Source organism: Mesoplodon densirostris, chromosome 12 (assembly GCF_025265405.1).
Source record: "Mesoplodon densirostris isolate mMesDen1 chromosome 12, mMesDen1 primary haplotype, whole genome shotgun sequence".
NCBI lineage: Eukaryota > Metazoa > Chordata > Mammalia > Artiodactyla > Ziphiidae > Mesoplodon > Mesoplodon densirostris.
The window spans coordinates 71,322,245-71,394,333 of NC_082672.1; the positions used below are offsets into that span (position 1 = coordinate 71,322,245).

The following is a 72,089-nucleotide window of genomic DNA, read 5'->3' on the forward strand; positions in this document are numbered from 1 at the left end:
CCTTGGAGGAACCGCGAGTTCCCCCTGGAGCTACGGTAAAAAGGTCGCAGTGGCGAAGCTACTGCCTGAATCACTGTACTGGAAACTAAGAGATAATGGGGCAGCCACCAGTGTGGAGGTTAAACAGAGCGAGGGAGAGAAAACAAAAAAACAAAAAAAAAACACAAAACCCTCAGTCCTTTGTCGTGTATTTTATACCAGAGATTTAAGAGTAATATCCATCATGAGTTTTATTCTACAAAGAGACTTGCTCTATTTACATCACATCCATTTTTTTGGTTAATCCAGAGCAAAAGTCCAGTTGAAACTACAAAACAAACTGCACAGATACATGTTAAGTGTTATTCAATTAAAAAGAGGTTTTAAAAAAAATTGTTTTAAAGAAACATGCTGACTCTTTAAAAGCCTGAGAAAAGAAGTAGCAAAAACAGGGCAAACATGAAGTTACGTTAAATCACAGAGACATTTTCTAAAACTGCAATGGAAATTTTACTGCATCTTAAAACTTATTTCACTCTGCGAAGTGTTTAGGGGTCTTAAAGCTAAGTCCTTATCATTAACGACATAAACATTAAAATACCAGGTTTAAATTAGCGATCATTGTTCGAAAGAAATGGGAGATTCCGGAAAGAGCGTGCTTTTTCTGACTTGTTCATATAAAGAACTGAGCAATAATGGGGTAAAATTTTGCTCTCCTAAATATAAAGGATTTAAACGTATCTTGAATTCCCCCTCCCTCCCCAAGAAAAATCCACGGAGTAAAACAAATAAGTCTAGTGCCACGCCCGGCGCAGAGTGGGTGTTACTAAATGCAGGAATGTGTGCATGAGAAAAGACGGGCCTGGTGGATGTGAATTCTCCCCACTCCTCAAAATGTTCTGAGTTGTAGCAATATTAAGTGATAAGGGAATGGGACTGGAACTTAAGGTTTCTTGAAAGATTCTTGATATTCTAATGTGGTGACCATTTCGTTTTTAAGCCAGGAGCCTCAGCCTTTCCACGTCCCGGTGGGGAAAGCTGGAGACTCCCGGGCTGGACTGGCTGTGGGAGGCAGGGAGACTGACCCGGTTCAGGGCCCGGGCTGGCACTTCCAAGCCAGACGGCGGCGCTTTCCACTCTAGGTTTTTTGCGACCTTGTAAGGAAGTGGGCGCGGGCGGAGCGGAGTCGGCGCCTCCTGATTGGCTGGTCCTCTCGGTGATTGACAGGGTCCCGGACTCCGCCCCCGCCCCTTTATTGACACTAATGAGCAAGTTCTTCCCACCGCTCTCCTGCCTGGAAGTGCTGACAGATCAAGGCAACAAATTTCAATTACAATCCCTAATTTGTGTCCGCAGAGTGTTTTTTACCCATGTTAGTCCTCTCTGGCGCATCAGTCGAGGCAGATCTTGGAGCTGCAGGAAGAGGTGGAGGGGGTGGGAACGAAGGAGTCCATCACTGAGAGAGCGCGCGAGAGACCGAGGGAAGGAAACTTGGCGGGCGCGTCGCTGGTTCCTGGGATCCCAACACAAGCGCGAGAGAGGAAACGCCAAATTTGTTTTTGCCCGGGCGGGGAAGAGGGCAGATCTGGGCCTGCGGGAGGCCCCGAGACTCGTTCAGATTTTGGTGGGGGAAGGAGAGCGAGTGTGTGCGTGTGCCTGCGCGTGTGTATATGAGCGAGGGGCGGGCGCCGGGCGGCGGGGATGGCCGAGAAGCGGAGGGGCTCGCCGTGCAGCATGCTAAGCCTTAAGGCGCACGCCTTCTCCGTGGAGGCACTGATCGGCGCCGAGAAGCAGCAACAGCTTCAGAAGAAGAGGCGAAAGCTGGGCGCGGAGGAGGCGCCTGGGGCCTTAGATGACGGAGGCTGCAGCCGCGGCGGCGCCGCCGGAGAAAAGGGCTCCTCTGAGGGAGACGAAGGCACTGCGCTCTCGTCGCCGGCTGGGGCGGCATCCGGGCCCATCCGGAGCTGCGCAGACCTGGAGCGGAGCTGCGGCTCCCGGGGAGCCGCGGGTGAGTCGGCCCCTTCCCGCCTAAACTTCTTCCTTAGACGTCCTCTCCCGGTCCCACGGGCCAGTAGCGCAGCGGAGAACCTGAACTACTGCGAGTTGTGGGCGTGCGCGCGCGCGGTGTCCCTGTGCGCCCGGGGCAACTCAGCCATCAACGCGCTAGCCTGGGTGTCAGGGCGCAAAGCTCGCGCTGCCCTGGACGCTCTCGCCGCGCAACTCGGGTCACCCTCCAGACAGTAAAATGCCTCTTTCAGCCTGGTTTCTCAGGCTGCTGCTGCCGCCGCCCACTCACGCCGCGCCCTCAGCAGCTGCAGTTTGCGGCGCTCGGCGGTGCAGATCTGTGCTTTCCGCATCTGCCTCCCTTGGGCTTCCAGCCCCTGGGTGCTCTTTTTTCTTTCCTAACTTTTAATAGCATGGGAGTGGGGGGAGCGACGGCATACCCCCACCCCCCGAAACCGAAACGAATGCCTAAACGGTTTGGGCAAACCAGGAAGAGGGCGGCATATTTGCAAACGTGGTTTCCCGAGGGGTAGCTGAGCGGTTCCCTTGCCTTCCTCTCTCTGCCAAGGCCGACAGCGATCGTGGGCTTGTTTTTCGTGCTCTTCTCTTCCCGCTGCTGCTTTGCTAAGAAGCTCCGGGCGGCCGGAGAGTTTGGCGAGAGCGGTGTTTGAAGAGCTTTCTAGAGGATGCCGGCCGGGCCCGGAGCAAGGCGCCTCGGACGCCTATTGCGAAGGGAGGCCCAAGCGCTTGAGACCAGGAGCCGGGGCGCCAGGCGCTTTTGCTCCGTGCTCTCCATGGCGTGGGGTGTGTCGGGGCCTGCACGGCGGATCTGGACTCGGGAACCCATCTCAGGCTCCGTTGGGCATGCATCCCAGACTCCGGCTGCGGCACAAAACTTATTTTGGGGCCTTGACCGGGCGGAAGCAGGGAGGGTGGGGTGGACGCTGGCCGCACGCCTCTGCGGGACTTGAGACTTGGGGGCCGAGAGGGCCCTACTTGAGCGTCGAGTGTCCGTCTCTTTGGCTGGCGGAGCGCGTATTTACCCACTCATGGGCCTGTTTGTTGTAAGGGCCGGATGGCAAGAAAGCTTCCCCTTTCCTCGCGGTCCTTTTCCTCTCCCCAGCCGCCCTCGGGGGTTCATCTCCCCACCAGGCTTCCCATTTCGAGCCCTCACCGGTTACCCCTCTCTGCCCTTTGCTGCCCAGGCGGCTGTGAGGACGGCTTCCTGCAGGGCGCTTCCCCACTGGCATCCCCAGGAGACTCCCCGAAGGGGTCCCCGGTGCCCGCCCTGGCCCGGCCCGGGACCCCGCTGCCCTCGCCGCAGGCCCCTCGGGTGGATCTGCAGGGAGCTGAGCTCTGGAAGCGCTTTCACGAGATCGGCACGGAGATGATCATCACCAAGGCCGGCAGGTAAAGGGCACGCTGGCGCGAACGGCCCCGGCTCTGGCCTCACCCCACCTCTTGGTGGGTTGGGAAGAAGGACCTGCCAGAGCTGTGGGGTCTCTCGTTAGCAGTTTCTGCAGACAAGGCCCCGGGTAGTGGTTCATTTTTGAGACTGGCTTTGTCTACCTAACCTGGAGTGCAGTCGGCCGGCGAGGGGCACAGCCCGGCTGTCCTCTCGTTGGATGATAAGGAGAAAATCGCTGTCGCCGCGGAGGCGGTAACGGTTACTGTTGATAATCCGCATGCAGGGTAGTTATAGATTCGTGATCATACTTAATATCTGTTCAGGCATTTATTTAGGCTTTAGTTATGTTTCTGAAATTAAGGAACAGATTATCCACCCCTTCCCCCGTTTATAATAAAACGCAGTTTACTCTTTAGCAAACTATCATTTGCTTTTTTAGATTCGAAACTTCCAGTTGGTTCTTTATCAAAAGATTTGCTGGCAGTATGACAATGTGATGTGTTATGCTATTTTGATATTAGATTAGGATAAAAATTAGTGGAATCACTAGTAATACATGCTTAATCCCTGCAAAAACTGTTGCCCCGATTTTAAAAAACCATTCTTTTTACAGATTCACAGTTACATGATTACTTTTTTTTCCTAAATGAAATCCAACAAATTAGCCTAAATTTGCTGAAGAATACCAAAAAAACTTGTAAGTTATATCTGTTTTTGTGAAAGTGTGAAATTTTCACATCCGTCAGTTAGTAAAATAAATTGATTTGTTGCACAGATTCTGTTAATGTGAGGGAGGGACAGAAATATTTGCGTTTTAGAGTTTTCAGTTCATTTAGTGCAGTGAAATCGGTGAATACTATCTTCCTTAAAAGAAACTTTAAAAAGCACACAGAACTCTTTCAGGGAGTACACATGGCAAAAACCTGGACAGCATAAAAGTATCCAAACTTATTAGAAATTACAAAAACATATTTTATTGAATCCATATGCTACCTTCTACATTTTCACAGAGCTTTTTATTAATGATCCAAATTCAGTCTTCAACAACACAAAGCAACAGTTGTCTTATAAAGGATGTAGTTAAAGACCTTTACTCTTTATCTTACAGGTGCACTGAAATAACACTAAAACAGCCAGCGTATTAAACTGTTCTCATGCCTAGTTAGGAATAATGGACTTTCTTTTCTCTGGAAGTGGTCTTTAATGGCTTTATTGTTATAGGAAACATTTCTGGTAAATAACAGTACTAAAATTTGTGTTATAAGGTTAAATTAGCAAAAATTAGATTAACCAGAAGGGTCCTAGACATAAATCATTAGATGAAATTTGTTTGTTTTTTTAAAAGAGAACTGCTTTATTTGTTTTTTTATATACAATAATTTGCTGTTGTATTCCTTGCTGCTGTGCCCTTTTAAAAAGATAGGTGTGTTTATTTTAACATCTCCTTTTATATGCCTCTCTGGGAAGCCAAGAGAAATGTGGATTTTCATTTGTTTTAATTAGCAAAATTTTGAATAAGTGTGGTTAAATCAGAAAGTATTTTCAGGGTCTGGTGGGGGAAGGAATGATTTGGTAAATATACATTGTGTTTAGTTTCTGCTTTCAATAAAGAAGTTTTACTATACCTTTCAAATTTAGAGCAACTTTTGCACTTCACCTTTACCATGCTGCAGACAGGAAGTTCTGTCTCAATAAAGAACATATTGTTTGGTTATGGCATGGCACATTGGCTCCTTGTACTTTTTTTTTTATAACCCTTTTAAAATTTCACATTATAATATATTTTATCACTTTTAGAAATTCAAATTTTCTATTTCTACCATTCGGAACACTTTATTATTTGTATTATTAAAGTTAATCTGCTTACCGATTTTTGTTTAAAAAATGAAGTGCTTTCTGTGCCATTATTTCTGCAGTGTACGATTTTTTGGTTTTTTGCTTTTAGCTATACTGACATTTCAGTAAACATGGAATGCAAGTACAGGGTACAACAAATTACATTTAAATGACTCAGTTTTGATACGTCCTGTGTTCAGATTCTTTGAATTACATTACCAAAGTGAATGTTATAAGTTTTTCCATGTGAAAAATACAGATTCGAGAGTTTTCTTTGCTTATTCATTCTCCAAGCGTAATCATAAACAAAAACAGAACCCAAACTGTCTTTCCTCCCCTCCCTTATACATAGGCGCATGTTTCCAGCAATGAGAGTGAAGATATCAGGATTAGATCCTCACCAGCAATATTACATTGCCATGGATATTGTGCCAGTGGACAACAAAAGATACAGGTACAGTGATCAGATGGGTACAGAGGATAAGAAAACGCTGGGATTTTTACAGGATACGCCTATTTAATCTGTGCTGATTATGATATTTGTTTCCAGAAGCCTGTAGAATTATCAGATCCATAATCCAAACCCTGTCACTTCCAGTAGTCTGGAGGGTGCCTTCTCTTGCAATAAATGTGAAAAAAAATGTTGTTTTGCTTTTAGTAGATACAGAAATGTCATTAAGTGTTGAGGAATTTTAATAAGGGGTCAGTTTAGTGTTGCTAAACTATATGTGACTTTAATGTTGATTCACATTTTGATTAGGATTTTGAGACGAAATGTTGAGTCAAGTTTGTAGATATACATAATAGTTAACAAATTGTTTCATTTTCTTCGTGATTTTTTGGACATTTATATAAATTCCCTTTATTGTGTTACATACAAAATCATAACTCTTCACAGGCTTTTTTCCCTTTGATTTGAGAAAATTATTGAAGATATTTTACAATTTAGAAAAAAAAAATCTCAATTCATTACTATATTAAGACATCTTTAAGCTGGCAATGAATTTGTTACCTTACTGTTGTTTTTTTGGCTCGTAGTTAACACAGTAATTTTTTTAAAGTTTTGTAGTGTTTGGATTTTGAGAGAATATATTTATCTAGATATCAAGTAAAGTTGGAAAAGATACTTTCTTCAGTATCAAACCAACCTTTGCTTTTCCTTCTGCAAGTAAGCAAATCAACAGTCATCAATGACAATTCTTTTTATTTTCCTGAGGAGCTGAACTGATTCACTTTGTTATAAAGCAGAAACTAACACACCATTGTAAAGCAATTATACTCCAATAAAGATGTTTTTTTAAAAAAATGCTAACATTTAAAAAAGGAAATTCTGAGTGGAAAATCGGAAGATGCTGCTTTACATTTCTTTGTTTCTGCCTTTTAAATAAACAGCTAGAGCATTTAGTAAGTTTTTAAATGAAATCAGATTTGGTTTTTATTACTCTTTAAGATTTAGGGAGTCGCTTTTTTGAAACAGGTTTATGGTGTCAAAAGTGTACAGATTTAATTAGTACAGGCACATATGGAATACTAAAAATATGGGTAATAAAAAGGACATTTTTATTTGTGTTTTGTGTATAAGTTGTATCCCTTATTTTAATTAAATACTTCATTAGGGAGCTTTGCTAAAATTATCTGCTACATGATAGAAGCTAGAAGGCATTGAAGTTTATTCTTTAAGTATACTTGGTTTGAAATCCATATTCTAATTTGGGTTTTGCGCTTAGGAAGACAATGTAATTCTAATGAGCTTAGAAATTATTCCTTTTTCTTCTAAGTTTGTCTTCTATTTCTTTCTCCAAATCTCTTCCATATATTTTGGATGGTTTATTTTACTTAACTGATCCTTATTATTCACACATAAAGCAAGAAAAATTTCAAGTATTAGTATTAAGATGCCATATTATAAAAGACCAAATTATAAAACATAAATTTGCTTTCACTTATATTGCTTCTCAAGAAAAAAATTGTTTTTAGCATTTGTGTTGAGAATGTTTCACAAAGAATATGTAACACGTAGCATTTATTCTCTTAGTGGGTGTGGATTTTTGAACTATTCAATATGCATACTTTTTCAAGGTTTTGACAGAGCATATTACTCTATTTATTTTGGCAATAGCTCTATACCCATTGTGCTGCTTTTCTTGCATTTCTAAGATTTGCATTTTATTTTCCAACTTTTTCAACAATGGTAGAAACAAATATTTTTGGCTTATTCTCTGCTATCAAAGAATGGTATTTGGTGAAATGAAAAGTGATTGTGATTTATTAGAATGTAAAATTAATATTCACAAAAGGCCATGCACTTAGGAGCTTATTTATTGAAATTGCACTATATCAATTAAGGGGAATTGTTTTTATTATTATTCTTTATTTTGTGATAATGTATTTTTTCCCAAGAAAAGGAATTAAAGAATAGAAGGCATATTGAACTCAAAAGAGAATGAAATGTGTGACCATATTGAAACAGTGAGCCTCACCAGAGATATTATGAAAATGTTTCATGCTATTTTAAAAAGAAATTTGCATATATACTGGTAGAATTCTCTGAGACTATTTATAAATTGTTGCTTTAAATTGTATGCCATATTTTAAAACAAATGGAAGAAAAACATCGAAGTATATAATTTCATCTTCTACCCTTTTCTAAGTCAATCATCGATATACTAGTTTCTACTTTTTGAATTAGTGTATTTTAAATTAACATTAATAAATGATGGTCTGACTATAAGATTAAACATTATTGTCTTATATACTACTTGAAACATTGCTATTTAAATGATAATTTTTACAGAGTCAACATAGTTGACATACACAAACAAACAGAATAAGATGTTTTATCTCTTAGTTAGAAAGGTAATGTTAATTAGATATATCATAATTTTTAAAGTTTGATGTGTATTTTAATTAGTGGTATAAAAAAATTTAAAGAATTTTCTTACAATAGTCAAAAAAAGAGAAATACAGGAGATAAAGGCCTATGTTTTATGATTTTACAAACTTTTAAAATTAAACGGAATATCTTCAGTTTATAGTGTAATAGAGTTAGAAAAAATAATTATAAATGATAATAGATGGAACTTTTTTCCCTATGAAAATAACTTTACTGAAAGTTCTGACAATTTCCCCTTGTCTTTCTACCATCTATCTCATCAGTTTGAACATAAGCGTAAAATGGGAAGTGATAAAGAAAGTGGGACACTTTAAGATATAACTCTCAAGTATTTTTGAGATTTCCTTAAAGGGGAGATTGACAACTTAGTTTCTTCATGTGAATTGAACATCCAGATGAAAAATGGAAAACATCAGAATACAGACAGAATGTCTAATGTGTTTAAGTGTGATTCATCCAAGTTAAAATACTTGCATTTATGGTGGGAATAGTGTGCATATTTTTCACTAAATCCTTAAAATACCACTTTGAGTGGTCAGTAGGTTACCACTGCTTCAGAGAGTTTTAAAAAAGCGCTTGAATTCTTATTTTATATGCATTGAATGTAAAGAGCAAATCGTCGAATTTTAGACTTTTTAAAGGGTGCACATTTTGTCTGAGTCTACTGAGTTGAAAATTCCAAGAAAGCAACAGTTCACAAACTGAGCCTTGTCATTGCCTTCTAGGTATGTTTACCACAGCTCTAAATGGATGGTGGCGGGCAACGCTGATTCCCCTGTGCCACCCCGGGTGTACATTCATCCAGACTCGCCTGCCTCAGGGGAGACTTGGATGAGACAAGTGATCAGTTTCGACAAGCTGAAGCTCACCAACAATGAACTGGATGACCAAGGCCACGTGAGTACATGACCTCCCTAATTTGCCTCTATTGGATGGCGTGGACTGTATCTGTACTGTGCCTGCCTGAAGGAAATGAACTTTTCTAAGATCATGAAATTCCTCTCCTGGTTGACTAGCCTGTGCACAGTCTGCGCAAAATCTAGGTTATAGTTGCATCAGAGATTACGCCTGTGGCCGGAGTATTCTATGAAGCATTTAATAGGGAAAACTAGATATTGCATTTGTATTGGAATGAAAGAACCTCAGGCAGCCATTTTTAGCCAAACATTTGTTTGAAATCCCGTGAGGTGCCAATTATTATACTCTGAATATGAATTCTTGGCAGTTGGGTGAACAGTGATAATGATTTATTGTGTCCTGCCTGCATCCAGTTCTTTCTCCAGCTGAAGCTCCTGCTTCTCAATGACAGCCCAGGCTTATGCTGTTTGCGTGTTCCACCTGCAAGCTCCCAATTGTTTTGTAATAACATCTAAGGTGTCAAATACGTTGTAATAATTCCTTTTCATCTTAAAACTGCTGAAAAATGATATATATGCTAAAGCCAGCCATTTCAATAATATAGTCATTTTAACACCTTATTAATTTTTACACAGTATTGTTCCTAGGCAGGACTACCCTTATTATTTTAATAAATAAGTAACTCTGGATACATGCTGATTTCCACTCAATGCTAGCAGTTCTATTAGGTTTCTGTTATTTGAGAGGGTTTTGACTGAAGCAGGATTGAAATGCCTTTTTAAGAGCATATATGGCACGTAAAAGGAATACCAACTAGTTCATTTCTCAAAGGGGTGACATGAAGATAGCATATTTATGGGCCAATCTTTTCAAACAAAAATGCAAACTGTCATAAGCTAGTAATACAGCGATGACAGGATGTGATTTGTAAGTTGCTAGATAATATCTTAAGCAAATTGACCTTAATGAAGACATTCAAGTACAAATTTCATTGTGGTACAGATGCAGCATCTGGATTTTTAAGACTCATCTCTCTCAAACTGCCAGTACTTTTGTTTATTGTTGCCTTTCATATTCTAAACCAGAATCAGAAAAGTAACAGTGTACAGTTTATTTCTGAATCCAACTTCATGCCCTGTACTTTAGTGCATTACTTTGCTTCTCTTCCTTTTTTTTCTGTACATACACAGTCAGGTTGTAACAGTTATTTTTCGTTTGATTTCAATGAAAGAACACTAGTTTCTTCTGTCTCATTGAGGGAGCCAACTGTGAAATTTTGCCAGTGCATCCATTGAGGAGTCTTTAATTTTTTTTACAGTAAAAATTTTAAAAATAAATGGCACTAAGTGTTACCTGTTTTCAAAGCTTAAACATACCCTGCTTTTCTGAGTTCTATAGTTTGAGAATATATCTTTTAAAGAGATAAGTGGGTCTAAAAGCTATACACTGTCATATATAAGGGCCAAACTCCTTTAAGTAATTTAAATAAATATAGTCATTCTATAATTCAAATTCTTTCAGATTAAATTACTGGCTTTATATCTAATATCTACCATATCTACAAAATTAGATATAGATCTAGTAATTTATCCATCTGTCTGATTTTAACTTCATAATTTCACTAGACTTTATTTAAAACAGCATTCTCTAGAGAAACAGAACCAATAGACTGTATAGATATAGTTATAGATATATAGATAGATATAGATAGAAATAGAGATAGAGATAGAGGAGGGATTCATTTTAGGGAACTGGCTCACACAATTGTGGTGGCTGGTAGGTATGAAATTTGCAGGGTGGGTGGGCAGGCTGAAGACCCAGGGAAGAGCTGATGTTGCAGCTTGAGCCTCGAGGCAGTTTGGAAGCAGAATCTCCTCTTCCTCAGGGGACCTCCACCTTTTTTCTCTTAAGTCTTTCAACTGATTGGGTAAGGCCCACCCACATTATGGAGGCTACCTGCTTTACTCTACTGATTTAAATGTTAATCTCAACTGAAAAGTACCTTCACAAGGACATCAAGACTGGTGTTTGGCCAAACATCTAGGTACCATGGTCTAGCCAAGTTGACACATAACGGTAATTATCACACAGCATTGTTTAAAATACAAAAGAGTAGATTGCAACTTGAGCCACAATTGTTTATACCTGAATAATTATAAAATTCCACTCTTAAAAAAAATGAAAACATAGCAGAAAACAGACAAAATCTATAGAAGTGTTTCATCTTCCAGTAAAAGTCTTTTAAGGTTGTGACAGGATGTAATACTTTAATAAAGGAAAGTAATTAGTGTGTGCAGGGAATAGGGAGAGAATAATATGTATCTGTGCATTTTGGAAGCAAGGAAATTGCCTTTGCAAATAGTAAAAATGTACCTATTGCTTGATACTAGAGGAGAAAGTAGGAGGGAAAATGCTCTTTTCTGTTCTTTATTTAAAAACAAAGTTTTGAAGACTTTGTAAAATGTAGTAAGAGATAAGAAGCCATAGTCTCTGTCTTCAGTGATCTTCTAGCCTAGATGGGGAGAGAAGACAGGCACACAGGTGATCGTGATGTAAGTGCAGAGCAGTGCAGCTGCCACATTGTTCCAGCCAGGAGAGATTGGGAAGGCTCTGTGAAGAAGGTGTCTGTTGTGTTTCTTTGCTCAGTTTGATGATCCTAAATAAGGTTAGATTAGAGTGTAGGAAGTCATTTCTTATTCTATTGCTGATGTGATTCAGCGTCTGAGAAGAGAGCAGTACCATTGTGATGGGATTAATTCAGCAGTCCCTTTCCTGATGCAGAGATCTCTCAGGGACTCTCACCTCTCTGCCCTCATACAGTTGAGCCTCCCCACCCCCCAATTCTAAAGGAAGTGACACTAATCTCTAACCAATCAAGCTGTAGATTCAAATGCGAGGTAATTTTCTAATTTGCTTTCGAAATTACTTTCCTACTTTTTGTCTTCTCAGTTCCCAGTTTTATTCTGCTAAAGATGTACAAGTGTTCAACATGGTGACTTGAGAACTCCATGTAGACCTGGGACTTTTATTAAACACAGAGAGATTGGAGGAAACAAATTGTCACGGGGCTGTGAGTGGACCTAGGGCTGCACAAAACATGAGATTATGTGCCATTGTGATTTTCCCCAAAGTGATTTTTCATCTTTCCAAACACAAAGAATTGTTTAGAGAGGAATACTGGTAAGAATCTAGAGATATAGAAACGTCCCACCACTCCACAGCTAATCTTCTTTTTTTTCTGTTTAGCATGTCAACTTTTTATTAAAGTTAAGAAAAATTAATCTTATAATTTTTAGGACTACACATGTATGTCTTTTTTTAAACATCTTTATTGGAGTATAATTGCTTTACAATGGTGTATTAGTTTCTACTTTATGACAAAGTGAATCAGTTATACATATACATATATCCCCATATCTCCTCCCTCTTGTGTCTCCCTCCCACCTTCCCTATCCCACCCCTCTAGGTGGTCACAAAGCACCGAGCTGATCCCCCTGTGCTATGTGGCTGTTTCCCACTAGCTATCTATTTTACATTTGGTAGTGTATATCTGTCCATGCCACTCTCTCACTTCATCCCAGCTTACGCTTCCCCCTCCCCGTGTCCTCAAGTCCATTTTCTACATCTGCGTCTTTATTCCTGTCCTGCCCCTAGGTTCTTCAGACCATTTTTTTTGATTCCATATATATGTGTTAACATACGGTATTTGTTTTTCTCTTTCTGACTTACTTCAGTCTCCACAGCTAATCTTGAATGTTGTGAAGACTTTATAATCCCTACTTGCCCTTTGGGGAGACCATAGTCAGCTTTGTCTTGGATTGTATACAAACCAAGACTGGTCCTTGGATTACCTGGGGACAGATGGTCAGCATGCTTGGGTGGGGTATTTCCTTCTCATCATGTGCATGTTTCACTTGGAATTTGCTGTCTGAAGGGAAACATTTAGGTGAACATTTCCCTGCAGAATTAGAAGACATTTAACAGGTAATGGTGCACCTTAAACCAGGGCAGGACTTGTACCCACAGTGCTGGTGTACTTTGGAAGGAAGCACAGTCAAGCATCCACAGCCAGGAAACTTGTCAGAGGATCTGTTCTTCCAGCTGCTGAGGATTCACTGATACAGTCACCCTAGCTCTGAGTTTGTCCTCACCCTCTTCCCATTTCTGCTCGAGAATCAGATGGGGTAGCAAGAGGTCACAGGGGAGATTGCTAGATCTCCCTGATGGAAGGAACTTGCCATAGCTTAGAGGTCTAAGGTTCATAAGCAAAAAACTTTGACTCTCTGGGCCTTGGTTCTCTCATGGGTTATATTGGAACCAGAGAATTTTGAGTGACTCAAATGAGCTGATGAATTTGAAAGTCCATATTTGTAAGGAGTGCTTCATACACAAAGTCACACTTGAAACAAAACCCAAGCCACTTTGCTATGGAGCTTGCGACCCTGTGTAACTACCCTGACCCCTACCATTGAAAGCAAGTCTGCATCTGGTATCACCAAAACTGCAGGGAGCCAGGGTTTTTTTTATCTGCTCCTTCTTGGTCCTTTGCTTGACTTGTTCCAACACTGGCATTTAGGTCATGTAGAAAATTTCCAGAGTCAGCAGGTAGTGTTTCCTTATTGAGCTGTTTTGTAAGGGACAGGTGGTGTATCTGTCAAACTACAGGCACTTTAGGCCGATCAGATCAGAAATACGTAACATCGTGCTTCTTTTGACTCAAACCTAGTATCTTTAATGTGGGAAAAAACTGTATTGACCTTCACATGGGAAAGCACCCTGTGTTTATGGATAGAGGTCCATGTGACTATCTACGCTACTAGGTAATGCCCCAAAGAAAAAACATCCTCCATCTCAACAGAACAGAGAGCACGGAACATGCAGATCAGATATAATTATTTGAGTTTCAGAAATGGACATTATCATTGTGGTCTCCTTGTTTATAAGGCCAGTGGCTCTCCTCGTTCTACTTGTTCTATTAAATAAGCAAAATATTCTTGATGAATGGATAAAGAAGATGTGGCACATATATACAATGGAATATTACTCAGCCATAAAAAGAAATGAAATTGAGTTATTTGTAGTGAGGTGGATGGACCTAGAGTCTGTCATACAGAGTGAAGTAAGTCAGAAAGAGAAAAACAAATACCGTATGCTAACACATATATATAGAATCTAAGAAAAAAAATGTCATGAAGAACCTAAGGGTAAGACGGGAATAAAGGCACAGACCTACTAGAGAATGGACTTGAGGATACGGGGAGGGGGAAGTGTAAGCTGGGACGAAGTGAGAAAGTGGCATGGACATATATACACTACCAAACGTCAAATAGCTAGCTAGTGGGAAGCAGCCGCATAGCACAGGGAGAGCAGCTCGGTGCTTTGTGACCATCTAGAAGGGTGGGATAGGGAGGGTGGGAGGGAGGGAGATGCAAGAGGGAAGAGATATGGGAACGTATGTATATGTATAATTGATTCACTTTGTTATAAAGCAGAAACTAACACACCATTGTAGAGCAATTATACTCCAATAAAGATGTTTAAAAAATATTCTTGAACACTTGTCATTATAACTTTGGTAGTTCATTAAAAAGCAAATAATGAAAAAAAAAGCAAATAATGCTATTTTATGAGAATAACTAAGGCTCGTTTAGCGTTCTCTTAAAATTTCCAGGGATATACTACATTCCTATAGATCATATTGAAAGTATATTATTTTTCTTGAATAATTTTCAGGTTACTATTGGCAGTTCCCCTTTAATGTACAAACATGGGCATGCCTCATCTATTTCTGTACCCTACCCCAGTATACCCCGCCTTAAGTCATTTTGGAGATTGCGTAAGGATAAAAACAAATAAATGAAATTAAAGTGTATATAGCTATATAGAGAAATCTGCTTGAGAGAACAAAGACTTCATAAAACAAGAACCCATTTTTCATTGACTAGTAAACAGAAACCCAAATGAATTTTTGTTTCCTTCGCTACAAGCCAGTTCACTCTCGTCTTCTTGGCTATGCACTGTCTTTTTGTTTGTTTAATGTAAAGTGGCTTTTTCCAATTTTTAGTCTGCTCTGGAATTTGCTAATCATTAGAATCATTAGAATTAAATCTTGCTTTTTCATACTTTTTATCTGACTTTTGCCAGACATACATTTCATGTTAGACTTAGTGTATACACACACACATGCACACACACACACACACACACACAGAGAAAACAGACAGTGTTTTGGAAAACAGTACCTATCCTTACTACAAGCAGCACACTCTATTTTTCTGCTTTATTTTCTAATTTTAGTTATTTAAAAACTTTCCAGTTGCAACACTTTACACTGATGTTGTGAGCCATGAATGAGTTAGTTGAAATTCTGTCCTTTCTTAAACCTGGAAAAAGACTTTTCCAGAGGTTGCTGATTTGTGTTGTGTGTCCCTGGGTGATGATGAAGGCTATTGTCCCCTCTTGTCCTTTCCTCAGACTCATGCTGTTGTTCCATCAAGAATGTCTGGTGGGTACCATCATTAGATCTGCTATCTAGGCATTTCCTCCACTGATAGAAAGAAAATTTTAGGGTTAAAAAAAACCCCAAACTGTTGGTTAATAACAGAGTGTAAAGACATCCTTTTGGGGCAGCAAACACACTCTACAGGTAGAGGGCTATTTGTGTTTGGGCTGACCAGTGATTCTGAATTTGGCTTATTAAACTGCGCACATCCTGAAAAACATGAGGCAGGTCAACCAAACACTGTGTTTTTCCCAGACCTTTGTTTAAACATTTCTCCAAACTCCTAACTCCTCAAAACCTGAATTCAAATTGTATAGCTCAGGAAAGATATAGATTCATTAACTAAACTCATTAGTGAATACCTTAATTTGGATTCCTGGCAGCAAATAGAAAATCCCATTGGATAGGGCTATTTCTTTTTTTTTTTTTTTAATCATTGACATATACTATTTTTAATACACAGTCCATATTCAAAATTTTCCAGCTGTCACAATAATATCTTTTTAGTCATGTTTTTTCCTCTCTGGGTTCCAATCCAGAATCACACATTGCATTTATTTATTTATTTATTAACGTCTTTATTGGAGTATAATTGCTTTACAATGTTGTGTTACTTTCTGCTGTATGTATAACAAAGTGAATCAGCTAAATGTATACATATATACCCATATCCCCTCCCTCTTGCGTCTCGCTCCCACCCTCCCTATCCCACCCCTCTAGGTGGTCACAAAGCACCGAGCTGATCTCCAGAAAGTAGGCATAGAGGCTTAGGGCTATTTCTTTACCTCACCTCCTCAACCTTGACAGTATAAAACATATAAAGAAGAAGAAAACATTCATGCACAATTCCATCATCCAGAGCTATGACCACTCTTCATATCTTTGTATGAGTCCTTTTTACTGTCTACTTTTATGTAGTTATGATAAGTTGCAAAACAACTTGGATCCTTTATTCTAATTTAAGATTTAAAAAGAAGCGTTTCATTATGTGGTTAAAAATGTCCTAAAAGCATTAGTAATGGCTGAATAATGTTGTATCCCACTGTGTGCACTTTCATTTACCTAACCAATCTACTCATGTCAGTGGTTTATAGTTTTTCCACTGTTATAAATGGTGCGCTGCACATCTTTGTATATGAAACGCTTTTCTGGATTTGGAATATTTCCTTAGGATAAATTCTCAGAAGTGGAGTCTTTGGGCAGAAGGCAGTTGAACCATATCATCAGATTCCCCTAGCTGAGTCTGAGAGCTTTTGCATCACCAGGCATCTGGGTTTTGGAAACCTTGTTATGATGGGAGCACAGACGCTGGGCTCTCCAGGCAAACCAGAGACTTTGTGAGCCACACATAAGTCACACCCTGGGGAATCCTTAAAATCCCTTTGCCCTTGAATAGACATGTTGTGGTCACCAACAAGGGAAAAATGTTTCTGAAGCAAACCTTGGTGTGCAAATACTTATTTTTAGGGGATGGGTGTGGTAGAATTCAAATAATCATTTCAATCTAACTCTTAGTTTTATTGTTTTGGACTCTGTGTTCCATTAGGCTCATTATAAATAAAAGGCTTATGAATTTATTCTTGTGTTTTCAGAAACAGAAAATTTGATGTTACATTCGTATGGTTTTACACAGGGTTCTGCCAAAATAGTGGTTACTTTTTCTTGTTTGTATTTTTATGCACACTTTGCAAACAGCTTCCCAGCAGTCTCAGTCCAATTTTGATATACTTTATTAAATTGGCACTTTCAGAGCCTTGGATATTTTTATTTCCAACTGGGGTTCATTTTGCACGTTAAATATTTAGTCAAGCCAGAAGTTGCTGACAAATTTGGCTTTTCTTTCCTTGACATAGATTATTCTTCATTCTATGCACAAATACCAACCGCGAGTCCATGTCATCCGTAAAGACTGTGGGGATGATCTTTCTCCCATCAAGCCTGTTCCATCTGGGGAGGGAGTGAAGGCATTCTCCTTTCCAGAAACTGTTTTCACCACTGTCACCGCCTATCAGAATCAGCAGGTACTGTTCTCAGAATTGGGATCTTTCTAGACGTTTAATTTCATGTGCAGATTGAAAGCTAGCTCTTCTTTTCACTGTATCTAAATGTTATGAATTGTCATAAAGCAGTTGCCATGTATGACATCCAGAATATATATGTATTGTAATAACAATTATTTATCCATTATTCCCCGTGTAAAGCTACTCTAGTGAAGATTTCTTTAGACCAGAGTGTGTCTCATGACTGGCAGTGTAGGTTTACTTTCCATTTTGAGACATTGAATCCTGATGTCATAATTAAAATTAGAAAGCATGTGTATTGACTAGGAAATAGACATGTAGGATATGAAAGTGAGTTGTGTCACAGGGCATGGGATTTGACAGCTCACTTTATTTTAAAGCTACCATCCATATATTATGGGAAATATTTCAGAAGCACTTATCCTATGCAGTCATTTTAGTATATATATACAAAAAGGCTATTTCTTTCAAGATATGCTTTACTTGTGATAGAGGGCGATGCATATGCTTATAGTCTAAGAGATGAGTGATTGTGGAGTAATCCTTTCATAAAATTAGAAATAATTTGAGAAGTGTAATACTTCTTTTCTATATGAGTAAGTATATGTACTTCTTTAAGGCCGTGTCAAGCAGGTGGAGAATTGAATTGAGGCAATTATTTGATCCAATTCTGGCCAGTTTTCATAAGAAATAGTGATGGAGTTGAGGCTGATGTGGTCTGTGGTAGATTTTTTTTTTAATTTCAATGGTCAGCAGAATTATTTTAGGTTTCCACTTCTCTTTACATTTATATACATCTCAGTTAACAATTTTAGGCTTTATAAACTCTCTGTTGTGTTTTCTGTTGTTTTAAAGCTTCCTAGGAGATTCGGACCCTGTCCTGTGCGTCCTCCTTTAGGGCTGAGAGGCTCATCTGTTCTCGTCCATGTGGCGACACCTGTCCCACAGCCCAGGCTGTCCTGTCCTCTCATACTCACGTTGTCACACTTCTATACACACTTTTGGGAGGGAACATGAAATTAACCTTTAAAAGGGCTGGAGAGGGCTTCCCTGGTGGCACAGTGGTTGAGAGTCCGCCTGCCGATGCAGGGGACACAGGTTCATGCCCCGGTCCGGGAAGATCCCACATGCCGTGGGGCGGCTGGGCCCGTGAGCCATGGCCGCTGAGCCTGCGCGTCCGGAGCCTGTGCTCCACAATGGGAGAGGCCACAACAGTGAGAGACCTGCGTACCACAAAAAAAAAAAAAAAAAAAAAAAGGCTGGAGATAATTAGGAAGATATTCTTAAAATATGTCAGGTGTAGAAAATGAGGGTTTTTTTTTAAAGGAAAAATATAATGCATGGGGAGAAAAGAGCAGAGGCATTTGTTAACCAGTTCATCTTTTTTCTCTGTCTGTCTGTCTGTCTGTCAGTCTCTCTCCAACACACCCAATTAACTGTGTTAAAAGTGTATTTTCTACTAACCTCTGTGATAACAATAAACGAGCTGCAGTGGGCTTTTGGTACATGTTGGTGACTAACACCAATTCACAAATGTTGACAAATCAATTAAGAGGATGGAAAAATTAGAAGAAAAGAAAATTGATAATGAAAAACCATGTTCATTTTTTTAAACTTCCTGGCTGCTATTTTGAAGAACTTTTGGAAAATTGGTAAGCAGCCTACGTTTGGTGGCTACAAGCATGGGCTCTAAAGCCTGGGGTGCTAGCCCAGTTCTATGACCAGTTAACCTTATGATCGTAGGAAACTTAACCCAGTATAAAAGAAACATAAAATTGGGATAATAACTACATCTAAGTTGCTATGAGAATTCAATAAAATGCACAAAACTCATATTACAGGATACATGGTGTGCACTCAACAGATGTGATGTCAGTAATAAAAATCATTATAATAGTAATTGTGATAAAACTATATTTAGACAAGGCACCATTATATAAATCTGGTTGTGAGTCAACAAATTACAACTGTAGTTAAAATGAAGCCATTATTTATTTCTCCTACATATATAAGATTGAAACCCATTAGAACCTTCAAGTCATGGTTACCTCTGGTTAGACATTCACTGTAGTGCTCTGACCAGGTCACGACTCCACAGATAAAAGAGGAGATGAGAGCCATAAAGATGATTCAAGGAGAGACAAAGTTAAAGGAATGTATATTGCCTATTTCTGACGAAGGTTAACAACATTCGAGCGTATAAATGGCTGTTAAATAGAAGCTGGATATTAGCTGTTCCCCATCACCACTACTGCAAGAGAAACAGACACATGTCACAGAGTTAATAAAGGGAAGAACTTTAGTTTAGAGAGATTGTCAAACAAAGGGCCAATTATCAACAGATGATTCAGAATCTCCTTCTCCAGGGATATTAAAAGCAAAGCAAACTTCATCTATTACAGAGCTTGAATAGAGGCGGGGGAATGTCCTTTTCAAAGCAAATGAATGTCTAGATAAGTTCTGAAATTTTCATGTAGCTTTGCTACTAATATAATAAAATACCTGAGAAACAGGGAAGAAGAACACAGTACATCCTCTGACAGTTCATTTTGGAGTTACTTATAGTTCTTCCATCATTTCCATTTTTAATAACCTTCCTTGGCATTTATAATAAGACTTGATGTGATTTTTTTTTTTTTCTGCTCTGCAGATTACTCGCCTGAAGATAGATAGGAATCCCTTTGCCAAAGGCTTCCGAGACTCTGGGCGTAACAGGTGAGTCTTAGTGAAAAACATTCTGGCTGTGATAAATATATTTGATTTTTATTGTGAATTTTCCATTACAAAGTAAACAGTTAAATTTACTGACATGGTTTTGAAATCATTTCTGATGAGGATTTAAATTTACTAATATCATTGAGCCTTGGATGTAACTTATTTTGGGTGTGGCATTTTGCCCATTTCTAAGGTTAATGTTGACGTGAAATGCTGGGGTGAAAACGGAAGTTCTCAGGGTGTACAGTGCATGCTGCCTCTGAAGGGGCCTTGTGGAAACCTGCCCCTCAAGATCCAGGGGCTTTAATATCCCAAATCAAAATACTCTCTGCATCTGCTCTTGGTTTAGAATTTGCTTAGTGATGTCACAATTATGTATTGATCTGTCTTCGAAATAGGACAGAGACTCTTATTCACTCAGATTTCCAACTAGAATATGAGACTACTCCTCACTGCCAAGACAGCTGATGTTCTTTGGTTTCCAAATTTGTCTTGGCTCTGCTGACAGCCACACACTTGTTTATTTTTTCTGTGTCGTGTTTTATGGTGTTTGTACTAAGTGGGAGAGCTACAATAATGAATTCTACTCTATTACTTTTTATCAAAAAGCAGACCACCCTAGTCTGTGTGCCAAGAGTTTTTGAATTTATTGATATGATTCTATCCCAGTACAGTTCGGTGCAACGTTTTCTAAAATAACTGTTGATAGTAATAATAGACTAACGTTCTCCAGATGCCCTCTCAGGGTAAGACTTTGACTTAAATGTTTTTAAAAGCACTTTGTTTTTAAAAAGTATTTGAGACATTTTTTTTATCACTTTACTCCAGAAATACTTCTTGAAAACTTGGTATTGATAGGCGGTGTCTACATGAGGTCAAAATCCCCGATTATCTTATTTTAGGAACAATTTCACTTAAAATTGTAGAGAGAAAACAATCAAGCAGTAGCGCAGACTTTTAGTTCTTTCAGCTGATTAGCTGGGCAAGGTAGTGTAGACAGAGACCTGTTCTCAGAATAAACTCAAATGCTTGCAGAAAGACTTGATTTCATCTTCATATGCAATGATTCATTTAAACACCATGCAATGTGAGGGCTAAATGTATGAGAGTGGAGTAGCCTTTAACTTAGCGCAGGCAGATCAACAAGACTGACTAATAACAGGGCTTCACCCTGTAGGAAGATTTGCAGGTATTCCTACTATACATTGTCTACTGTATTGAGATTATTCAGTCATTTTAGATGTCTCTTTCCATGTGCAGAAAAACTTTGCTTGGCTTTTGTTCTGTTGCATTAGCTCCTGGTTAACTTTGCTTCTCAGAGGAGTTTCTGAAAGTTGAATAATCTGGTAACTGGGGTGGTCACTGGTAAGGTGACTGAAGGAAGCCCCTGGGATGACTCCTTTTCTACCTTGCCAAATACTATGATGGAATCTCCTTGTGGTTTTGGTTATAGCAGAAGAGTATTTATCTATTTACGACCCTTGCATTTCTTTGTTCTTTTTTTTTTTTTTTTTTTGCAAAGCAGAGAATAAATTTATTAAAACTCACTGAAACTCCAGGGGGGCAGCATTTAGGCTTGAGACTATACAGCCAGGAACTAAGTCCAGGCTCTCCTGTAGGATGGCTCTAGCAAAGACTTCACTGCTGTTGACATTGGGCGGGGGTCACATGGCTTGTACGCAGCCTTTTTTTTTTTTTTCCACTTTTATTGAGATGCATACAGCATGCCTAAGTTTAAGGTGTACTGCATAATGATTTGACTTACATACATCATGAAATGATGACCTCAGTAAGTTTAGTGAACATCCATCATCTCATATAGATACAAAATTAAAGAAATAGAAAAACAATTTTTTTCCTTGTGTTGAGAACTCTTAAGATTTCCTCTCTTAATAACTTTCCTCTATAACATACAGCAGTGTTCATTATATTTATCATGTTGCACATTGCTGTCAGTTCGTTTTTGAAGCAATAACTTTAAACATATTTTTAAAGGTGTATTTTGGGTAGTAGTCATAGTGGATAAGCCTTTAAGTAGAAGTGAGATGATAAGATACATATTACAAGGTTTCAGGAAGAATTCTAGATAAGTCAGCACAATGAAAAGACATTAGTTTTAAAAAATTTGATCAGTGAAAAAAACTCAGAGGCATTGGTGAAAATAAACCACTGAGTCTCTTGTTTGATACCATGAGGTCAAATGCTAGGGTTTTTTTTTTTTTTTTCGGTACGCGGGCCTCTCACTGCTGTGGCCTCTCCCGTTGCGGAGCACAGGCTCCAGATGCGCAGGCTCAGCAGCCATGGCTCACGGGGGCCCAGCCGCTCAGCGGCATGTGGGATCTTCCCGGACCGGGGCACGAACCCGTTTCCCCTGCATCAGCAGGCGGACTCTCAACCACTGCGCCACCAGGGAAGCCCAATGCTAGGTTTGATAGAAATTTTTTCTTCCCTTTGGCTGTTTCAGGAGTATATAAGCATGGCATCCATGGTGCTTGCTACTGTTTATTGCCTGACTCTAAACCTTTTAAAGTTTTTAATGGACATGCAAAAAATAATAAATTATGTTTTAACACTTTTTAAAGGTTGTTAAAATTTTAAATTTTTATTTTATTCCAAATGTTTAAACAATATCTTAGTATAGGAAAAACATGTTGAACTTATACATAGCTTTCTTGTTAGTGAAATGAATACTTTCACTTTTTTTCTCATTTAAATGACTTCTGCTTATCATAGGAAAGCTCTTCAGTGCCCATTTGGAATGCTAAATATCTATGAATCAGTATTCCCAGTTTTAAAAAAATCTGATTTTAACATTTTCCACTGATAAATGCAAAAGACACTTATAATGAAAAGAGAGAATTTGGTCAGCTTTAAAGATTTCTAACTTATGTATTATTTTCCTTAAAAAAAAAAGTTATCTGGGGCCTCCCTGGTGGCGCAAGTGGTTGAGAGTCCGCCTGCCGATGCAGGGGATACGGGTTCGTGCCCCGGTCTGGGAGGATCCCATATGCCGCGGAGCGGCTGGGCCCGTGAGCCATGGCCGCTGAGCCTGCGCGTCCGGAGCCTGTGCGTCCGGAGCCTGTGCTCCGCAACGGGGGAGGCCACAGCGGTGAGAGGCCCGCGTACCGCAAAAAAAAAAAAAAAAAAAAAAAAAAAAAAAAAAAAAGTTATCTGTAAGACCAGGTAGGTGCGTTGGTGCTGAGGACTTGGGGGAGGGGTGATATGTTTTCATATATTAATAGAGAAAAAAGCCCATGAGAAAAAATTCAAAATATTTCTTTAATACCCCCAGTTTTCTTGCACTGTTGTTACTGCTTTTTAATACACATTCTGTTTTTATTTTTCCCTAGACATGAAATAAACAAATTATGCAGGACAAGAAAGAAACTTGGACTTGTGATTTTTTAAAACTTTATAAAACAATTTACTTAAAAATTATACCTTCCTGGCTATTTATGGTTCTGCAGCCTATTTTATAAGAATCAGTAGCTTCAGCCCTTAAAAGCTCTCCTGCAAGACATTTGTTACGTGAAGGAGAATTTATGTGCTGAGAATAGTTTCATTCTTCAGTTAGGCCTTAGGGTTGACCCTATAAAATGTTTTACTCAGGAAGGTACAAAAATTTCTTCTCTTTAAATACTTCAGGAAAAACATAACCATTTTACTAAATAAACTTGGCCATTTGATAGCATAAATTAGTGAGGTGATAAAATGTGGAAATTGTTCAAAAGCATCTTGTATAAATTACCATCTTGGCTACACTCCTGCAGGAGGTGTCTTTTATCTTTTCTTTAACTAGATGGGAAAAGTCTCCATTACTGGAGAAAATGAAGGCTTTTTTTAAAAAAAGTCCAGATTCAGCTAATAAATATTTTATAACTGTTTCCTGCAAAATATCTGAAATCCTTTCTAGAACTTGCAGTGTGAAACAACAGCTTCAAGAAAAATATCAATAGATCCAAATCAGATCACATGTAGATCTGTCACTTTCAGAGCATCCCTTTAAAGCTTAGGGTTATATATTTGTGAGGATCAATAACTTCTCCCTAAAAATTTGGTCTGTGGGTTTGTATTTGAAGCATCATAAAGTTTATACTGCTAAAGCAAATAATGCACTGATGCTCATCTCCACAGCTAATAAATTTCTAGGTCCCATAGATGCTCATGAATTACCTCTTTGTAAATTCCCCTTGAGATCACTCCAGGACTACTTTGGTATCCTGAATATTTATAACTACAATTACGAAAACTCATCTATGTGGTTTAACAAAGCAGTTTATACAAAACTGTGTCCTAACTTCTTTAGCTTAAAAAAGCTTGTTTCTAGAAAGTCATAAAAATTGAGTGCAAGCTAAAAATAGAGTCATCCGCTAAACAGCACCCAGCATTCATAAGTTGAATATTAAATGAAACCTGCATGTTATGTGGGGCTTTGTTATGTGGGACTGACCAGTCTGCCAAACTTCTCCCCAGTCAATACTTTAACGTACATAAAATATTGCTGAGTAGAGTGGTCTTGGATCTGGTTTGTAGTCAGACACAGATAACATGTCTCATTTGGAAAAAAAATCACTTAGTGGTAAACAACTTTAGAGCTAGGAGAGGGTTTAAAGCTTTGTATTCCAATCCTCACTTTGTGGGAAACTGCAGTCCAGGGAGCTTCAAACATCTACTCAAGGTTAGTGGGTTGTAGTCACAGCCCAGTCCTCCTGATCTCCAATCCAGTGTCCTTACCACAAAATAGTCCTCTCTCTGGGGCACACTGATTCCATCCGAAGCCAGACTCTGTCCTTCATGCTCAGGGCAGCCCAGGGCAAGCAGGGGAAGATGGTTTTATCTGCACGCACAGGTCACTTACCATGGGTCTTTGGAGAGCTCTCGCCATGTTGTATAGGGGGTGTGACTCTGTGAGGGGGGTTTCTCTAGTCTTAGTTCATAGCTCATGACTTGGGGATGGAGGGAAAGTAGCATGTGGAGTCTAAGCTATTAAAGATAGACCCTGTCTTTAATATCAGCATTAAATACAGATTATCTGTATTAAATGAAACTGTATCTGACAATCACAAGAGATGTTCGTGTGCTGTTTGACACTCAGGAATCAGGCATTTCCTACAGTGGAGCTATATATTTCATGAAAAGCACAATGTTACCTAGATTAACCAATTGCTTAGCACTGAGATGGTTGAGGAAATAGTGGTGAGGCCTTGAGAATGGGCAAGTTGAGTGAAGGGCCTCATTTCTATGACCTGGAGGACTTTGTTATCTGATGTATGGCAGTGATATCTGAATCACTTACGGTAGGAGATACATACATTTATTATGTATTTAGAGTAGTCATCCTTGTTTTAAAACATACATATATCCATGTAAGCAGCCCATAATGAAGTTATCCTGTCTCTCTAAGTGTCCCTTCATTAAGTGTATGTAGGGGCTTTAAAATAATGTCTGATGCTGATACTAGTTCCATATACTGGAGCGCCCTGTGAGATCACCTTCCTGTGGTCATCCTGCAGGTCAGGTTGAGAAGCCAGGGCTGCCCCCTCTTCCCCAGAGCCCACCCTGGCTGCCCTGGGTGTGGTGATCATGCCTCTGAGAGAGAAGTCAGTTTTCTTAGGATGAGTACTCTTCTCAGCTGGCTGCCGAGGCACCGAATGATGGATAGAAGCTCCTCTTTACAGGGCGTGCTTTTGTGGCAGAGCTCTCCGCATCAGAGGGAGAGTGGTGTAACAGGGAGAGAGGATGAGCTCCAGATCACAGCAAAGCCTTGGACTCACAGCAGCTAGGATGGACTCTCTTCACCCCAACTTCCTAGTACAAGGGTACAGCTTTCTATCCCCTGAGATCAGCTAAGTTTTCTGAGAACGTTAACAGGACATCCTGGGTGGTTTCCGTCCTCTTGTGCTCCTGGTGACAGAATGGTAGCTCATCTCTGAACCATTTTTTTTTTCTGTTTGTGCCAAGCTCCTCACCTGCCAATGTGGGGGGCCACTGTCAACACCAGTGGTGTTTTCTGAGCTGCTTATTATGGGTGAAAACTCCAACCGCTCCTAACTGGGCTTCTTGTGTTCACCCTCATCCTGACCCTTCCATTTAGAATGGGTTTGGAAGCCCTTGTGGAGTCATATGCATTCTGGAGACCTTCACTACGGACCCTCACCTTTGAAGATATACCTGGAATTCCCAAGCAAGGTAAATCACAAAGTCTCCTGGGTCAGGGACTTCCCTGGTGGTCCAGTGGTTAAGACTTCACCTTCCAATGCAGGGGGTGCCGTTTCAATCCCTGGGCTGGGAGCTAAGATCCCACATGCTTCCCGGCCAAAAAACCGAAACATAAACCAGAAGCAATAGTGTAACAAATTCAATAAAGACTTTTAAAATGGCCCACATCAAAAAAAAAGTCTTAAAAACAAAAAAAGAAAGAAAAAAAAGTCTCCTGGGTCACGTATACAGCCAGGTCCTGCCTGATGCTCAGGCACTGAAAACTGCACAAGTCATTGCTTGTCCTCTATAATGGCGACCTCATTACCAACATCCTCCCATTACAGGATCCCTCTCTTTTCTGTCTGGTATGGGGATGGGGCAGGAAAATGGCCGTTCTGGTCAAAGGTTAAGTCTTGGATGTTTTTGGCTGTTTGTATATTTCATAACCTTTACTTTACCCTAAATCTCTCCTTAAAATTAGAGATAGACTAGTTGGCCCTGGTACCAGGCGTACTTCACAGATAATTGCCGATGCTGGTCCCGGTTCACCCTTTCTTGCCAGCTTCCTCTTCCTTCAGCAGAATTGCCTCTAGGCAGGGTTTTCTTGTATTTATGATGAGAAGGGTCAGGCACACTGAGGCAACCTTCCCTGAGCTCCCCTTTGAGTATCTCCTACTAGCCCAGGGCTGGTGTTTCCTCAGAGGGAGCAGCACGGAAAGGGATGACACTTCCTCCTCTACTTGGTAGGTAGGACTCGGGCCCACTCCTGCACTCAGGCATTTTACGTCTGATCCTGCCCAGCGCCCTGTTGAGAAATTAGCATTGCTGGGTTTTAGATAATTATCATTGGGCAGATTGGGCTTTTTAGATTATTTTGAGAAGCTATATAAAACACTGTCACTAGAGCAATGAAGGTTTTACAACCTATCCAACCCATTGGAATTCTCTTCTCTTCCTAAGTTCCATCAAGTTGCAAACATCAATCTGTCAGCAAATCCAGAGGGGGGAGTCAGCCGCCACCACTGTTATTGATTGGATGCAGGGTTAACCCCCCTCTCTATTTCACAGGACTGTTTATTTGCTGGACCTCTGCTCTTGTGATTCATGTGATTCACCAAACCATTTTCTGTTTGGAAATGAGATATGTATACATGTAGCTGATTCACTTCATTGTACAGCAGAAACTAACACAACATTGTAAAGCAACTATACTCCAAAAAAAAAAAAAAAAAAGTTCTAGACCGTTGCCTTATTTCAGTAGCCCTGAGTGGTACAGTCATCGATGCACACAAGCTTGCCGTGGGAATTTGAAAGTTTGTTTGAGGCAGGATGTGTCTTTGACCAATTTGGCTCTTTTCTTTGAATTCCTTCTTTTTTCTTGCAAGAAAATATATTGCTCCAGAGGAAGCTCTGCTGAAAGAAAGAGTAAAAGTTGGGTAGAAGTGAGGTGATGGAACTTTTGGAACAAGATACAGAGTAAGATGAAATTTATATTTTCTAAAGTTGCCAGGAAAGTCAGTATTTGTAGTGTTTATTATTAAAAAATGAGAAAGCTAATTGAGGGAGAAAATGTGAAAATTCTATGTGATAGTGTCCTAATATCTTCTGGGAAAAAAAAAATCACTCCTTGGGGAGATAATTTCCTTGAAAATATTGAGAGGATCTATGTTTAAAATATTTCAGTCTGAATTCAATTAAATTACAATTCCTGAGAGCGGAGTCCATCTCCTTTTCGTCTTTGTACCCGCCCCTTGTAACAAGTCCGTCTAGCTCATGTGTACACAGTTGAAAGGAAAAGATGCTCTTTACATTTCAATTTCTTTTGTAGGAAATACAGGTTCCTCCACCTTACTCCAAGGTTCTGGGAATGGCGTTGCGGCCACCCACCCTCATCTTCTGTCTGGCTCCCCTTGCTCATCTCCAGCCTTCCATCTGGGACCCAACACCAGCCAGCTGTGTAGTCTGGCCCCGGCTGACTATTCCGCGTGTGCCCGCTCTAGCCTAACCCTCAACCGATACAGCACGTCCTTGGCCGAGACCTACAACAGGCTCACCAATCAGACGGGCGAGACCTTCGCCCCTCCCAGGACTCCCTCCTACGTGGGCGTGAGCGGCAGCGCCTCGGTGAACATGTCCATGGGCGGCACGGATGGGGACACCTTCAGCTGCCCACAGACCAGCTTGTCCATGCAGATTTCCGGGATGTCCCCCCAGCTCCAGTACATCATGCCTTCACCCCCCAGCAATGCCTTTGCTGCTAACCAGACACACCAGGGTTCCTATAACACGTTCAGGTTACACAGCCCCTGTGCCTTGTATGGATATAACTTCTCCACATCCCCCAAACTGGCTGCCAGTCCTGAGAAAATTGTTTCTTCCCAAGGAAGTTTCTTGGGGTCCTCACCGAGTGGGACCATGACGGATCGGCAGATGTTGCCCCCCGTGGAAGGAGTGCACCTGCTTAGCAGTGGGGGTCAGCAGAGTTTCTTTGATTCTAGGACCCTAGGAAGCTTAACTCTCTCATCATCTCAAGTGTCTGCACATATGGTCTGATGAAGCCTTTAAGTTAAACTACATTGGAATCTGGCTAATGTATATTCTTTCTTCGTTTTCCTTGTCTTTTCTTTTTGGAAAGCAATATGAAAAGAAACTTATCAGCAGCTTGTAAAATGTACATATAATAGAAAATGAAGGCTCACTGAGTTTTTTTGACTTTCTCATGGTGAGACTGTAATTATCTTTGGTACATATGTATACTGTATATGGCATGTGGAGTTTTGCAGCCTACAAAACCACATCCTCTCTCTATTTTCCCCCCAGTTACACAGAGTATTGCCATAAATGTAGTGTGTTTAACCAAAGTTCTCATACTTTTTAAAAAACCAAACAGCAAACTTAAAACTTGGCAATGACACTAACCAGACTAAGACGTATAACTTAATTTATCAGGAAAATGCTCTACACAGTTTCCTACTTGAGGGTTGATAACCAGCAGTAACCAGCACACAGAATCTTGTGATTTCTGTTATTCTTGGGCACAATGTGAGAACCTAAGTCAGTAGAAGTCTTAGTAATAGTACTGAGATATTTGTAATCATGAAGGATTAGCTTTTGTGCTCCTACTTGCTCTTATTTATCACAGGTATTAGGTGACTGGTCCTATAAAAATTCATAATCCATAATAATTACTTTCTTAAGGAAAATGGAAAGGCTTGTGATTTTTTTCACTTTCTATTGGACATGTAAGAGGTATTTATTCATCTGCAGAGAATAAATTTCCAGTATTTTGGATTGTTTGCACATTTTATTTAGTATCAAGTAGACTATTAAAGAATGTCCTGTAGACATTTTTAAATTCCAGTTTTCACCAGGGAAGGAATATATGATATGACTGGAATGGCTAAAAGAAAATAAATCCACCTCAAATTCTTTGATTCCAATGAGAAATGTCTAGCTTTTTAAATCAAGAAGAATAATATTGTTAGCTATCCCTTAGGTTTTTATAGTGTTTTTTTTTTTAATTCAGGATTTTGTTTCACCTTGCTTTGCGATTCCTGACCCATGGTCTATAAGGGAAAAAGGCATTTGTGCTACTTATTTATGTCTCATAACTCCTACAAATTGAAACCTTCCCCCCTCCTGAACCTTGTCCCTTGGTCTGAAGTCTTTCTCAAAACAGATAGATTCTAGGCCTTCATGGTGTTAAATAACGCTGTAAGGAATTTCAGGGGGTTATCTCCAGCAATCTGTCTTTTGGGGGTTGCAGTGCAAAGGCCAAAGCCCATTACTATAAAGTTCCTCTTGGAAGACTAAGGAGGAAGATACCAATTATGATAAAGGAGCTGTAAAACTTTTAACCTCAACATCATTTTTAACCTTGAAACTGAAAAAAAAAAAAAGAAAACAGCATTATTTTTTAAAAACCCCTAAAACAATGTATACAGGGTTTCGAAGCATGTAGTAACTTTGATAGCACATAATGAGATGAATAAGAAAGGCTAAGAATGCAAGGTGAAGAGCATTACCATATGTCTATTGAGGGTAAAATCATGTGTCTGTCCATTGACTCACTACATTTCATATATTTGCCAAGCGAAAGCAGCGTGTTTCAGTGCTAAACAGAATGGCTTTAACCCATCCCTAGGTTAGATGGGGCTAGGGCGAAACTCCTGGTTTGCTTCTTTACTTTAAAACAGCATGGCTGTTACATATTGAGGGAGATTACTATTTAAACAGTATTTGCACAGACTGTGACTCTGTTTATATATACTGATAAATTTCCTCATGGGTTCTCTAACAGTTTGTCCAATTAGTATTGATCTTTAAATTTAAAATTAGCATGAAGGCACATGACATATATCCAATAGGTAGATCTACATAAGATGTTTGTGTATGGTATTAATAACTTGACAAAGATTTGGGAAAAGTCCCTATTATGAGTACTTCCCAGCCTCAGTGCTTGGTATAATTTAAGGAGAACAAGAGAGTTTTCCATCTGGAGAAAACATAGAAAGTAATGATCTATACCTATATGCATTAATAAGATGAGAATCTTCCTTTTTGCTCTTTGTGATTTGAGATGATACCACAATACAAGTAGCATTTTTAATTAATCTTTTCTTTTCGATTTAGCAATATTGTACACATGCTGTTTCCTTTAGGCTTTACTGTAAATATTAATCATCATGTCACTTCAAAGACTAGCCTTTTATCATTATATTAAATGACATACAGGCATTGATAATTATAATTATATATCTGTATTTTATTAAAAAATGCTTAAGAAATTATATATTAAAGTGTGTTACTAAACCCTTTTATGGCTTTGGAGGGGAATCATTTGAAGTGTCTATAAATGTTGTTCCAAGAATAGGCCCACACATGCATACTCCAAACACAAATTTTGTAGCTTATGATTCCAAGGCATGGGGAAATGGGCCTGGTATTCGTTTTTGATGTGTTCAATATAATTTCTTGGTGCCTTGACCATATCATTGAAGGCGAAGACCTGACAAATGTTGAACACGTGAAAATTCAAATGTGAGAAGAGGAGGGCAGAGTGGGATGTTTTGTTTCGGGTCCGGGGGGGAAGGGCAAGGATATAAGAATGAGCTGCTTGTACCACTGACCAGTGATGACAGATCACTTTTAGACCCCTTACTCAGAAAACATTCCAAGGGACATTGTGATGAGGTGAGGTTGCTGCTATCACAACCAGTCACATTTTGAAAATTAACACTTGCTTCCATACAAGCTCCCTCCCAGAGGTCACCAGATTTTCACAAGCAGGGCACCCACTTGCTGACCCCTGATTTCTGGAATGTAGGGGGTCAGGAGACTTTGGTGGCCCCCAGAGAAGGTTGGGGCACAGTGTTGCTGATATAGCAAAGGATCACACTCACTCTTTATATTAGTGGAATTTTGAGCAAAATGCACCTCACTTTTAAAATGTGAATTCCTCTTGAGACCTCACTCCCTAGATTTAAACCTATTAGCAACTCACACCTTAGTATGAAATAGATAAACAGAAGTTTTAGAGATAGCTGGAGGTTTGATTAAGAGAAAGGAGTAATTTTTGGAGCAGGGAAGTTCTGGGAAAATATGAATGCAAAGGAGAAGGTGCAAGAAAAGAGATCACTAACCAAGCCTGGTGTAAAGCCATTACACCAGCCATTATTTAATTTCATGAGTTTCTTTCAGGGGTCATGGCAGAGTTGGTGGATGCTATGCCAATGCTGTCTTTAATTAGACAGGTTTGTAAAGAATCCTTTATTTCAAAGTGTAACTCTGCTGGGTTTCCTCATGGTGAGTTTACTGACTCATCTGCATGGAGATTTTCTTAAGCCTTCCATTGGTAATTAAGTCATTTTATTAAATTATTACCATATTGTGTTTTAATCTCATTGATCATCATTCCTTAAAATATGTGCTCAGATAAACAGTAGGTGAGGTTGAACATGTGAACAGTTAAGTAGACATGTGATTATGGCGTTCTAGGAGCTTAAAACTTGAGAACAATATCAGTGATGGAGATGAACAAATATATATATGTATATATATTTTTCAAGTATAGAAACATCCAACAGATGTTTATAAACTTAGTATCCATCTACATGCTGATAGATTTTCAAATGATGAATTTTCTGTTTTTGGAATTTTGTTATGGTGAGATCATCACTTTCTTGAGAATAGGGAACTTAGTTTCAAACAATGGGTTTCCCAAACATGATTTTGGACAAAAGGTAACCACTTTAGATCTCAGATTTTTTATATGTGAAGGAAGTGTCTGGGATGAGAATCTGTACTATTCCTTTCAGTTTCAACTTCATATGACCTTAGTGAATAAATAATATTCACCTTGATAGTAGGAAAATAGCTTTATAAAAATATATCTTTGGGAGATATGTACAAATATTTGGATATATATATTTCCAAAAGGTATGTTTTTATAAAACTATTTTAGATATATATCTATCTTTATAAAGAACATTACACCACCAGGATTATTTAAAGTTTATTGGACTACTTAGAGTTTTTAAAAAATGGAACTGTGCTTTATTTAGTTATAATATATAAGACATACTTTTGTATATTAGTATTTGAAGGAAGCTGCACTTAATTATGTATTTGCTACTTTATAGTGAACAGAAAAAGATGTTAATAAAATTTCCTTTTCATTATGCTCTTAATGGCATGGCATAAAATTGTTTCACTTTGGAAATAAGTGAAATAATTATGGCATCTAGTAAAATATTTAGAGATCATTCCAAGCCATTCAAAATTCATTTAAATCTTAACTGAGAAAAAAACATGAATTTGTCTTTTTGAAGGGTTTTATTCATGCTGAGACTCAGATACAAAATATAAAAAAGTTGATTACTCTGCAATGCATTGAGTTTGCACAAGGCTGGATCAACATACCAATCCTTTGTTCATTTAAAAAATTATATTAATTTTAAAATAATATTTTAAAACTATATTAATTTGAAAATATTTGATAATTTAAATTTTTAAAAATTATATTAATCAGGTCACTAGAATAACTTAATAATAAAGCAAAGACATTTTTCTAAATAATAGCTTTATTGAGATATAATTCACAAACCATACAATTCACCTGTTTAAAGTGAACAATTCAGTGGTTTTTAGTGTAATAAGAGTTGTGTAGCCATCACCACAATCAATTTTAGAGCATTTTCATCACCCTGCGGAAAACTCCATGCCCATTAAGTCACCCCTTTTCCCTCTACTCTTTCTTTAACGCAAAGTCCTAGGCAACCACTAATCTACTTTCTGTCTATAGATTTGCCTATTTTGGGCTTCTCATGTAAATGGAATCATACAATATGTGGTCATTTGTGACTGGCTTCTTTCACTTAGCATAATGCTTTCAAGGTTCATTCATGTTGTAGCATGTATTGGTATTTAATTTCATTTTCTTGCTGAATAATAGTCCATTGTAGGTATACACTACATTTTATTTATCCATTCATTGATGGACATTTGGATTGTTTTCATTTTTTGGCTGTTAGGAATAATGCTGGTAAAAACACTGGCGTACATGTTTTTGTGTGGACATATGTTTTCATTTCTGTTGAGTATATGCCTAGGAATGAAATTACTGGATCCTGTCGTAATATTTTGTGGAACTTCCAGACTGTCTTCCCAAGTCATTGCACCATTACACATTTTTACCAGCAATGTGTGAAGGTTCTGATTTTTCCATATCCTTACTAACAGTTGTTATTATCAGTCTTTTTGAGTATAGCCATCCTAGTGGGTGTGAGTGATATCTCATTGTGTTTTTGATTTTCATTTTCCTGATGACTGAAGATGTTGAGCATCTTTTCCTGTATATCTTCTTTACAGAAATGTCTGTTCAGATCCGTCACCCACCTTTAATTGAGTTGTCCTTTAATTATTGAGGTGTAAGAGTTCTTTATATATTCTGGATACAAGTCTCATCAGATATATTTCTTGCAAATATTTTCTCCCATTTGGTGGGCTGTGTTTTAACTTTATTGTTCATGTCCTTTGCCTCACAAAAGTTGTTAATTTTGAAGAGACTCAATTTATCTATTTCTTTCTTTTGTTGCTTGTACTTTTGTTATGTGGGCCAAGACATTTTGATGAAATTTTTAAATCTGCCTTTTCACATTCTTAGTAGAAGTAGTAGTAACAGAAGTGCATTTTAGTGTGCTTTTTGGGTGTATAAATTTAATAGTACTTGATAAATTACACCTCCTCCCAACACACCTGAAATGTCCTTGGGTAAATAATTATACATACTTAAGTGTCTTCAAAGGAAAGTGAAAAGATCCCAAAGCATCATGAAGTTTTTATTACCATAGAAAAAGGCTGGCACTTTCAGTATTTATTCAATCAATAAATATTTATTGGGCTTCCCTGGTGGCACAGTGGTTGAGAGTCTGCCTGCTGATGCAGGGGACACGGGTTCGTGCCCCGGTCCAGGAAGATCCCACATGCCGTGGAGCGGCTATGCCCGTGAGCCATGGCTACTGAGCCTGCGCGTCTGGAGCCTGTGCTCCGCAACAGGAGAGGCCACAACAGTGAGAGGCCCGCGTACCGCAAAAATAAATAAATAAATAAATATTTATTGAGCATCTACATTGGCATTATTTTAGACATTTGAGGTATTGCAGTGAAAAAAATTTTGGTGTCTTCAAATGCCCTGTAAAAGTTGAAATGCTGGTTTCCTAGGGAAGAAAACTTCATACTGTAACATATCACAGTTGGCAGGAAAAAAGTGTTGCCTCTTGGCTTCTCTGTGAGCTGGTGCCCTCGCACTTATTATGATATTACATATCCCAGATGGTCACTGCAAAATGCTTGCTCCTATGCCAGGGTACAACAGGGATGCATTATCGCCTAATTCTGAGTTTGTTCTGTGGTTTTCTTTGGAAACCCTAACATCATTTAAATGCAATTGTTTCAGTTTGGCTCTGTTTACAGAACTGTAGTAGATATTTCCCTATTAATTACAGGAAGGGAAACCTTATTTGTTTAGGTTTTTGGAAAACTCCTGCATATTGTTCTTAAAGGTATTTGGTAAAATGGATTGCAGAGATTTGCAGATTTCTTTTTCTTAATTTGCCTAAATGAATTTCAAGGGAAGATTAGTTGAACCGTATGTTTTTCAAAGAGAATAGAAGCTCTTACTAATTAATGATAAAGACAATTTCAAAAGTCATTTCTATCAAGGAATGTTACAAAGTTCCAGTAGTCCCTGGCTTTAGGGACTAAGGAATGATTGAACATCATGGCAGGTCCCTTGTAGCCACATATGGCTACTGAGCACTTCAAAATGAGGCTAGTGTGATTCAGGGAATGAATTTTTAACTTTATTGAATATTAGTTATTTCGAATTTAAATTTTAAAAAAACCCACATGTGGCTAGTGGCTACCACGTTGAACAGCGAAGCTCTAGAAAACTCTGTGAAACAGAAAGCAATGCACGTCCTAAGAGAAGTGTGGATAATGGGCAATGGAGAGAATAAATCTTCCCCAATATGCAGTTCACCCCACTGTGTGGATGATAATTCTGGAGAGTTACTACCAGTAGGTGGTGACTATACCATCACTGAAAACTCAGTAGGCTACAAGACTCTGCCTGGCCACCCATCCATGATATACATGTTTATTGAGCACCTATACAGTTCTCCTCTGTCCTCCACATGGCTGGGCTGGTTGCACAGTCATTTGGCGATGACCCAGGCCTCAGGTCATTTCCCTTCTATCAGGCAGAAGCCAAGAGAGTCCTTTCGGGGGCATTTACACATTGTAATTCTCTTTGACAAGGCTTGTTTTGGGAAGAGCGGTTATTAATTCTGAAGCAGGAAAGACAGTTGCTGGTATTGGTGGTTCTCTTCCTGGCTGAGGAGACTTGGATGCCCTGGCTCCTTTCTCCTTGCTCTGCTTTTTACTCTCTCTGTGCAGTACCCACTGGTGAATTACAGGATGAAAGGTTGTCATCCTCTTCCCTTGATTAAAGCCCAGATAATCATTTATTAGTGAATGTGATTCTTTCTCTCGCCTTACCCCCATTAAATGAATTAAGAAGACAATTCCTCCTAGCAGAAGATGGGGAAAAAGTAATGCAAAATATTCCTCATATGAGATATTAAAAAATGACTAGCGTTTGCATAGCATTTTGTAGAACATACTGCATAATCACATACATTATTCCATGTAGTCTTTACAACACTCCTGTGAGATGTTTTGATCCTTAATTTATAGGTGAGGAAACTGGAGCTCACAAAAGTTAAGGACTTGCCCACAATCACTGGGCCATCAGGTGACAAACTGGGGTTCAGCCTGTTTGCTGTTGCCTAAAGAGCATCTGACAGCATGGAAGGAAGGAGGTTGGGGCAAAAATAATGACTGAGGGGAAAGCCTGACTGGGAGGGAAGGGAAGAGAAAAAAGGGGAAAAAAGTGCTCCTTGCTGATTCCGCATGATCGAAACTCCTGCTAGGGGAAGCAGTTGGTTGGCAGGAATAATCCCCAAAACAAACCCTTCACCACAGCTTTCCTCTCTCTTTTCACCAGCTTCCCGGGAACAGCCTCTACCTTGGATGGGTAGCTAAGGAATTCAGAGCTGGCTTGAAGCCAGTGGGAAAGTCTTGGTTAAATTTTAGAGTTGTTAAAAGATAAACTGAGGCATATTAAGTGTTTTAAGAGTTTATCTGAGTGAAAATGAGTTCTAACCTGGCAGTGCTAAACCGAAGTGGTTAGGAGCACTCCACAGACAGGACCTTGGGGTCACACTTTTATAAACTCCAAAGCAAAGCAAAGGGAGAGAATTACTGCTTGACTATTAGCTTACAGCCTAGCCTAGTCAGCTGTTTGATTGGCTGTCCCTAGGAATTTGATTTTGGAACCTTGAAGCATTTGCTTAGATTTAGATTTGGGTTTGCTTACATAGATGACCTTAGAGCCACAGCTGACTAATGGCCTCATTGTGTAATTAATTTAAGTTTACTTCAATTTAAGGGATTGAAAAGAGGAAAAATGAAATGGTCAGCTTTTCCTCTTATGATCCCCCTGGAAATATGTGTACAAAATGTCAAAATGCTATGGGAAATTATTTCTGAAGTCAAGCTTTCATCTGAGCAAATTATTTTTTTTTACGCCTCTTAAAAAAGGGAGCAAATATGTGGAGATAGTGAAGATAGAGTGGAGAAGAATTGTATCAATTTGTTTCTTGATGGAAAAGTTGACCTCATGCCAAAGTTCACTGATCTTGCTGTATTGGCTCAAGGAAAACTGCACCAGCTTCAAATTTAAATATTATGATGGTTGGCGTCACTGCCTGAAAATCTTTTAACATGAATTGTGACCCCAAAGCTCCTTTACATGTTTTAATTTTTAAAATTTTAACAAGTATTGTTTAGTACAATTTTATAAATAAGCAAACTGAAGCAAAATAAGGGTCTCACCTAGCAAGGGCCATCCAGCTGGAAAGGAACAAAATCAGGATTTGAACTCAAATTCATCTGATCCCAGATTTGTTTTCGCAGTAATCCCTGTGTTACAAAACATAATGCGAGGCAACAAAAGATGAAATAGATAAATTGGACTTCATCAAAATTAAAACGTTTGTGCATCAAAGGACACTATCAACAGAGTGAAAACATGGGAGAAAATGTTTGCAGATCATATATCTGATGAGGGATTAATATCTGGAATATATAAAGAACTCCTACAACTTGACAACAACAGCAACAAATTAAAAAAGCAACCTACTTTAAAAATGGGCAAAGGACTTGAATAGGCATTTCTCCAAAGCAGATATACAAATGTCCAATAACCACATGAAAAGACACTCAATGTCACTAATCATTAGGAAATGCAAATGTAAATCACAATGAGATATTACTTCATACCCAACAGGATGGATATCATTTAAAAAAAGAACAGGTTGGTGAGGATGCGAAGAAATTGGAACCCTTATGCATTGCAGGTGGCAATGGTGCAGCCACTGTGGAAAAAGGTATGGTGGCTCCTTAAAAAATTAAAAATAGAATTCCCATATGATCCAGCTATCTCACTTCTAAATATATAACCGAAAGAGTTGAAAGCAGGGACTTGAATGAATATGTGTACAGCCATGTTCACAGCAGCATTATTCACACATAGCCAAAAGTGATCCCAGTGTCCATTAACAAGTGAGCAGATAAACAAGGTGTGGTCTATACATACAATGGAATATTATTCAGCCTTAAAAGGAATGAAATGCTGGTACATGCTACAACATGGATGAACCTTGAAAGCATTATGCTAAGTGAAATAAGCCAGACACAAAAAGGCAAATCTTGTATGATTTCATTTATACGAAATATCTAGGGTAGTTAAATTCAAAGCGACACAAAATAGAATGGTGGTTGCCATGGACTGGGGGAGAGAGGAAGGGGGAGTAAGTGTTTAATGATACAGAGTTTCAGTTTGGGAAAATGAAATTGTTCTGGAGATGGACGGTGGTGTTAGTTACACAATGTGAATATATTTAATTCTGTAGAAGTGTACTCTTTAAAATGGTATATTTTATGTTATGTATATTTTACTAAAGTAAAAAAATTTTAAAGCATAATGCTAGTACATTCATAACACTGTACTAATTCGGTAAGAAAGACTAAAAATAATCCTCGTAGCTTTTAGAAAATAAATCTCACAATCATTTGTGTGTTCATTCTTTCAATCTTTAACAAATATTTATTGAACATCATTTATGAATCAGGTCTCATTCTAGACATTGGAATACTAAGTATTGGAATAAGACACAGCTGCCTTGCACACATAGCGTGTATGATCTAGCAGAGGAAACAGACATAATCAAATAATAACAAATAAATATAAAATCACTATGGCATAAGTGTTCTCCATGAAAAGGGCATCCAGGGTGCTATGAGAGCATAGACTAGGAGAAATGTGATTGAAGAAAGGAACGTTTGATTCTTGATTTTAAGTTTTAAGGTTAAAACTTAAACACACACATTTGTGTACAGGACACACTATACTGCGGCTCCACATATAACATGAGTGGCACTGGTTTCCCAAGTTCCTCATTTGCATGAGCCAAGTGTATTTGTGAAATTGCTTTACTAAGAAAGGATGGGGAATGTTTCCTGTGCAACTGCCAGAGTATGGTATTGAAAACATAAGCCTGATACACAAATGAGCCTGATACAAAAATGCAAATGGCATGTGTTTGAGTCTTATCTGTCATCTAACTAGCAGGCATTTGATTCTCCTGGCAATTAAAACAGCCTATCAATATTATTTTGCAAATCTCTATGGTCGTTGCTATTAGACCTTAAGTAAAGGAGAAGGGAAGATTAATTTTGTTTATGGGCAAGAGGGCACAGGGAAATTTCATCATTTCTGTAATTGAACGTTGCTCACCTATAAAAAATCAAGTGATTCACATTTTAAAACAGTCATTTAAAAATGTAAATATATAAATTTACCTAAGCATTTCCTACGTTAGAAGGGAGAACAGGGAACAACTTATTATTTACCAAAGTTAAAGATGTCTCTTAGGAGTGTATCACTGGGGCCCAAAATAGGCTGAGGGCACAGTTCGTCATGACTCTCTGCCTATGTATTTACTTACACATTGAATTTTTTGGAATCTAACATGTGTCGTCACTTTTTTGAACCACTAAGGAAGAACAAAAGATGCCAGTTCAACCTGACACAAGGCCTTATCCATCGTCCTGGGCAACACATGAATCAATCACACCAGTCTCTTGTTGCTTTGCAGTTTCTTCTGCCTTCCACTGCATTGTTTGGCATGCAACAGGATATTGTTTTGTACATGTCTCCAGCAAACTAGAAGGTGGCTTTTTCTGTTTGTTGAGTTCCATAAAGCACTTAGATGTTGCTTTGTAAGAGACGGTGGACTTGACCTCTTTCCTCCAATGAAGACTTCACTAATATCAATTTATGCCCCATCTTCCTCTCTCTCTCAATGATTTTATGAGCACCATAGCTTTTTTTTTTAACATCTTTATTGGAGTATAAATGCTTTACAATGGTGTGCTAGTTTCTGCTTTATAACAAAGTGAATCAGCTATACATATACATATATCCCCATATCTCCTCCCTCCCACCCTCCCTATCCCACCCCTGTAGGTGGTGACAAAGCATTGATCTAATCTCCCTGTGCTATTTGGCTGCTTCCCACTAGCTATCTATTTTACATTTGCTAGTGTATATAAGTCCATGCCACCCTCTCACTTTGTCCCAGCTTACCCTTCCCCCTCCCCACGTCCTCAAGTCCATTCTCTACTTCTGTGTCTTTATTCCTGTCCTGCCCCTAGGTTCTTCAGAACCTTTTTTTTTTTTTTTTTAGATTCCATATATATGTGTTAGCCTATGGTATTTGTTTTTCTCTTTCTGACTTACTTCACTCTGTATGACAGACTCTAGGTCCAACCACCTCACTACAAATAACTCAATTTCGTTTCTTTTTATGGCTGAGTAATATTCCATTGTATATATGTGCCACATCTTCTTTATCCATTCAACTGCTGATGGACACTTAGGTTTCTTCCATGTCCTGGCTATTGTAAAGAGAGCTGCAATGAACATTGTGATACATGACTCTTTTTGAATTATGGTCCTCTCAGGGTATATGCCCTGTAGTGGGATTGCTAGGAAGTATGATAGTTCTATTTTTAGTTCTATTTTAGTCTCAGAGCATTGTTGTCAGAAAAGATACTTGATATGATTTCAATTTTCTTAAATTTACCAAGGCTTGATTTGTGACCCAAGATATGATCTATTCTGGAGAAAGTTCCATTAGCACTTGAGAAGAAAGTGCATTGTGTTGTTTTTGGATGGAATATCCTATAAATATCAATTAAGTCAGCCTTGTTTAATGTATCATTTAAATCTTGTGTTTCCTTATTTGTTATCATTTTGGATCATCTGTCCATAGGTGAAAGTGAGGTGTTAAAGTCCCCTACTATGATTTTGTTACTGTCGATTGCCCCTTTTATGGCTGTCAGCATTTGCCTTATGTATTGAGGTGCTTTTATGTTGGGTGCATAAATATTTACAATTGTTATATCTTCTTCTTGGATTGATCCCTTGATCATTATGTAGTGTCCTTCTTTGTCTCTTGTAATAGTCTTTATTTTAAAGTTTATTTTATCTGATATGAGAATTGCTACTCCAGCTTTCCTTTGATTTCCATTTGCATGGAATATCTTTTTCCATCCCCTTACTTTCAGTCTGTATGTGTCCCTAAGTCTTAAGTGGTTCTCTTGTAGACAGCATATATATGGGTCTTGTTTTTGTATCCATTCAGCCAGTCTGTGTCTTTTTTTTTTTTCTTTTTACGGTATGCGGGCCTCTCACTGTTGTGGCCTCTCCCGTTGCGGAGCACAGGCTCCGGATGCGCAGGCCCAGCGGCCATGGCTCACGGGCCCAGCCGCTCCGCGGCATATGGGATCCTCCCAGACCAGGGCACGAACCCGTATCCCCTGCATCGGCAGGCGGACTCTTAACCACTGCGCCACCAGGGAGGCCCCAGTCTGTGTCTTTTGGTGGGAGCATTTAATCCATTTACATTTAAGGTAATTATCAATATGTATGTTCCTATTACCATTTTCTTAATTGTTTTGGGTTTGTTATTGTACGTCTTTTCCTTCTCTTGTGTTTCCTGCCCAGAGAAGTTCCTTTAGCCTTTGTTGTAAAGCTGGTTTCGTGGTGCTGAATTCTCTTAGCTTTTGCTTGTCTGTAAAGGTTTTTATTTCTCTGTCGAATCTGAATGAGATCCTTACTGGGTAGAGTAATCTTGGTTGTAGGTTTTTCCCTTTCATCACTTTAAATATGTTCTGCTACTCCCTTCTGGCTTGCAGAGTTTCTGCTGAAAGATCAGCTGTTAACCTTATGGGGATTCCCTTGTATGTTATTTGTTGTTTTTCCCTTGCTGCTTTTAATATTTTTTCTTTGTATTTAATGTTTGATAGTTTGATCAATGTGTGTCTTGGCAAGTTTCTCCTTGGATTAATCCTGTATGGGACTCTCTGCACTTCCTGGACTTGATGGACTATTTCCTTTCCCATATTAGGGAAGTTTTCAACTATAATCTCTTCAAATATTTTCTCAGTCCCTTTCTTTTTCTCTTCTTCTTCTTGGACCCCTATAACTTGAATGTTGGTGCATTTAATGTTTCCCCAGAGGTCTCTGAGACTGTCTTCAATTCTTTTCATTCTTTTTTCTTTTTTCTACTCTGCAGTAGTTATTTCCACTATTTTATCTTTTACGTCACTTATCCGTTCTTCTCCCTCAGTTATTCTGTTATTGATTTCTTCTAGAGAATTTTTAATTTCATTTATTGTGTTGTTCATCATTGTTTTTTTGCTCTTTAGTCCTTTTAGGTCCTTGTTAAATGTTTCTTGTATTTTCTCCATTTTATTTCCAAGATTTTGGATCATCTTTACTATCATTATTCTAAATTCTTTGTCTGGTAGAGTGCCTATTTCCTCTTCATTTGTTTGGCCTGGTGGGTTTTTACCTTGCTCCTTCATCTGCTGTGTGTTTCTCTGCCTCTCATTTTGCTTAACTTACTGTGTTTGGGGTCTCCTTCTCACAGGCTGCAGGTTTGTAGTTCCCGTTGTTTTTGGTGTCTGCCCCCAGTGGGTAAGGTTGGTTCAGTGTGTTGTGTAGGCTTCCTGGTGGAGGGGACTTGTGCCTGTGTTCTGGTGGATGAGTCTGGATTTTCTCTTTCTAGTGTGTTTTGGGGTGTCTGTGACCTTATTATGATTTTAAGCAGCCTCTCTGCTAATGCGTAGGTTTGTGTTCCTGTCTTGCTAGTTGTTTGGCAATGGGTGTCTAGCACTGTAGCTTGCTGGTCATTGAGTGGAGCTGGATCTTACTGTTAAGATGGAGATTCTCTGGGAGAGCTTATGCAGTTTGATATTACGTGGAGCCAGGAGGTCTCTGGTGGACCAATATCCTGTACTTGGCTCTTTCACCTCTGAGGCACAGGCCTGACACCCAGCCGGAGCAGCAAGACCCTGTCAGCCACACTGCACTCTCTGAAATGAACATTATATAAGCTGTCACTCCCAAATTGCAGGTGTAGATAGACCTGTCCACCTCCTTTGGAAGGTTCCAAGGCAAGTTTCAGACATCATGGAGATGATATTCCTACAAAGAATGTATCTTCTTCTCTGTCCATGGCCTCCCAATTCGACCGCAACGATGTGGCCTTGAAGCTCTTCGCCTCGTTCTTCCTGCACCACTGGCATGAGCAAATGGAGAGGGTCCAGGGCCTGATGTGCCTGCAGAACCGGCATGGGGGCCCACAATAGCCTTTTGTTTCAACATAGTATCCTTATGTAATCTTCTTAGAGATGTTTTATTTTGCAGTTAAACACAGCCCTTGTTGTACAAACAGTGCAAAGAACTCAAAGAGGGACTTCCCTGGTGGTCCAGTGGTTAAGACTCTGTGCTCCCAATGCCAGGGGCCTGGGTTCGATCCCTGGACAGGGAACTAGATCCCACATGCCGGAACTAAGAGCCTGCATGCTGCAACTGCAAGACCCTGTGTGCCACAACTAAGCATCTCACATGCTGCAACAAAGACCTGGTGCAGCAAAATAAATATTTTTAAAAATAATTCTTAAAAAAAAAAGCACTCAAAGAAACTGATTAAAATAAGACCAGTATGACTGAATGGGCACACTGCGTGCAGACAACAATGATTTCATCGTAGCTGCTGCCTGGCTACAGCGACTATAAGATGCCATCAATTCGAAGAAGTATTCCTGTTTGGAAAATGTTAAAAATGTGAAAAAAAGTTACATGTCCTCAGATCTTTGAAATATGATCTACTATAAGTTACTTAAAACATGTTATAGAATCTCTGTATCTGACTGGAAGTTCAATGGAAGTGAAATTAAATGTGTTATCTGATCTCCATTGACTTGTCCCCCTATGTGCCACCTCCACTTTGTCTCTCAATCTGTCCAAGACTTTTCTCTCCTTCTAGGAAAGCAGAGGCTTTGCAGATACCCTTGAGGTGTTGTCATGAACTTAAACCTGCTGCCGATTTTTGACTAATCTCAGTGAGAGAGGCCCCTACAGCAAAGGCTAAACAGCCTTTCTTCCTGCTCTGTGAACACTTGGCAGAAACGTTGATGACAGTTGCAAGAACGTGATGCACAGCAGTATTCTTTACAGCAGTTTAATCTGTGTCATCAAATCCCCAGAAACCATGATTAATAGCAGCTCTTGAGTTTGTTCTCAAGTTGTATATTTGGCAGTGGTGAACTTTGATCTACGGTTTCACTTTAAAGAATCGTTATGACACAAACTTTCCCTGTAATCCTTCCATCTAATCAAGCTCCACACAGATACCCTGTAGGGAAACATTTCATGCCATTGCTGTAAGCTGTGTGTTTATTATACCATTTGAAGCACTTTGATAAGAGGAGGGGACATGTCATGTCCAGGCATTTAGTCAGTGTCACACAGAACAATCTCAGCACTCAGAAGTGGCCAGTGAAGGGTTTTGGTTAGGAACATGGAATGGAAAACTAACCCTACAGGGACTTATGAGCCAGTGGTGTTGTCTCAAATAAACTTACTTTCCTTTCATAAAGTTAGATGGGCTAAATTAATAGTTACTCATTTTCCCCTCCTCTATCCTTCTCCCCCTGCATTTCAGTATAGAAAATACTCTTTCAATTCTCTTTATAATTCTTTTCCAGAGCACCACTTCCCAATAGAAATATAAAATGAGCCACATGTGGACATTTAAATTTTCTAGCGAACACATTAAAAAAATCAACAGGTGAAATTAATTTTACTTAAGTATTCTATTTAACCCAATATATTCTAAATATTATCATTTAAAATGTAATTAATATAAAAACAATGAATGGGATATTTTACATTCTGGTTTTCTTGGACTAAGTCTTTGAACGCCAGTATCTATTTTACACTAACAGTGTATCTCAATTTGGATGCTAAATTTTCAGTGCAGCCCTTCCAAAACTAAATTTTTGTTTAATGAAAAAATATTTTACATTGCTTCTGTTTTTAAATTTAAGCTTAAATTAATTAAGATTGAGTAAAATTTAAAATCTAGTTCTGTAATTACATGAGCAGTATTTCAAGTGCTCAATAGTCACAAGTGTTTAGTGGCTACCATATTGGACAGCATAATCCTCAAGCTTCAGTGAGAGCCAGATCTCTGTGATTTGGGAATTTAATTTCATTCTATTGAACACTTGAACATATGCAGTCTTATACCCAAGTTATTGGAAAAATGAGAAGTATGAGCATTGTGATCCCCAGGAGGGCTTGAATGGGACTTGGAGCTAAAAGGGCATCTTTTCTTTAGGAAGTAAAGGCTGAAAAGAGAAACTCATAGAAGCAGAACACAGGATCACTGTAAGTGATGGCTTAAAAAGCAGTAGCCGGGCTTCCCTGGTGGCACAGTGGTTGAGAGTCCGCCTGCCAATGCAGGGGACACGGGTTCGTGCCCCGGTCTGGGAAGATCCCACATGCTGCAGAGCGGCTGGGCCCGTGAGCCATGGCCGCTGAGCCTGCGTGTCCGGAGCCTGTGCTCCGCAACGGGAGAGGCCACAGCAGTGAGAGGCCCGCGTACCGAAAAAAAAAAAAAAAAAAGCAGTAGCCATTACTGGGAATTTGTTAGCCTTATATTAATAGTATGAATGTAAGATCCTTAAAGTCACAGAATGGGACTGGCACATAGTAGGTACTTATTAAGTGTTAACACCCTTTGCTTCTTTTCTCATATCTATTGTAGTAGCCATGCATAACTTAATCAGTAAAAGGATAGAAACAAGCTTATTTATCCCAATGGGTGGCTAATGGCTGTGACTCGGGATAGATTCTCATAAAGACAACCATTGGAAGATTGTTGCAGAAAAGAGGAGTTTCTTTTATACTCCATGAAAATGGTTAGTGGCTTATGACAAGTGTTAGGTATACCTGGTATGCTAAAGTGGTATGTATTTTGGAAAGAAGACATAGTTGAAACTGGATTTTGGATTTATTTGCCACTATAATAGAAGTGGAGGGGGTCACGATGGGGCAGTTGGTATGGAAACAAGTAAAATTGTTCAGAGAAATGTGGAAATTTGTGGGCTGGCCAGTGGAGCTGTTTTGAGTGTGGCTGATTCTGATTCCCTATTGTTTGGACAGTAGAGGTTTGTTCCCAGCCTGAATCTTCCCAGGAGAGCCCATCTTTGGCTTCTCTCTCTGCCACATGGTTTTAGATGTAATCCAGGCTTTCTGAGAGGGCACCATGCCAAGACAAGGCTGGAGGACAAGATGACAACTTTTGATGGAAATGTGTCCAGCCTGCACGATGCAGCGAGTTAATTAATGATGTTTAAAGTACTAAAATACCCTCAGCTGTAACAGTTACAGGAGCTGAGTCTCCATGAAGAGCACTGAAGTAATGGAAATCCAATAAAAAGTAGAGTTGGCATTAGATAAGGGGGAAAAGGCAACTATCATAAAGGAAGCTGGACTTTATGTCTGTTTAGCTGACCCATCATAAACTTCAAGAAAAATCTTCTGGGTCTCAACACCATCTTTCCTCCTGAAGTGAAAATAGGTTGGATAAGGAGGATTATCACTGTAGCTTCTAGAGACTATGATCTTTCTGCTATTGCTGAATTTGTAGGAAGAAGAGAAAAATGTGCTGTTCCCAAAGTGACTCATTTATGGGCTTCCACACTGGGATGATTCTGTAAGTCCTTGAAGCATGTGAACCTGAACCATTCAACCCTGATGAGTGTCACTTTTTGAGAATGGAACAAATGCAATAGCTCGTGAAGATTATGATCCTATTAAAGTCATTCTTTAATTCCTCCTGCTCTGTCGCTCTATTGGCTATTTGGCTTGGGGTTTTTTGCTTGTTTGTTTATTTGAGGCACAAAGAACTGAGGTCACTGGCCTTTACAAAACAATATTTTCTTCCTAAGTTCTTTGAAATTTGGTCTTCATGTTGATTCTATTAAAGGTAAGTCTCTTTTCCTGAGCCAACAGCCTGGGGTTTCTCCTTAGCCCATTTCTTTTCTATCAAGCATGAGGAGAAGGCTTTTTCAGATGCTTACTAGTATCTGAAAGGAAGAAAGGCAGAGACCTGGGAGGTTTCCTTTCTCTTCCTTCTTCCTGGTGGAGGCAATTCCTTCCCTACGCTCCTCCCTGACTAAGGGGTAGCCAGTGGCAATGGTCATAGCTGTTCTTAATTGTATACTTTCTATGTTTCAGATACTCTCTTAAGCCCTTCCACTACTTTATATCATATAACCTATGTAACTTTGCTAGGAGGGAGGAAATATCATTACCCTCATTATACAGATGAGGAAACTAAGACTCAACCAGATTAAAAAATTTACCAAGGTTACACAGCTAGTGAATATTCAAGACAAGACTCATACCAGGTCTGATTCTCTCCAAAGCCCACTTTATCAAGGGTTCTTAAATGTAGGAGGGAATATTAAGTGAGAGTCTTAAACTTCCGTCTCCTTGGCCCCAGCCCCTTCCTCTACCTACTGCCGTCTCTCCAGGCTCCTGTGCTTCCTTTTCCATTTCTAATTTATACGTACAACCTGCCCTTTGGGTTCTGCTCCTGCTTGTGTTTTGGGAATGGAAAGCTTCCAAAATTTATAATGCATAAAAAGTTGGCAAAGGAAGATTACATTGATTAAAAGACACACACAGAGTTGTAAAAACAAGGGAATCAGGAAATCCAGGACAGAATCGGGCCAAGTGAGGGGTGAAAAGAGAAGGATGCAGAAACAAGAAAGGGAAGTTTTGATTTTCTCATCTGATGGCTTCAGCTCTGAAGTAACACCTTTCTTTTGTGCCTGTGTGTATGTGTGTGTGCACACATGAGCGTGCAGATGTGTGTTTTAAAGGAGCAATCACTTACATAAGGCTTTCTACGTGCCAAGTAAAATTCTAAATGCATCGTATATATTAACACATTTGGTCATAAGAATAAACCTCTGTAATAGGTTATTGTTATTACTATTACTATCGCTATCACCCTCATCTTACAGATGTGCACTGAGTATCAAGGAGAGATCAAATAATGTGCCCAAGGTCACACAACCTGTAGGTTTTGCACCCAGTCAGGACTTGCACCCAAGGACTCTGGCTCCAGAAATGATGCTTTTTTTTTTTTTTTTTTTTTTTTGCATTACATTGGCCTCTCACTGTTGTAGCCTCTCCCGTTGCAGAGCAACGGGCCCAGCCGCTCCGCGGCATGTGGGATCTTCCCGGACCGGGACACGAACCCGTGTCCCCTGCATCGGCAGGTGGACTCTCAACCACTGCACCACCAGGGAAGCCCAGAAATGATGCTTTTCACCACCGTGCTATCCCACCACCTGTTCTATGTTAGAGAACGTCAGGGTTTCCAAAGCATCTGAGCAGTGATTGAGGCTCACTGAGCAGGGGGCTGCAATGCTGCGATTCAGTCCCAGGTCTTGTCCCTGTCCAGGACTCTGTGTACTTTATGTCACACTGGGTTGTTTTCACAGTAATATGTGTTGAATAAATGAATATTCTAGAAAGGAGACAGGGAAAAAGTTTTTTTTGAACATTGTGATACTGGGAATCGATACAGGTATACTGTGGGAATGGATGGATATTCTTAATTCCCAGCTGTAGGATACGGTCCTCATTCCCTCACTACACACACACGCAGACAATACCCTATTTCGTTTCCAACTGGCGCACTATCCAAAACCAGCTATAGGTGTCAAGTTCCTGCACAAATGCATCCCTTGAGCAGTTTCTTGCTGAGAAAGAATAAGTGTAATTTTCATGGATTGGCAAGAGGTATTTCTTATTTTAGACCCTTTGCAGGGATCACTTGCCCAGGCCCCGGCATAGACCCACAGAGCAAGCAGAGTGGACAGAGAACGGCGGTCCAAGCCCGTCCCTGATTCCCCAGCGGACTGGCCTATCCCAGTGTCCGAGGACAAACGTGTGAGCCAAAACACACGAGCTCTTGAACGCAGCCTGTTTCTTTCCTGGCAGCTCTGTAAAATCAAAGTTTGAGGCACCACAGGAGCTCTTTTAAAACGTCCTGGCCGGCGTGCTGCAGCCCAGATGTTGTTCCAGCCCCGCCGCAAGCTCCAATCAGCGCACGGGTTGCTCCCCCCGGCTGCAGCCCCGCTCGCCTCCACTGGCGCTGTGCCCTAGATGTTACAGATGCCACAACTCATTTCTTTGAAGTCAGTGTGTTTTTTTAAAAAACACCCCTTTCCTCAGATTTGGCCCAACTTCTCATTATATAAGCTGATCTGTTGGAACATCTGTCACCATTGCGGCTTCAGCTCCCATCCTCCACTCAAGTATCATAACTTGACATTAATAAATAATGAGGCGGTGCTGGGTTTAACGCACATATTAGGAGGCATGGAGGCGAAAATGGCAGGCTTTCATCTTTCGGGAAGAGCGGAAGCCTAGATTAAGCAAACAGGGGAAATGCAGCTAGGGCCCGGATGAAGACTTCCAACTACTCGCTTAAAAAAAGAATGATAGCGTACCTCGTGTAACTGACTGTCTCTTGTTAAGACAGATGGACCCAAGGTTAATGGGAAGGACTGGAGATCCGTAGCTGGAGACATATTAACATAGTGACAACCATTCTGCACCCTCTTGGTTTCCACTCCTCTAAATGCCCACTTCTGCCCAGAGAAAGTATTTTCTTAGCAGAAACGGCTGTTATAGTTCAGTCTCATGTTGACATCTATCCTACAGGATAATGCCCTTGTGGTAATATGCACTTAGGTGACACCAACACGTGAGAAATCTTGTTGGTGCTGTGAATGTCTGTCCTTATTCTTCTGTGAGGGTCATCTTGAGAACTTGCTATGCGAATACCTTCTGGGAACATCTTTGTGAATGCCCTTTGGGCAAATAGAAAAGGAGGCAGAATCTAGTTATGCTGTCCTGTGAACTCCAGGGCTTTGGAAATTCAAATATATTTCCATATATTAATGGTCAAAGATAACCTAAAATCAAGGCAAACACATCGAGTTAGAAAGATGGCCAATGAGATGTAGCTCCAGGTATTGTTCTTTAGTGCACAAGCATGTGCGTGTGCACACACACACAAATCTGCACACTCTTGCCCTGTACTTAAGTGCTCAGATTCCGCCTGTGTTTTGCATCACGAAAGCTCTTTAAAGCCAGGGACGGAGTCTGTCTGGTTTAGCCTGTACAGCTCCAACTTTGTGTCACGCATGTGGATGCTTAATAAATATTTAATGACAAAGGAAACAGCGCTGTAAGTGAGGACGGCTGCTATTATTCCCACTGCAAAGATGAGTGAATGGAAGGAAAGAGATGAATTGCCTGAAGCCCACACGGTGATTCAGTCACAAAGTGCAGCTTGGAAGCTGAGTCCCTGGGCTGTGCCTGCGTTTCTTCAGATCTGAGATTGAACACTTATCTTTGGGGTTGGCTTAGAAGCTTGCTGAAATGAAAATAAAACAAAAAACCCTGATATCTGGGAGCTTATAGTTTAAAGAGAAGATAGTGCAGAGGCCAAAATAAAAGTACCAGCAAGAAAGCCCAACCCAAATTAACAGATACTGGTGACAGAATGGAAGAAGGATGGGAAGGTTTCCTGCTGTTGCCACACCCAGGAAAGACTTCTCCACAGTTCCTTTAAGGAATGCTTACACATAGTTCAAGGGGGTTATGAAAAAACTCCATTTTTTTTTCCTCCAGGTCACATTTCAGCATTGTCTTCCAGAGTTCTCAGAGAATGTGACTCACTTGAGCTTGCAGGCCAGATCACAAAAACAATTGTTTCTGCCCATCCTCACATCTAGGGTTGACCTATCTGAAAGCGATGGAGGATACTTTTTTTTTAATACCACACTTGCATTTATTTTCCATTTTAATGTAAATTCTCATATAGAAGCTGATTTATTGTCGTTCTGATTCTTTTCCTTCAGACTGAGGCTATGTAAATATACAATTTTTGCTTGGCTCAATGCAAAAATATCCATCACCTCAATGTACCTGAGCTCAAGCTGTTTGCTACAATGCTGAGTGATTTTGATATTCATTTTTATTCCTGGACTAGGTTTCTTTTAATTAGAAAGAATAGTTGAGTAGTCAATGTTCTGGTAACTTAGCTCATTGGGTATACCACCTTCTGTTTCTTAGCAATTCATGATTTGGTCTCAGAATTCAGAAAAGAGAACAAAAAGATTGTAAAAATATTTATATCTGGATGTAATAATTTTTTTTACATCCCATCTGTCTAGAGCTGACTGGTTATAACAAAATCCTATGTCACTTCGTAGGCTGCTATGCAGAGCTTATCCCTACTCGATTGATGTATTTGTCTAATGTCTGTTACCAAAATATATTGTAACCTCTTTGCACTCTTGACTTTGGGCTCTTTGGGAGATACTGCAAGTTGCCTAGCCAGTAACCATTCTGTCTTTCTTCCTCACTATCAGAACTTCAGTTTTCTTTTAGGAATAATTTGCCTTGCCAGACTCCTTTGCAGCTGTTATTGACTATGTGAAGACTTTAGGCCAATAGGATATAAATTGATGTGCTTGAAAAACTTGAAAAAGTTTTGCTTTCCTTTGTGCCCCAAGTACCGCCTTTGATTTCTTATTCCCTTCCACTTTTATTCTTCTACTCACTTAAAACACAGATATAATCACAGAGGTGGAAGAGACATTTTGTGAACATCAAAATCAAGGTATACTAAAAATAAGTTTAAAATGGAAGATCTGAGCAAGATGCAGAGGTCTTGTAGGTCAGACCATGAACTGCGGACATTTCCCAGGGGACCAGACAGAACCACTGACAGCTTTAAGGATAAGAGTCGTAAGGGTAAAGTGGCGTGTAGGGTCAGCTGTAGAGAGGGGAGATGCTACAGAATGGCAGGTCGGAGGTAGGAACGTGAGGAGGCTGGGCTTTACTCAAAGGACTCTAAACTAGGACCTTGAACCATATTACGGTGAACACCTGAATCACTAACTAAAACTGTGTTGCAGTGCCCTTGATGTAAAATTGATTGTTAATAGAATCTGGAACCTGACTTTTAGGTAGAGATGAACAATTTAGCTGAATAGTCACTATATATGGAAGTCCTGTTTTTCCTTCTTACGTTCCCCCTCCTTCTCTGTCTCCCTCCCTCCTTCCTCTTCACCCTCCTTATTTGTAGCTTTATTCGAATCCGGGAATGTGTGTGTGTGTGTGTGTGTGTGTGTGTGTGTATTCACACATGCGTACATTTAGCCATCGAACTAGGGTAAAAATCGATTGATAGGACACACCGAAGAGATACTATCCAAGGGCATTATTGGTTTATGTTATGTTATGTTCATTAACTTCCATTTACAGTCCCCAAATCTTCCTTCTTTGGCTCCATGATGTTCGAACTTCACTGTTAGCTGGAACCATAACCTCATGACCCCACGGTGGTGAAAGCTTGGCAAGCTAACTGGTAGATCTCGTGCTCTATGTTCAAATACTGCTCTTTGGTCTGGAGTGAACTTTTGATGGGAAATAGCCTAGTTGTGCATAAATTAAACTGAATACTACTTCCTGCCCTCACCCTTTTCCCTCCAGATTAAGGAAAATCATTGTTTTCTGGATTTTTTTTTTTTTGGCCTGCTGCATATTTGGAAGGCATTCATCCCCTTCATGGTGAGCATTTAGTTGATTGCTATTTGGGGGTGGGCTTGGAAAGTGAGAACATTTTTGTTGCCCTTTCTGTAGACAGTCAGAAACAAACAAACCAAGAAAATCTATAGGCTCCTAACAGATGGGCTTTAAAAAGTAGGTCATGTTTTGAACCCACCAACTTTGATGACATCCCTGTAACAGAAACTGGATTCCTAAGTGTCAGGATAATACAAATGAGGTTCTAAAATGGTCTCTGGATCTGTTACTGCTTCCAAGTACAGCTGGGAAAAAGTTGTGGAGGGAAGTCTCTATGGATTCAGGAAAATAAAAACCATGCTGGGAAGCCCTGAATCCACTGCTCTGCCACCCCTCTGCCCACCGCCCCCTCCATAGAAGACACTGGGATTGACTAGGTCCTGAAGGGATTAAGATGATATGGAGATTTCAGGAAAAGAAGTGTGCGTGTGTGCACGTGTGTGTGTGTGTTGGGAGGGCTGAGGACCATTTTTCTCCTTTTCAGTGAGAAGCTTACTCAAGCAAAGCCTATGGAGGGTAAATAACTAGCCAAAGAGATTGTCCCTGCTTTGCTTTATGGTGGTTTGTTTCTGGCACCTGAAAAGCTAGAAGGATAAGGTGTGTGGCCTTTGACGAGGGAAGAAACTCACTCATCTTCTTCCTGGCCAGGGATGTGTGTATCAGGGAGCCCGCTTGATAATAAAATTACATACAGATCAAATTAATAACCTTGAAGCTCAGAGGAGGAGAGCTATAGGTATACGAGAACGCACAGGACTAAGATAAAGTACCCTTGTGTATTTTCCACTCTACAGCCCTGGAGAATGGAAATAAAATACCTTCTTAGATCCAAATATGTGTGGTTTCCCAGGCTTCATGCTTCACTGCTGAGTGAGAACAACAGTTGGAAGCCAGGAGACACATTTATACATCAACACGGTTTTGCCTCCAATGGAATGAAGGACAAAGTGGCCTCCCCAGATTACGTCTTGTTGATTGGTTGGCTGACCGAAATGCTTGTCCATCAGAAATCCAGTTCCCACCTCAACTCCCTCAAAATATTGTTAAGTTAGAAATACTTTTTCATTACTTTTTGTCTTGTCTAAAGAGTGGTTACCCTTCCTCTCTCCTTCATGATCAATCTGTGGCTGAGATCCAAAAACATGTTTTCTTTTATAGCTTTGTCATCTTGAATATACACATTGACTGATACAGAAATTCAACATCACAGGCTGTTTACCAGGCATTGTCACCCATGTTGCCCCTAAGGTGATTTTTGTACTCATATTCCAACACTGATGCTTCTATAGAATAGGTCCACACTTATGAAGATGAGTGCTTTTGTGTCATCAGTCTAGCCTTTCCTTTCCAGCCAATCCTATTGGTGGCAAGCATTTCATGTTCACGTTGGGTGAGGAAAGAAAGGGGCAAGACAATATAACATTAGCAATAATAATGATAATATTTGGCTAAAAAATATGTATATATATATATAGAACATATCTTGATGGTACTTGAATTGTTCTTAAGCATCCTCTCCCTGCCTCTTTCCTCTTGCGTAAAACTATTGTGGGACAGAGGTTTACCTGGTGTGTGGAAGCTATTGTCCAATTGTATAGAGATACATTGTTTCATCTCTGAAAATCCTAAAGTATACCTACAATTAGGTTAATGGCTCCTGAACTACTCTATGCTATTCACATACAATTATTCAAGACCCATTCTGAAATAGCTCTGTGGGAAGAATAATGATGATATAAGATACCTGATTTCACCCCAACTTTCAACAGGGAATGTGTATTTTGTTTTTAATTTTGTATGGATACTTTCAGCTTTCCTATTCTTATAAATAGAGAATGGAAGACCCCATAAGAGAAAGAAAATCAAAGAAAGTTGATAGTCCACATAACTTAAATTCTCCTGAGCTTTGACTTCCTTACCTGTTTTTAAAATGACCTCAATTATCATGTTTTTCATCTGACATTCTTGGATAGTTCTTTGGGTTCTATAGGTACAGAAAAAAATCATTTGGTTTCTGTATCACATTCTTATGAAAGAGACTTTGTGCTAAATTTGCAAGTGCACGTTCAGATCCTTACACTTTCTAGCTTTAAGGCCTTGCACAGGGTCCATAACTCCTCTGAATTTCTTTATCTGTAAAAAAGGAGATAGGGACTTCCCTGGTTGTAGTGGTTGAGAATCTGCCTGCCAATGCAGAGGACACAGGTTCCATCCCTGGTCCAGGAAGATCCCACATGCCGCGGGGCAACTAAGCCTGTGCGCCACGACTACTGAGCCTGTGCTCTAGAGCCCGCGAGCCACTACTACTGAAGCCCACGTGCCTAGAGCCTGTGCTCCATAACAAGAGAAGCCACCACAATGAGAAGCCCATGCACCACAATGAAGAGTAGCCCCTGCTCCCCACAACTAGAGAAAGCCTGCACGCGACAACAAAGACCCACTGCAACCAAAACTAAATACATAAATAAATAAACTTATATAAAAAAGAGGATAATAATAGTGTCTACTTCACTGAGATGTTGTGAGTTTAAATCATCTCATATATGTAAAGCAGTTAGAACGGTGCCTGTATGAAATCAGCATTATGCAAACACAGCATCACTAACTTAAGTATATTTACCAACTAACAGAATTTCTATAAAGGAGAAGTTTGGATGCCATTAGAAATGAAAAATGACTCTCAAGATTTCTAGGCTATTTTTAAAATTAATTTTTACTAGAGTATGGTTGCTTTACAATGTTGTGTTAGCTTCTGCTGTATCTAGGCTGTTTTTGACCAACTAGAGTTGTTCGGGGGAAAAGTTGACATTATACCAACTATACAATATACAGTATGGAAACTGTTATGTCTGAGACCATTATATCTTCATTGTAAAGGGGTATTACTTTGCATATCAATTTTCCTTTGGGCCTTTATTTGTATTAAAATTTTTTTGTAGTATAATTGATTTACAATGTTGTGTTAATTTCTGCTGTACAGCAAAGTGAATCAGTTATACATATATCCACTCTTTTTTAGATTCCTTTCCCATATAGGTCATTACAGAGTATTGAGTAGAGTTCTCTGTGCTATACAGTAGGTTCTTATTAGTTATCTATTTTACATATAGTAGTGTGTATATGTCAATCCTAATCTCCCAAAGGGCCTTTAAAATATGGAGTGTGCATAAATATTACCCAGGATAACTTAGATTTTGAACATAGACAGCTCTCAAACATGGGAGGTGGAGATATACACACAGGTAGCCATCTCTCTTACATGTCCCATAGTCAGATTTTCTTGGGGTCCAACAGATATATTGTGAAAAAAACCTTCACAGAGCAATCTGATAAGCCCCTCCCTCATCATCTCCCACTCCTTCCCCTTGAATCCAGTTGAGAATCCCCAGGAAAGGTGACCTGTCACCATTTATCACTCTGTTCCCCACTATATAACATCAAAATGGAAACTGTGTTTTCAAAATAGAAAATCAACGAATTGAAAAAATGTTTGGCAGTTGCTTCCCAAATGGATTTGTACCTGAATGTTCTGTCATGTTTGCTAAACGTTAGTATACAATCTAAGATGGCTTCAGCTTTTACTTCAAAATTTTTTTTTTTTTTTTTTGCGGTATGCGGGCCTCTCACCGCTGCGGCCTCCCCCGCTGCGGAGCACAGGCCCCGGACGCGCAGGCTCCGGACGCGCAGGCTCAGCGGCCACGGCCCACGGGCCCAGCCGCTCCGCGGCACATGGGATCCTCCCAGACCGGGGCACGAACCCGTATCCCCTGCACCGGCAGGCGGACTCCCAACCACTTGCGCCACCAGGGAGGCCCTTACTTCAAAATTTATTTGACCACCTTACTTATTTTTAAAAATGGGATCAATAATAATGAAATTAAGTTTCCTCTGCTCAATGAGTTGGACATTTCAGTGTAGAAAGCATTACACATATTTTAAAGAAATACACCCAGATAAAGTCATGAACCATGCTTATCAAGATGTTGAAATCAAATACAGAGTCTTTGCAGTATCAGAAATCCAAATCCATCACTATAGGATGTGATAGACAATACTTGGAGAGTCCTATTTATTAGGTTCAGCTTTTAATGGCTTTTAATAGAATGCATAGGTTAAATTGTTCCATTCAGTTGCTCAAAAAAATCAATATGAAAGAAGATGAATAAGATTAATAATAATTAATTCAGTAAACGTTTATTGAGGTACATTCTGGGAAAAACGACAGCCTTCCCTATTCCCTCCATCCGAAAAAAGCATTCAATTAAGAAAATGGGCAACAAATAAATTAAAGGAGGATTTAGCAAAGCAAGTGAAATACTATAAATTCTGAGCTTTAGAATTCATTTTCACCTCTTTGGAACTTGACCAGTCACTGTTAGGTTCATCTCACAAGTTCTGATATTTGGCAGGGTATAGATACTTTTACAATAAATAATTAAGTGAATTGTGATCCTCAAGCGGGCAAATCTGGGTGAAGAAAAACCAGCTTTCTCTTCCTTGGATACTCTCTTTTGTAAAATCTATGAACTATACACAGGATCACGATTCTAAACTTCATGATCATCATTTCACAAAGACCTTTTATACATAAGCAATTACTTAACATTAATACACACACCCAAATTTATGTCATAAACAGAGTGTACAAAATGTATGCTATTTTCTTACAGAGTTAGTATACTTTATTTAGACAGAAAGGGATCATTCTGGACATAATTCATTCATTACTTTAATCATATTAAGTGAGAAATAAATACTAAACATTCTACTATGTTCTGGGAATAGGGGTAAATGGTGACTGCCTCCAAGAAATTTATAATTTAGTATTTTAGGAAACAAATACAGAAATAAAAGGTTGAAGATGCTATGACTAAAATACATGTGGGATCCAGTAGAGTCACAAGAGAGTAAGTGATGATTCTATCCAAAGCAATTTGGTAGGAAATAAATTAAGGGTATACTTAGTAAAATAATGAATTGGTCAGAAGTTAAGATTCCCAATTACTTCTTTTTATGATATTGGTAATTTTGTTGCATATGGGAGTAGTTTTTCAAATTTGTTATTAATCTTAGGCATAGTTGACCATAATTCTGTGAGCACGTCCTCTTTTAAAACAAATTAAAAATTAAACAAACAGACAAACAAAAACAGAAAGGATACTACCTGGGAGCAAGGAAGGATTCAGTCCTAAATCCTACTGGGGTAGGTAGGGGAACAAATAGAATATGGTCATCAAAGTCTTTCTAAAAGTGAAGTTTAAGCTGAGTTTTGAAAGCTTCCAAGTAGATGAGAGTCAGGCATGGAGCTGGGGCAGGAGACCATTTCAGGCAGAGGGAGTTGCCCTTTGCCCAATTTAATGCACTTTATTTGATGCTACTTTCTCTGCCTTCCCTGAAACATGTGGCATGAGCGTGACTGATCTTGGTTCAAGGCAGCCAGAAGACTTGGTGAGCTGGGCTGGGCATGGGTGACTAAGATCAACACTGCAGAGGTGGGGACTTGGGCCAAAGCAATAGGGGGATTGGAACAGTAGGGTGTCAGAGCAGTAGGGAGTATACCAGATCCTGTAAGTAGCTTGGAGGGAAGAATCCGTATACCTTTGAGGCTGTGTTACTACAGCAACTCTGTGATGAGGATAGAAAGCACTGGAATGGTAGTGAGGAGAAGTTGAACTGATCTCTGGCTCTGAGCTAAAACTGTTTAGAAAGGCTGAAGTAGTTCCAGGCCATAGGTACTCATTGATGACCAGTTGAGGCAGAACCAAACTTTCTCTGAAGGAATGTTTCCACAAAATACAATCAAGCCATAAAGTCACATGCAAGGATTACCAAACCCACTAGAAGGAAGACCACGATGAAGCAGAGGTGGTAGAAAGAACAAACAATAGATTTGGACCTCCATGGAATGCTAAGCTTTAAATGTTTTTTTTTAAAAAAGGATGCAATTATAAAGATGAGCATACAACAAAAAACAGTCAAAACTTTTTAAAGAACACAATACATAGTGAGAACTATATTTAACACCACATACACACACACACAACCAAATAACTGAAACAAAAGTCTAATGAAACAATATGTGATACAGTATAATTTTTTTATCCTATCCTATCCTATCCTATCCTATCCTATCCCTTTCTTTCTAAAAATTGCCTGTTGCAATCCACTAAACTGATTTCATATCCCACTAATGGCTACAACTCACAGCTTGAAAAATACTATTTTAGAACAACCCCTTTGTTTACTGGAAGGAACACTGAAGCTCAGAGACAAGAAAAGAGTTGTCTGAAGTCACTGTTATTGCAGAGCTGGGGTCACAGCTCAGCTCTCTTGGTCCAGAGGGTCATGTTCTCTTAGGACAATTTGCGGCTCCCTTTGAATCCCTTGAAACAGGGATAAGTGTAAGGACACATACACTTAATGGCTCTGCTCTGCCTTCTCTCTCCTGCCTCCCCTGGCAGAGGTTGCCAGGGAACATTGGGCTCTGCCGCTGAAGGTACGTGGCTCCTTGTGAGATCCTCCACTCCAGGAATGCAGGGACGTGAAGACAGACTGTATGTTTCCTAAGCTAGGCCACTTGGTCTCAAGGCGAACCAAACTGTAGTACAAAATGTGAGGTGAGCTTGCCTAGCCCCTTCATTTACCCTCCTTTAATCAAACAGACAGAACATTTTCATGGGAAAGAGGAGGTTGTTATCCTTGGCTTTCTTGTGTCTCCAGCAGTATTTTTCTTAGGAATGTGTTAATAGTTGCAAAAATTTTAACACATCTTCAAGTGCCTCTCATGTTAGGAGATTCTTCTCAGTTATGGGAAAAGTGGTTGTCGGTTTGCCTGGTGTTTAAGCAAAATCAAAGTGTTTCTGACAGGTAGATTATGCTCTTACTTCAAATGTCCCATCTTTAGTGAATGTGCAGCTGGAAGCAGCAGAGGAGAGACATTTTTCTTGCCAACTCTGATTCCTTCAGTCCTCATTCCTCCCGAAGCAGCTGGGTCCAAAAAATGGTTAACTCCAGGGCCAGTGGAGGAAAAGACTTGGAAGTTTCCGATTTCAAGACTGTGTGTTTTGGGCCCCTTTGCAGAGAGCAACTTTGCCCTGCTGATCAAACTCCTTTACTTTTACATTTTGTTTGAAGAAACAAGAACATTTAAGTAACAAATAGGAAGTATATTATGTAGAAGGCGGTTCCAAAGGGAGTTGAGAGCCAAATGCACACACAAAAAAAGAGAAGAGATTCCTAAAAATAGCTATTAAAGTTTTTGTTACTCTTTCAAAATATATTTATTTAGTGGAATCAAAAACTAGGGTGGAGTGAATCCGGAATTCATCCAAGGTGACAAATTCCTGCATATTCCATTGAAAGAGAGATCTTCCTCTGTGGACATAACAGAAAACAATTGGCCTTCTGTGTCCATATAACACTTCCCAACTCCTATTGCCTCAGCAATGAATTCTTTAGGGAAGATACATAAATGCTTCCAAATGGATTTTTAAAAATTTTCTGTGGGTCAGCTTGACAGCTTTTCTGATCTGGGTAGCTTAACTAATCTCGGCTCAACTCACTCCTGCCTCTGAAGTCAGCTGGTAGGTATAGGACGGTCTCCTGCCCATGTGTGACACTTGGCTCTTTGTTGGTTGAAACAACAGTAGTGATTGGATCATGTTTTCCTAATCATCCAGCAGGCCAGCTCAGGCTTCTTCTTATGGGTTCTAAGAGCAAGAAGAAAAGGCAAACCCGAGTGCTTTCCAAGTCCCTACTTGCATCACAATTGCTATTATGTTTAGACTATCTCAATAAGAGCAAGCCAACACTATGAAAAGAATAAATCACAGGGTAGTGGTCTGAATGTGGGTGTCAGAGTGGTGCATACAAGGCAGTCACTGTTAGTATAATAGCTCATCATAAGCTCTTTCTTTTTGTCCAAACTGGAATTCTCTCTATTGTCTTTTGTCTTGAACTCCTTTTTCCTTTTCTTTACCCCTGCCCCTCATTTCCTCTTTAACTTCATTACTTTCTACTTCCTTTCTCTTGATTTTTCTCCTTCTTTCTCATCCACTGGCTAAGACCCATCATTTTTACCCAGAGACCTACTTCAGCTCCAAGGAAGTGGTTTATAGAGTTAAAAAGTTTGCTGAGTACTGAGGTACCTGGAACATGTATGCCCAGAGATTTGTCTCTTAAAGTGGGATCACTTTGCCCTGAGAGGAGAAAAATTCAGCAAAGCCATTCTTCCCTTTTATGACTTGTTGAATGGAGTTTTCTCTATGCTATTCCCTATTCTGATGTCAACACGCTTCCCTTATAACACCTCCCCTCTCTTCTAGTTCTATAAAGGTGGGCAGGGAATAGGATGGAATGAATGAAATCCTTCCCCTGAGCAAGCTTCTCCCACTGATTGAAGGGTTTAAGTTTTATATACCCTTTGGAAACCAAGCAAATTATTAACTAAAAAGTGTGCTTCAGAGGGCAGTCCTGGAGGGAAGTGAGGACACTTCACAAGCTCAGCAAGAATAAAATTTAGGCTTTCGGCCACTAGACAGTAAGTTCTTTGAGCTCAATTTTCATCTTCTTTGTATGCCAAAAACTGACAAAGTATATGGTACCTGGTCAATAAATGTTTGAATAAAAAATGAAAACCTTTGAATTGATATGGATAATGGATGGGTTTATCTGGAGCTGTTCAAACAGACGGCTTAGAAATGAATTTCCAGTGTGGTCATTTCATCACCTTAGTCAGGAGGCAGTCTACACCTAGACATGCACATCCTATTTCAAGACCAGAGTTGGGTCCAAAGACAGAAAAACATCTCTGAATCAAGTGTTTGCCTCCTAATCAAGAGACGGAGTATATGGGCTCTTGGCTCATTCTGTATCCCTGAGTGATATAGAGATAAACAAAAGAAAATGGGTATTTTTTAAAGGCTTTCATGTATCTACTAGTTCCCTTGCAAACTGGCTCCAGAGCCTATTACAGCAAGTTCTGTGGCCTTGGGCAGGCTAGAAAATAGTTTTAATTTGCTCAGTGCCCTAAATTATAGACTATGTATTTGCAACTGTTTTGAACTAGTCAGCAAAGTCATAGTTTTCAACATGTTTTAAAGAGGCACTTCAGCTCACAGGTCATAGTGTTTTAGATTATTTTGTTGCAAAATAAAGAAAATATCGGCTTTTCTTTTCTCCCTGAGGAGTGGGAAAATTGAGCAGTATCCAAGAAAAATGAATAATACTCATCCTATATTAAATTACTCATCAGAACACGTAATTGTTTTTCTCTTAGTTTTACTTTTTTTTGGCAACTTTCAGTTGCAACAGGTACTCAAACTGGCCCAATACAGTCGGGGGGTAGACAAGTGATCTTCATGAGATGTATATTGGGTGGAATTTGTCTCACAGGAACTGGAATGCTGTTGTAAGACACATGGTTTTAATTAGAATGCTGATAGATGTGCAACCAGAGTAAACATTCATTAGACTGTAGCATTTTAAATTCAATAACTGAGTACTATATATGCTAGATACTTCACAGTTGCATTTAAACTTTGCTAACCAGTATATGATGTACTTTTAAACTTTTAAAAACTTTGTTGCCACTGACATTCATCATTATGTTCTAATATCTCATTTTTTTTTTTTTTTTAGTATCTAATAATTGTTTGTTGAACACAGGAAAGGACATCTGGGTTTCCTTTATGCCCTGGAGAGGTTTGCATTTCTGAAAACTATTCCTGCAATTTCAGGCATTTCCACCAGGTGGACAAAGGAGCTGCTGCAGTTTGGTTAAGGCAACTAAGAAGGGAAATAAAAATATGAATGAACCCTGTTATTTTTTAGAAAAATTAACTGCTCGTTTCTATGTTCTTACAAATTAGATAAGTTGGTAAGAGATGAAATAAACACAAAGGAAGTGTACAGCAAGATTTTTTTTTAGATATAGTATTTAGGCATAATGTGTTCACTCTTACTCAGTTTGCACAAAAACCAGTAACTTTTTTCTTGTTTCCTCCTTTATTCTCAAGACATCTTACAAAACAAGTACGAACTTTGGCTTATCTACAAACAGGTTACTCTTAGATTATTCATAAGCTGTTTGCAAGCTTTAAAATTAAAATTCCCTCAGCAATTTCCCCCTGCTTGTTATGAGATCTATTGCTTCCCAATTACTTATTTAAGGAAATTCCCCCACTCAGCCTCTGTTTTCAGATTTTTTTACTTTCTCTCTATTCATTTTCTCCTAAGGGAAACACCAGAGTTTTTGTTTTCAATAATACTCTAAACTTTCAAAACACTGTTAAAAATGATATCCTTCATTTGTTAAGCCTGGGAACTATGTGTTCCAAATACATTTTAAAGAGGAAAAAGAAATCTCTGAATAAACATTACTGTTTCCCTGTATAATTCCCAAAGTGATTTCATTAAAGAATATTAATAGAGCCTCTAGCATTATCTACTTGCTGTTTGATTGTAGATTATCCAAATCAGTTTTGGATGGAATAAATAAGATGGTGTTACTTTCTTTAGGAAGTAAAGGCTTTAGACCATAATATTATTCTGTACTATGATATGTCAATAGAAAAGCTCTTCCTGTGGGTCCCAGGTTGAGCAAGTCATGATATCTCTGAGGCTTAATTTTTACTTATTTTTGTTTAATGGAAATGCCCACAATGCTTCAGGTAGAACATTAGGTTCCGGGGGTACAGTGATACACAGGACAAAGTCTAGGCTCCCAAGGAACTTACAATCTAATGGAAAGTGAATAATAGAAAAATGGGAATAATAATATGAACCTCACAGTGAAGTTTTCGGGATTAAAATGAAATAATTTATATGAAACTGCTCTGTAAACTCTATAACATTAATTAAATACTAGATATATTAAATTGCATGGTACTTTTAAGAATCCAGTGAGAAGGAATATGAATATATATATATATATATTATATGCTTATTTTAAAGATGAAACAGCCTTAGAGAAATGACGTGACCTACTTCAGATCAGGTCATGAGCTCTATAATTTAATTAAACATTATACATTGTGTTAAATTGCTTTACTTTTGAAAAAAAATCCCTAGTGAATGATTCACTAGTGAATGACTAGTGTAAGTGTGTGTATTATACATGTATTTTAAAGGTGAAACTGAACTTGTGACAGATGATGTGGTCTGCTCCAGGTCACACTGTTTGAAGTCGTACCGTTGGTTTGAGCCTAGGTGTTTCAACTCCTATCATTCTCTAAACATTTAGGACTCTCTAGCCCATTCTGTTTATCTTTGCTGGTTCATTAAAGTATGCATGTATTCCTTTCTTATTTAAGTCCATATACATTGTTGAATTGACAAAGCAGTCCTTCCAGGCACCATCTTCCAGAAGCAGGCTGGACTCTGTCTGTGCTCATTGGATCTTCAGTGTGCAGTTTGTCAAGTGGATACAATAGTTCTGTAGTCCGAATCAGGTTCATGTAGTAAAAATCAGCTGCAGTTCATGCTTCAAAATGTTAAAGAGCGTTTTCGGAGCATCTGCTGTGTGTAGAACTCTGGGTTAAGTGCTTTAATAGAGGATACAAAATAAATGATAAGGCTGGGCCTCTGTTTCAAGGAGCACAGAGGTAAGGTCTTCCCAGGCTCCATGCAGTGCCACAGAGAACAACTTCTCACCATTTATCCTGGGTAGACCATGCTCCAGACTCAAGTGGGACTTGCATGACACCATTCACATTAAGATCTAGATTAAGCTCCTTTCGAGAAAACAGACAAATGCCAAAGCAACAGTAATAACAAGCAAACAAAAAATAGGGCAGTGGGGGCTAGAGGGGTGTGTGTGTGTGTGTGTATGTGTGTGTGTGTGTGTAGTTAATCCCACCATGTCTAGTAAGGAGATATCTCAAAGAGAATTTGATCCACACTGTCTCCTATTCCCTAAATCTCCCAGGGGACAGAAAAGTGATTCAAACATCACAGGTTCCAGTGTTCAACAGACTGAGTTCTTTCAGTGTCTGTAATTACATAGCCCATAAAGCACTTCAGGTGCATTTCTTTTTGTTCTGTTTACTCATTCCCAAATATCTATAGATGACCTATTATGTGCCAGTCATTGTGCTAGTAGCAGTTAAAAAGAGTCATAGAAAATAGCCATGGTCCCTGCTTTCATGGGACTTCTTAAGAATGACTTTCTGAATCACCAATATTTTTTAAAAGACTATTTTCTAGATATTGTTTTCCCAAATTAACACATTAACTGAAGAAAAGCAGTGAGGACTGTTATTTTTAGTTACTCTACTCTTTCATATGATGTTCACCAGTGCAGAATAGAAAAGGTTTTATTTATTTGGACTTCAGATGCAGAGAAAACTGAGCTAACCTTACTCCTTAGTTCATGGCACACTGTTGCTATTGGTCTGTGTACAGCTTTTCTCTTGTTTAATTTTATTATCTTAGCTTCCCCCCATCATTCACGAAATTCACTCTTAGTCCCATCTTTCTACCTGACAGATGCCTTAGCATATATATCCTTGGATATGCAAGCATCCTTGAAAAATATATAATGCTGTTTTCTGGGAGTATATCATTTTAATTAATGCATGATGTTATTCTACATATTTTTCCTCTCCTTTTCATAATCAAAGGTATGTTTTTAATATCTACCCATGTTGTTGTATATACATGGAATTCAGTGCTCCTAACCACTACATCGTATTTCATAGTATACATTTTACTTATTAATTCACCTACCGATGAATGCGGAGGTTGTTCCCACTGACTTTTTACCACAAACAACAGTATGATATGTACATCCTCATAAATGTCTTCTTATGAATCTGTGAGAGTTTCTTAGGAGTATATCCAGGAATGAGATTGTTGAGTCACTGGACATTTGCAGAGATCATTTCATTGAGAACTGAATGGTTGTTCTAGTTTATATTTCACCATAACGTAAGGTTTCTTGGTACCCCATACTCTTGCCAACAATAGGTATTGACTTTCGGACTTTTGCAAATCTGTTGGGTATGAAGAAATAAATTTTGTTGTTTTTGATGTGAATTTCCGTGATTGAATATGAGGTTCTTATATGTGTTAGCCAGTTAGATTAGACTTCTCCTGCCATTTAAAAATATTTTCTTGTTTTCTTATTAACTGGTAGATGTTTCTTGTATATTACAAATCAATCCTAGTGGATTTTAGAAGGTACAAGTATCTTCTCTCAGTCTGTTAGAGATTTGTTACCTTTGTTTTAAATTTGATGCAAAGTACGTTGATTTTTCCTCCAATGACATGTTTTCAAAGGTTTTGTCTTAAGAGACCTTCTTCTTACCAAAGTAAGCATTTTTCTATGTTTTTTCCATTACCTTCATAGCTTTTAAATTTTACATTTATTTTTTGATTCGGTTGGAGCGCACCATTAATAACTAGAGATTTGATTTTACTTTCCTCCATCTAGTTTTCATAAGAGTATCTATACTGAGTCATCCACTTTTTGTGATGCTACATCCATCATTCCGCAAGTTGAATTACATATTTATAAGTTGTTTATTGAGTTTAATTTTGTATTAATCTGTTCTTGTGCCAGTAGTATATTGTATTTATTACCATGATTTCAGAAGGTGTCTTAATAATCTGGCTGAATGAATTTCTTCTTTTTCTTCAAAAATTTCCCATGAATTTTACAATCACTTCATCATGTTCCCCTGGGGGGGGAAAAAACTAGCTATGATGTCTTATTTTACAGCTTTATTGAGATATGATTGATCTACAATATCTGCACATATTTTAAGTACACAATTTGATAATTTTGCCATTTTTATAAATCATCATCCCAATCCAAATAAATGCATCCATCATTCCCCCAAGTTTCCTTGTGCCCCATTATAATCACTCTCTCCCACTGCTTCCTGCTACCCCTCCAACTCCCAGGTGATAATTGACTTGTCTTCTATCACTATTGGTTAGCTTGTGTTTTCTAGAGTTTTATAAAAATGGAAAAGGAGTCCAATATCTACTCTTCTTATTTTTTTGAAGTGTTTAATCACTGAGCATATTTTGGGATTCCTTCATTTTGTTGTGTGTGTCAGTAGCTCATTCCTTTTTTATTGCTGGGTAGTATTCATTTGTGTAGATTCAAAACAAACACCTGTTGAAAGACATCTGAGTTGTTTCAGTTTTTGGTTTTTACAAAGAAAGTCTTTGTATAGACATATGTTTTATTTCTCTTGGGTAAATAACTAGAAGTGGAGTGGCCAGGTCATATGGTAGATGTATGTGTAACTTTTTGAAACTGCCAAACTAATGGAAAAGGGGCTGCACCATTTTACAATGACATCAGCAGTGTATGAGAGTGACTTTGAATTCTTTACTCTTGGATTTCTTTTACGTCCTGAATAGACTTAAAACTTTTTACTATAAATAAAGCATTTTAAATTCCTTAGATATAAAAGTAAATTTTTGTAAATTGATCTTATATCTGACAACATTACTGAAATCTAACATCTGTTGATTTTACTTGGAGCCCTGTGTACAGTTAATATCTACACATCTGCAAATAACTACTATTCCTTTTCTGATTATATTATGTGAGGACTTCTGTTGTTTCTATGTTTTATAGAAAATAATAATGGCTATCCTTATCTTATTCTTAACTTTAATGAAAATATTTCTAAAACTTCCTTATTACTTATATTGTTTAATCTACTTTTTTGGGTAGATTGGCTTTGTCTTGTTAAAAACATTCCTTTCTATTCCTATTTTTATTTTTTAAAAAAACTATAAATGTATGCCAAGCTTTATTGAATATTTTTCTCTATTAAAATAATATGACTTCCTCATTTTTTCCAGTAATGTGCCAAATATCTTGATAAATTTTCTCATGTTAAACCTTGAATTCTTAGAATTATTTTTAACATCCTATTAGGTTTAGTTACCTAATATTCTATTTAGAATCCTTACGCTTAAGTTCAAAAAGGAAATTTGGCCTATATTTTCTCATCTTCATTTCTTTTCATCTTGTTTTGGAATAAAGATTTAGTTTTGGAATACATTTCATACTAGTTTCAGAAGATAAATCAGGCATATTTCCTTTTTTTCCCCCCACAACAACTTGTATAAAATAGGGATTTTCTGTTTCTTAAAAGTTTAATAGAACTCACATTTTAAACTAACTGGGTTTGGCTCTATAGGACATGGCAATGGAAATTAATTTTTAACCATTTTATGTCTGTAGAGATTGTTTATTGATCTATTCAGTTTTTAAAATTTCTTCTTGTGCAAATTATGACATTTTATATTTTTTCATAAATGTGTCCCATTTTTAACATATGGTCATTTATAACATTCTTTTGTGATGGTAAAAAAACCTCTATTTATAGTTATCTCCCATTTTTATTATGCATTGGTTTATTTAATTTTTAATTTTAAAACACTTTTTAGTGCTTTTATTGGTCAGCCTTAACAGAGGTTTGTCATACTGATCTTTGTGAGAACCAGTTTTAGTTTGATTAATATTTTGTTGTTGTTGCTTGTGTCAGTGATTTGTATTATTTCCTTTTTATGTTCTTCCTTCTAGTTTTTTGGTGGGGGAGATAATGGCTTTTGGTGGGGGGGGAGTTGCCTCTATTCTTTTCCTAGCTTTTGTGTTGAAGCTTGAGCTTACTGTTTTCAAGCTTATTTTAGGATGAAAACATTTGAATGTTTAAATTTTCTGTTTATCACAAATTTTGATACGCAGTGCTTTCTTTTCTTTCATTTCCCTGTATTTCGTGTTTTCCTTGAAATGTCCTTTTAAACCTAAGATTTTTTTCTTTTGCCACTGCCTCTTGTTGTTTGAAGATTCTTTTAATCAATTTAAGTACTGTGTTATTTCAGTAACCTAAGTCAGATCTTCCTTTTTCCCATCTCCCCAGTCTCTTCTCCATTAGATAGCAATTCACCTACAGTGTTAGAAGCTCTACGCTATCCCTTCTCATCTTTGCTCTTGTTCCACTGGAGCTTCTTTTCTTTCTACTCTCTTATATGTTGGTCTTGGTTGGTGGTGTTAGAGGCAGCAAGCTATTACCTCCAATGGTCTAAAAGCCTGAGCCTGGGTTTTAGGAAAGCCTGTGCTTAAATCTCACTAGAGCATGAACCAGCTGTGTGACCCAAGGTAACTTAATTAACTTTCCTAAGCTTAACTTTCTTTTCTTTTAATGTTTGATCAAGTTTATTTATTTATTTATTCTTATTTTAAAATTTTTTTCTTATTAGTCATCCATTTTCTACTCATCAGTGTATACATGTCAATCCCAATCTCCCAATTCATCCCACCACCACCCCCCACCCCGTGCCGCTTTACCCCCTTGGTATTCATACGTTTGTTCTCTACATCTGTGTCTCAATTTCTGTCCTGCCAACTGGTTCATCTGTACCATTTTTCTAGGTTCCACATATATGTGTTAATATACAATATTTGTTTTTCTCTTTCTGACGTACTTCACTCTGTATGACAGTCTCGAGATCCAAACACGTCTTTACAAATGACCCAATTTCGTTCCTTTTTATGGCTGAGTAATATTCCATTGTATGTATGTACCACTTCTTCTTTATCCATTCGTCTGTCAGTGGGCATTTAGGTTGCTTCCATGACCTGGCTATTGTAAATAGTGCTGCAATGAACATTGAGGTGCATGTGTCTTTTTTTTTTTTAAACATCTTTATTGGAGTATAATTGCTTTACAATAGTGTGTTAGTTTCTGCTTTATAACAAAGTGAATCAGTTATACATATACATATGTTCCCATATCTCTTCCATTTGCGTCTCCCTCCCTCCCACCCTCCCTATCCCACCCCTCTAGGTGGTCACAAAGCACTGAACTGATCTCCCTGTGTTATGCGGCTGCTTCCCACTAGCTATCTATTTTACGTTTGGTAGTCTTTTTGAATTATGGTATTTTCTGGGTATATGCCCAGCAGTGAGATTGCTGGCTCATATGGTAATTCTATTTTTAGTTTCTTAAGGAATCTCCATACTGTTCTCCATAGTGGCTGTATCAATTTACATTCCCCCCAATAGTGCAAGAGGGTTCCCTTTTCTCCACACCCTCTTTTATTGTTTGTAGATTTTCTGATGATGCCCATTCTAACTGGTGTGAGGTGTTACCTCATTGTAGTTTTGATTTGTATTTCTCTAATAATTAGTGATGTTGAGCAGCTTTTCATGTGCTTCTTGGCCATCTGTATGTCTTCTTTGGAGAAATGTCTATTTAGGTCTTCTGCCCATTTTCGGATTGGGTTGTTTGTTTTTTTAATATTGAGCTGCATTAGCTGTTTATATGTTTTGGAGATTAATCCTTTGTCCATTGATTCGTTTGCAAATATTTTCTCCCATTTTGAGTGTTGTCTTTTCGTCTTGTTTATGGTTTCCTTTGCTGTGCAAAAGCTTTTAAGTTTCATTAGGTGCCTTTGTTTATTTCTGTTTTTATTTCCATTACTCTAGGAGGTGGATCAAAAAAGATCTTGTTGTGATTTATGTCAAAGAGTGTTCTTCCTGTGTTTTCCTCTAAGAGTTTTATACTGTCTGGTCTTACATTTCAGTCTCTAATCCATTTTGAGTTTATTTTTGTGTATGGTGTTAGGGAGTGTTCTAATTTCATTCTTATACATGTAGCTGTCCAGTTTTCCCAGCACCACTTATTGAAGAGACTGTCTTTTCTCCATTGTATATCATTGCCTCCTTTGTCATAGATTAGTTGACCATAGGTGCGTGGGTTTATCTCTGGGCTTTCTATCTTGTTCCATTGATCTATATTTCTGTTTTTTTGCAAGTACCATACTATCTTGATTACTGTAGCTTTGTTGTATAGTCCAAAGTCAGGGAGCCTGATTCCTCCAGCTCTGTTTTTCTTTCTCCAGATTGCTTTGGCTATTCGGGGTCTTTTGTATTTCCATACAAATTATGGAAGTTTTTGTTCTAGTTCTGTGAAAAATGCCGTTGGTAGTTTGATAGGGATTGCATTGAATCTGTAGATTGCTTTGAGTAGTAGAGTCATTTTCACAATGTTGATTCTTCCAATCCAAGAACATGGTATATCTCTCCATCTGTTGGTATCATTTTCAATTTCTTTCATCAGTGTCTTATAGTTTTCTGCATACAGGTCCTTTGTCTCCTTAGGTAGGTTTATTCCTAGGTGTTTTATTCTTTTTGTTGCAATGGTAAATGAGAATGTTTCCTTAATTTCCTTTTCAGATTTTTCATCATTAGTGTATAGGAATGCAAGAGATTTCTGTGCATTAATTTTGTATCCTGCAACTTTACCAAATTCATTGATTAGCTCTAATAGTTTTCTGGTAGAGACTTTAGGGTTCTCTATGTATAGATCATGTCATCTGCAAACAGTGAGAGCTTCACTTCTTCTTTTCTGATTTGGATTCCTTTTATTTCTTTTTCTTCTCTGACTGCTGTGGCTAAATCTTCCAAAATTATGTTGAAAACTAGTGGTGAGAGTGTACAACCTTGTCTTGTTCCTGATCTTAGAGGAAATGGTTTCAGTTTTTCACCATTGAGAACGATGTTGGCTGTGGGTTTGTCATATACAGCCTTTTTTATGTTGAGGTAAGTTCCCCCTATTCCTACTTTCTAGAGGTTTTTTTTTTTTTTTAATCATAAATGGGTGTTGAATTTCGTCAAAAGCTTTTTCTGCATCTATTGGGATGATCATATGGTTTTTCTCCTTCAGTTTGTTAATATGGTGTATCATATTGATTGATTTGCATATATTGAAGAATCCTTGCATTCCTGGGATGAACCCCACTTGATCATGGTGTATGGTCCTTTTGCTTCTGGATTCTGTTTGCTAGTATTTTGTTGAGGATTTTTGCATCTATGTTCATCAGTGATATTGGCCTGTAGTTTTCTTTTTGACTGATTTTGGTATCAGGGTGATGGTGGCCTTGTAGAATGAGTTACGGAGTGTTCCTCCCTCTGCTAT

General features: G+C 38.9%; 1 protein-coding gene across 1 annotated transcript; it reads left to right on the top strand.

The window, feature by feature from the left end:
- Positions 1-1,272: 1,272 nt before the first annotated feature.
- On the top strand, positions 1,273-31,146 carry TBX18 (T-box transcription factor 18). The gene is made up of 8 exons (XM_060115021.1): positions 1,273-1,987; positions 3,189-3,393; positions 5,580-5,681; positions 8,846-9,017; positions 17,334-17,501; positions 20,152-20,216; positions 26,311-26,405; positions 28,246-31,146. The coding sequence occupies exons 1-8, from the start codon at positions 1,681-1,683 to the stop codon at positions 28,968-28,970; spliced, it is 1,839 nt and encodes a 612-aa protein (XP_059971004.1). The 5' UTR covers positions 1,273-1,680; the 3' UTR covers positions 28,971-31,146.
- The last annotated feature ends 40,943 nt before the right edge of the window (positions 31,147-72,089 follow it).

Coding starts and splice junctions, on each gene's coding strand:
- TBX18 (XM_060115021.1), top strand. CDS start 1,681: ATGGCCGAGAAGCGGAGGGGCTCGCCGTGCAGCATGCTAAGCCTTAAG. Junction 1,988..3,188: donor CGGCTCCCGGGGAGCCGCGG/GTGAGTCGGCCC, acceptor TTTGCTGCCCAG/GCGGCTGTGAGGACGGCTTC. Junction 9,018..17,333: donor AACTGGATGACCAAGGCCAC/GTGAGTACATGA, acceptor TCCTTGACATAG/ATTATTCTTCATTCTATGCA.